Genomic DNA, 60,948 nt, shown 5'->3' on the forward strand with positions numbered 1-60,948 from the left:
GCATTACACTTAGCACTGCTTGATAATCAAAAAAAGATATGGAACATTTTAACAATACTGTTAAAATGTTTGTCCCCTCACCTTCGGACAAACCAATTTGGCAGCAATACATATTGGATTTCCACCCTTTGATCAAAGTTATTTTTCCAAGATGAATTATACAGTATCTTGTGTTTAAAATGCAATGGCAACATCACTGGTATATATTACTAAATAGCTTACCAATATAAGAGCATGTGATGACCATCATGGCTCATGCATGCATGGATATTGAACTCCTGAGATCTTGTGGCTCTTTCAATTTCCTGAAAAATGAAACTTAAAAATTCATTTTGGTGGCTACGGTCTCGCTGGAAAATCTGTAACTAAGTTAGCAAGTGGACCTTAGGATAGGATTAGTTTTATTTTTGATTATATGATTTTTGAGGCTTCTGCAGTTAATGTATATTTGATTTGATGGTATAATAGCACCCACAGGAGAAAGTGTTCTTAGTGAACAAAGGTGAGTTTGTTTAGATTCAACAATAGCATTATATGTGGGGTGGCTTATCAAAGCCAAGATAATAACTGCAGTATAATCCTGTGCCAAGTCGATGCTTAATGCAGAATATTGAATACCAAGGATATTCCTGCTTTCTTAATGCTTGAGAGGTCAAAGGTTTATAGCATAGGTGTGTTAAAGTGTAACAGCAGGGCAGGGATAGTAAAGTAAGGTAACGTTGTACAGGAAAGTCACTTAGGTCTTATCAAGGCAAGGCAAGGCAAGGCAAGGCAAGTTTATTTATATCACAGCAAAAACCACAGTGTACATTGTACTGACTGAGATAAGGGGAGCTACATTTATATTGACGATTACATTTAACACCAGTTTCGGGGTGTATATAGGTCCAAGAGTTTGGTGTTCTCTGAACACTGTCAAAAGTGTAAAATATAAACTCCAAATAAAGAGTTAGATTTGCACACTTTGGGAGTCAAAATATACTCTATAACACTGTTTGAGTGCTTTCCAACACGTGCAGTGTATACCTAGAACCCTCAGAGAGTTAAAAATGTACTCTTAGTCAGTCTTTTAGCGTCACTGTGCAGAGCTGATTATTCAACACTTTGAGAGAGAAAATGTATCAATTATTGACCCAAATAATCGTGATTATGATTTTTGCCATAATCGCACAGCCCTACTCTTAACCATACTATGCGAGCATTCACCTACTGAGATATCTATAAACGTAGCCGGCCCCTCGGGGCGGGCCTACCTGAATGTGTGTGCAAGCCCACCGTATATAAGGCGGCCACGCCTCCTGACTGTCATCCGACACCCTCTTCAGCGAGCGGCATAGGACAGACAGGGCCCCAAGTAGAGGGCTCTGCCTGTGCTTATATAACTAGGGTTACCCCTAGATTCCACCGGGTCCGTCTGCGTTGCGTTACGGCCGCGTTACGGCCGCATTACGGCTGCGCCGCGGCGTTCGCAAAGATCGCGGCCACTCTAGTCAATGGGTGCTATTCCACCAGACGCGCGGAATATTACAATTATTATTAACTTTGTCTGTACAAAGTAGCCTGTCCAGGAAATATGCCCAAATCAACAAAAACTGCGAGCCGGCAGGCAAGACTCTCCGCTTCTGAAATGCTTCTGAAACGCGCCCGGTAGGGTATGACGCCGGAGGAGGCCGGAACAAAACCGCGGCGCAGCCGTGACGCGACACAGACGGACCCGGTGGAATCGAGGGGTGAGAGTGGCCGCGGTGCGATCAGGGACCTCCGCAGAAGAACGGTGGGTTACGTATTGTAACCCTAGTTCTAGAGTGATGTGTGTGTGAAAAATGCATTCAGTAAAAATGATTGCATTTATCCCAGAGTAAGAGTCATCTCTCTCCACAATTCCACATTTCCCCATAATGTCCGTTTCAAAGAGACAGCATTATGACAGAGCCGCAGCCCCACGAGAGCGTGCCGCGGTGCGTTCAAGGACCTCAGTAGAAAATTGGCCCTTTCTGTGTCAGCCCCCCATGGGCCAAACTTCCTTTTATGGAAGGTTTGGCAGCGGAGTAGGCCACCAGAGAGTACTACAGCTTCTTAGCTGCGGCTCCACAGCTGCTTGCAGGTCCCCTAACACAGTCTTATGGGGAATGGAAGCTCAGCTGTGTACTGACAGAATGGATGGACAGGACACTGAAACTGGGGTACTCACTCCAGTTTTGCAGCGTCCCTCCTCCATTCAGGGGATTAAGAGAGGCAAATCTATCATCCCAGGAGGAGATAGGTTTCCTTTCAACAGAGATTCAGGCCCTGTTGCAAAAACAGGCTGTGTCTGCTGTGCACTCTCAGGACAGAGAAAAGGGGCTTTACTCCATGTACTTCCTGGTTCCCAAGAAGACAGGAGAATTCAGACCCATTCTGGATCTTCGCAGCCTGAATCAAGCCTGCAAAAGGTTCCATATGTACACCAATTACTGGAACTAGGGCAGCCGGGCGATTGGTTCACAACCATCAACCTGAAGGACGCTTACTTTCATGTCGAAAATTGCTCCAAAGCACAGAAAGTATTTGCGTTTTGCCTTCCAGGGGGGTAGCCTACGAGTACAACAGACTACCGTTTGGCTACTCCCAATCCCCACGCACGTTCAGCAAATGTGTGGCCACAGCGTTTCAGCCGCTTCGCGACCATGGCATGAGGAGCCTGTGTAAGATATAACGGGGGGTTACGTATTGTAACCCCTCGATTCCACCGGGTCCGTCTGCGTCGCCTCACGGCGTCATACCCTACCGGGCGCGTTTCAGAAGCCTGCCGGCTCGCAGTTTTTGTTGATTTGGGCATATTTCCTGGACAGGCTACTTTGTACAGACAAAGTTAATAATAATTGTAATATTCCAGTTATAAACGACATGAATCAAAGATGTGTTGCTGTATTTTAGTGGTAAAAAAATGCATTCATCATCATAATTATTCTATATATATAATTTACACAGTGCCTGTAAACCGGAGGAGAACGCTGGCATTTCTCCTCCTACTTGAAAGACTACGGAGGGATAGGGTCTGCAAAATTAGTTTATTTTGGGGATGGGCCGGATTCTCTGACCGGTCCACTTCCTGCCCGGCGCCTCTGCAACGCCTCGCGTCGCGTAAAAATATAGACTTGAATCCTATTTTGAGCGGAGCCCAGCGCCGAGACGCTTCTGGGACGCTTCTGAGCCGTAACGCGGCGCGTCTGGTGGAATAGCACCCATTGACTAGAGTGGCCGCGACCTTTGCGAACGCCGCGGCGCAGCCGTAACGCGTCCGTAACGTGTCCGTAACACGTCCGTAACGCGTCCGTAATGCATCCGCAACGCGTCCGCAACGCGTCCGCAACGCGACGCAGACGGACCCGGTGGAATCTAGGGGTCACGGGGGCCGCGCACCTTTGTATTAACGCTGTGTTTCACATTCAACGGTGAAACGCATTAATCGGAGCTATTATACCAGGCAAGGTGTATTTTCTGACAACAGCACGGCAGCAATAGCGTCTCTTGAACCCGCACAGTGCTTTGACAGCACTTTCTGTGGTTTATTCCACTCACGTGCGTGCGCCCACCTGCTGGCTCCTTTACTGGAGTTTACAGCGGGACGGCGAGTGTGGGACAGTGTTCTGTCCTCTGAGGATGAGCAAGAAGCAGCATAGCAGCGACTACTCCTCATCCACGTGACCAAGGAAATCGATCCAAAGAGCCCTTCCGTAAACACGGGGGCTCCCAGGAGATCATCACGGTCTTTTTGGAAAAGTGCCATGCGGCGTGATCCCCCCAACACACCCGTGTTTATTTGCAGCTGCCCTTTCACGCGGCCGCGGGGCAGAGGTTCTGCTGCCTGCTGGGAGCAGATGGCCACGCTCCGCCGCCATGGTCATCACCTAGGGGGAAGTACAGACCTGGGCGGTGGATTTCCATGGACACCGGACCCGGAAGTGCCCGACAACGAGAAGTCCTCGTCATCCTCCCCGGCAAACTAAGCCATCCGCCCCGCTGGAATGGCGAACGTGAATGGCACCGCCTCGGCCATATCCTTGTCCCCCAAACACTCGAAGCAGAGGTGGTGGGGATCGGCGCCCGCTATTAAGCCAGGGAACGAAGGACAGGCCTGGTTCTCTAGAAGTGGCGACTCCATGAAGGTATGATAACTCTTTCTTCTTCTTTCAAACGTTTTACTTTCTCTGCTTCAGTAGTTGCTCGCTCTCTGAAGAGAAAAGGATGACAGTCAGGAGGCGTGGCCGCCTTATATAGGGTGGGCTTGCGCACGCATTCAGGTAGGCCCGCCCCGAGGGGCCGGCTACGTTTATAGATATCTCAGTAGGTGAATGCTCGCATAGTTTGGTTAAGAGGTAGTACCCATAGAGTCCAGTAGAGGGCGGAGCCTGTGTAAAATATAACCACATCAAGGATTATTTCTGAAACAGTATGGAGCTCAAACGCTTTCTCTCTCACGGGTTCACCACAAGTACCTTTTTATATCCAGCTTCTTTACACATGCTCTCTCCAGTACAGCGTTAGCTCTGAGTGTTAGCGATGCTTGCTAATGTAAACAAAGACCATAATATGGTCTTTGTTTACATTAGCAAGCATGCTAACACAGTAATATTATTACTTCCAAACACGTCGCACATTGTTTCTGATACAGCAACGTTTCTGATAGGGGACGATAGGTTGGACGTTGCCAGGAGTTCAACGTAAAGCCAGCCCACATTTTAGTAATGACGTCATGACCGCAGCAAATCTAGATCAGCTCCATTGTACCCCCGTTTTTAGAGATGTGGGTAATGAGGAAAAGAGAGAGGGTTGTATTTTCTGACACTTTGTGAGTCTCCTTACACACCGGGGACACATATTTATGTATAAAAGACATCACAAAGTGTATTTTGCATAATAGTTTATTAATAATAATAATAATAATAAATTCGATTTTTAAAGCACCTTTCATTGCTAACAGCAATCCCAAGGTGCTACAGGAGGCATAATAAAAACAAACAAAATAAACAAAAGTTTAATCAAAAGCTTTTTTTAAAAGAAAGGTTTTTAGGCCTTTCTTGAAGGCGTCAGTGGTCTGTGGAGTCCTCAGGTGGTCTGGGAGGGAATTCCACAGGTGAGGAGCAGCTGCACAGAAAGCCCGATCCCCCATTGTGCGGAGTTTACCTTTAAAGGCAGAGCTGAAGACTACAAACAGGATCCTGACGTAGTTACCCGCTGTGTCCAGGTGCTGGAGTAGGAAGTGAAGCGCCATGGGGGTCCAGCAGGGGGTCTGGGATAGTTTTGATGTGGGACAAGGCACTCATAGGACTTCATAACCATGGAGGTCAGGGCGAAGGGTCTGTAGTCATTTCATCCTGTGATCCTTGTTTTCTTGGGAACCGGGATGATGGTAGAGGTTATCGGAACATTGCTTCAGGGTGGAGGGGGAGACATTGTCCGGGCCAGCCGCTTTTCTTGTGCTGAGTTTTCTGAAAAGTCTATTTACTTCTCTCTCATTGACAGACAGAGTCAGTGATGTGTCGGGGGAGGGCAGTGGTGTAGGGGAAGCAGGTCTCTGATGGGGTGGGGAATGGGGAGGTGGGAGACTGAAGCTGGTGGAAGGTGTCAGGGGGGTGGGTGACAGGACTGTACCCTCGGTCTTCAAAGCGACAGTAAAACTGATTCAGATCGTTCATGGAGTGTGAGGCCTTTGGCTTGTAGTTTGTGACCTGTCTGAGGCTACGCCACACAGATGCAGAGTCGTTATGACGAAAAATGTTCGTCAACTAACTTTTTTACATGACTAAGACGAGACGATGAAGAGCTAAAAATAGATTTTTGATAATAAAAATTGCGAGGAAATGTATATTTTGTTTTCGTTGACGAGACGAGACGGGACTAAGGTGTTAATGGTGGACTATCGGACATTCAAAATGCAGGATATTTTCCCCCAATTGACCGTCTTGTCTGTCAAAATGCATCCCTATCATTGGTTGAATTAGTTGGGATTCTCGGAATCTGCACACGTCACTACACAAGTAAAGTGTTAAGAGAGTGAAATGTTGCTTTACGAATTTCAACACTTGTTACTGTCACATTGATTCCAATTTCAGATACCTGTATTTGCCTAACTGAATTAGTTTAAAGAGAGAAAACATGTTGACTAAAAGTTGACTAAAATGTAATGATTTTTCATCGACTAAAACTGGACTGAAACGTTTTGAGTTGTTGTCGACTAAAACTAAAACTATGAAGGATAAAAAGGACTAAAATGTGACTAAAACTAATAACCGTTTTCGTCTAAAGACTAAGACTAAATCTAAAATAGCTGCCAAAATGAACACTGTAGCTGAGGACTGTTGTTGGAGTTTCTCAGAATACAGCCGTTTAGCATCTCTCACCACCTTGTTAACCTGTACTTTGATTCAATAAAACGTGCTTTATCACCACTCCAGAACGCCTCCTCCTTCTGCAACCCAAGCTGTCTCAGTTTTGCTGTGAACCAGGGCTTGTTGTTGTTGTAACTCACTTTGGTTACTGTTGCTACACAGCTGTCCTCACAGAAGCTGATGTATGACGTCACAGCCTCTGTATAGAGTGGTGCAGTCACGCGTCCAAAACCCGGAAGTGAGTCAGCATTTTACCACTTCCTGTTCCCTCGTCTCAGAGCCAATGGGATTCCTCCATAGGATTTTGGAAAATAGCTGGAAATAAGGTCTGTGGTTGACACAAATTGAAGAGACGGATCACGTTTGGTTCTACGACATTAAATACATCAGCAGTGACCCCACTGGTGATTTTTGAGCTGTTTACGTGTCTGAAAAACAATGGTTGTTAACAAGTGGCTGAATAGGACTATAGAAGTTGTCGAGGACGTTGTACGTCATTACGCCGAACACGTAAACACTCCCGCTAAGTTTGTTTGCCCTGTTTCTCTTGCAAACTGTTAAAACAAAAGCTTCAACTTGTACAATTTTGAATCTGTATTTTTGAATATCGATCTTAAGTTGGCGTGACGTTGAAGCAGCGACCCTGCTGTAGTTCGTTTATAACATAACGTTAGCATTTTGCTTCTGGCTATCAGATTTATGATTCGAAAATTATAAAAGTAGGGTAGACATGTGGATATTATCCGGCTGATCAAAACGTGCATTTATCAAACAGAACGTTCTCAACAGACCTTATTTTGAGCTATTTTCCAAAATCGAATGGAGAAATCCCATTGCTTTTTTGTCGAGGGAACCCATGCACAGCTTACTTCCGGGTTTTAGGACGCGTCACTGCACCACTCTATACTCATCCAGACTTTGAGTAGCAGTCCTGAACACATCCCAGTCAGTACAGTCCAAACACGCCTGAAGATCCTCCATAGCTTCACTGCTCCACTGCCTGAATGTCCTCACTACAGGTTTACAGAGTTTGAGTTTCTGCCTGTATGCAGGAATCAGGTGGACCATGGTGTGGTCAGAGTGGCCCAGTGCAGCGTGGGGGACGGCGTGATAGGCTCCCTTGATGCTGGTGTAGCAGCGATGCAAAATATTCCCCTCTCTGGACGGGCATTTAATGAACTGTCTGTATGTTGGTAGTTCATGACTGAGTGTAAAAACTATTAAGCTGGGTTTGAGCTTTGCCTGAAGTGCTTCTGTCAAAGTATGAGGACCAGATGAGAGCCGTTTAACCATTTATTTATTTCACAAGGGTTGTTGACCGTCACAGATAAAGGTGATGATTTTAAGACTAGAATGTAAACATAAAAATAGCAATCAGGAAGCGCAAAAACACTATGTCACAATAAAATCAAATATTGCCTTAGCATGGTAAGCATAAACAAAGCTATCATTAATTATAAAACATATTAACAACTTTCTCAAAGAATGCATCAAACAGTCAACTGGTGAGGAGAGCACATGTGAATCAGCATGCTGCTTCAGATACAGGAAGAAGACTGAGCCGGGCTGATTCTGGCCTTATATGGGTTCAGGTAGGCCTGGTAAGTGGAAGCTAAGCCCCGCCTGAGCCACAGCCACTGACCTGTCTTTTTTTCCTTTTTTCATTTGATTTATTCCATACCCATATAATTATGTCCTATTTATTTCTAATCATCTACTGCTACATCAATCTTCTCTTTTCATTATTTATCATCTTTATAAAGCATGTCATTCCATTTCATTCTGACACTTTTTAGGGTAACATCTGTAGAGACTACAGATTAATAATAATATAAATTAAGCTAAAATGACTCACTCTGAGAAAATGTTTCATACAGCAGTTACTTTTTATTTACATAAAGTGCATCCAAAGCAATAAGGTTAAAACTACTAACAGTGCAAATAATCAAAACACCTTCATTCCTCTATACTGCACTTCTGCCTCAGATCTCAATCATCATTAGCTGACAGATATAGGAAATGTAATAAACTAAAAACAATCAGATTATACCAAAAATGTTCCTCAATCCTGTGGATAATAAACTGCACTCATCAGTGATGTCCTGATGTCTCTTCAAAGTGCTTCTGTGCTGCGGGGTTACATTTAAAATCTCTACTTCAGGATTGAGCTCTCCATAATGCGTTCCAACACAACTGCACTACCTACGGCCTCATACATGAACACAGAAGTGAATCCATTGCTCTCTGACACACTGTCGACAAAACTGTATATAAGAAGTGTCATAAAGGTAGACAGGGTTGTTCAAAAGACTCATAAATAAAGCACTGACACTCTGTCAGTTTAAGAAAATCAATAAATAAATCAGGAAATAATAAAACAAATCTAAAATACATGTATTCATAACTAGTACAGCTGCTGCATTTAACATGCAAATAAATATAAATAATAACTGATCCATTTTAGATGTTTATCTTAGGCAGCAAACGGAGAAGTCATGACGAACAATGTTGGAAAGGGGAGACTCAGACTTCCCAGGAGGGCCTGACCTGAGGCCTGCCGATCCTCATCTGTGGAAATAATAAAAAAAGGCATGATTATTGAAATGAGAAATACACTCATTCACAAACTGTTCTTATCGAGACATTTATTTTTAAAACCCACTAAAGCAGCTTTTACAAAGATTTTGACGCTAATCAATGTTTTCTTATTTTGGATTTGTTTGGTCAAAACTGAATTGAAGAGCATACAAATAAATTAACCATTTAATTAATACCAAATACACAATTCTACAGTTCTGTAATAGAGGATTTGATTGCGATAATATGCATTTTCATTATCCTATGGTTATTTATCATAATAATCACTCATAAATGAGAAAATCGATAGTTAATTAAACCTAACTTTTTTAACGTATTTACTGTTAACAGACAATGAAATGATAATTTACCATGTATTGTTATTAGTACCGGTAACACTATTGTAATAGTTTATAGTTGCAACTTTTACATTGTTAATGATACCAAAACATTTTAGAATAAATAGATAGACCAGAGACTTATACCAAATCATTATGTATCATCATGTCTATGATAATGATACAATAATGATTAAATATGCTTTTATAGGATTTATAAAGCATTTATGTTCATAAAAAAACAAACCTGGTCTCACCAAAATACGTGAAATGAACATGACTCCTTAACACCGCATTACGTGGTGGAAACACGAAATCTGCTAAATGACGTGTCGGCACCACGGAAACAACCCCAATGTAAAGTGATCCTTTTTCGTGGTGGACACACACATTTCTGCAACGTCCCGCAGTGAGCTTAATGTTGTTTTCTACTCTATAAAACGTTTTTAAAATCTACTTTATTATGGAGGTTATTCCCTATCTTTATTCAAGAGCGTGTTCTTTCAATTTGAGAGCATCATTTATTGATTTCACGTTCAGATTTGGTATTTCTTTCAGTCAAACCCTGTCCTTGCGCTTAGATTTGCTCTGCTTCTGCTCAAACTGTACGCTTGCACTCAGATATATTGCTGCTTGCACAGATTTCCTGTTTTCCAGTTTAAAACCTTCTCCTCGCACTCAGGCTGCTTCTGTGCGCTCGTCAAATGTCTGCTCTCAGATTTCTGCTCTGCGCTTGGATTTTTTCTGTGCAAAAACCATTTCAAAATCCCTCAACCAATAGGAGGCCAGGTGAAGTGTCATCTCCTTGCTGGGGCGTTCGCTCTTTAACCAGGTTTATAAACTCCCTCCACGGCTTTATTAAATGTAGCATACTTCACTTGCTTTATTTACGACTTTTTATTTGAATGGTACTATTAGCGTTAACTTTACTTCCTGCAAATTAATTTGGTAGTCATATTTGCGGCACATCTATGATAATAACTGGCTTTCAAGTGTTGTACATTAGGCCTACGTGAACACTGTTGCTAGGCAACTGACAACAAAATGTGTTTATTTTTTTCTTAGTTATTTCATTGTTTAGGAATGGGGAAATATAATAAAAGAAAAATAAATGTTTCTTCATGTCATTTTTTTATTTAAGATCGTATGTTGCATATTTGCTTCAGAGAAATGCACAATAAATTGTGTAACATGAACTGTACCTATACTTAGTGAGGGCAACATGATCTTAAATAAAAAATTACATGAAGATTTATTATGAATTATATTTCCCAATTCCTAATCAATTAAATAACTAAGAAAAAAGAAACACATTTTGTTGTCAGTTGCCTAGCAACAGTGTTCACGTAATGTACAACACTTGAAAGCCAGTTATTATCATAGATGTGCCGCAAATATGACGACCAAATTAATTTGCAGGAAGTCAAGTTAACGTTAATAGTACCAATAAAATAAAAAGTCGTAAATAAAGCAAGTGAAGTATGCTACATTTAATAAAGCCGTGGAGGGAGTTTATAAACCTGGTTAAAGAGCGAACGCGCCAGCAAGGAGATGACACTTCACCTGGCCTCCTATTGGTTGAAGGATTTTGAAATGGTTTTTGCACAGAAAAAATCCAAGCGCAGAGCAGAAATCTGAGAGCAGACATTTGACGAGCGCACAGAAGCAGCCTGAGTGCGAGGAGAAAGTTTTAAACTGGAAAACAGGAAATCTGTGCAAGCAGCAATATATCTGAGTGCAAGCGTACAGTTTGAGCAGAAGCAGAGCAAATCTAAGCGCAAGGACAGGGTTTGACTGAAAGAAATACCAAATCTGAACGTGAAATCAATAAATGATGCTCTCAAATTGAAAGAACACGCTCTTGAATAAAGATAGGGAATAACCTCCATACTTTATAGCTTGTTGTAACTCATGGGAGGCTTATTTATTTTATTTGTATTCATAATCATTTTTTGTATTCGTCAGCATGTATTATGGTGCATTAGTTACTAGGGACGTTGTAGAAATGTGTGTGTCCACCACGAAAAAGGATCCTCATTCACTTTACATTGGGGAGGTTTCCGTGGTGCCGACACGTCATTTAGCAGATTTCGTGTCTCCACCACGTAATGCGGTGTTAAGGAGTCGTGTTCATTTCACGTATTTTGGTGAGACCAGGTTGAAAAAAACAGTGTGTGTGATCTTAACTGTAATGAAGGGCAGGTTTTCCTATAAATAAAATCATTTTTGATCCTAAATATCTTGGTTTCTTCTTTTCTAAGCTCTAACTCTTGTATTTATTTGCATTGCCTTTGGTAATCCAGAAGTAACGGAAAGTAATCAGGTTACATTACTTTTATATTTCGATACTCAGATTAGGGTTAATGATGTTTTTTACAGGTAATTAGTAGTTATGATATAATACATTGTTAAACTAACCCTCCTGACCCTGTTTGTTATCATTAACAATTTGATTTTTGTTCAAGATAAGAAGTGGAGTTTAAGAAGATCTAAGGAATCTGATGTAGGCTTTTGTTAGCACCTTTCTTAAAATACTTGAATATACTTGAGAATAATCAAACTAATCGAGTTCCTGTGTGTGCACTGACCGGCGGGCTCAATGGGAAGTCTACGCTGGAAGCCTGTGAGAATCCAGCATTCGAAAATGGAACATTGTATCGTGGTGCTGCTCGGGTTGAGGGGTAGTTGCTCGCCCCAAACCCTCTGCTGGCAGGATCCAAAGACAGTGGCGTGAGCGCAAAGGAAGGTGCAGTACGTCTAGATCCTGGATCCTCCTGGTATGATTCATCATGTGTGAATGAAGGGTTTCGGAGCCCTCCTAAAGATAGGACAACAAGGGTTTACGGGAGATTCACACACAACCACCAGTATAATTCTAGTTTGCTCCTGTATAAAAATGGTTCAATATTTTCTAGCAAACTTGGAAAAAAAAAGTAATGTTCGTAATGTTATGTAATTTTATGGTTTAGGATTCTATACCCCAAAAAGTAATTGCCACAGATTCTACGCCGGCATATTACTGCACTCTAGGATCATCTACAAAAATGCAATATGACTATCATAACCACAAAAAAATATAATTGATTTAATACATTTATATTTTGAATGTAAAAGTAGCTAAGACCACACCATCACATGTACTCCATTCAAGTCAAAAGATGCCGCTGTGCTTGACTAGTAACCGATCATTTTAAGATAACACACAAGTTGGTATTGCCTAAAATAGCCTGCAGGCTTTACTCTGGGAAAAGAAAATGCACAGTTGAAAATGTAGTGTGCCTTTACAATAAATGCCAATCTTACCGGCATTAACTGCGTCATCTGAGCTGTTGGATCTGGACCACTCAAAGTCCTCGGTCATCCACTCGTCTACCTGCTGCTTTTTAATATCTTTCTTCCTGCAAACATAGAAAATATTTTTTAAATGTTAAAACTAAATGTTAATTATGTTAGCCATGACGTTTTTTTATTTATTTTTATTTAATTACAATAAATAAAACACACTTGTATTGGCCGATACTGGCATGAACTCTTTTCAAAAACATTTGATAAGTAGGTATTATTAATAAAATCATGTTTTTATGCAATAACATTTTACAAAACTGATACTCGTTTATACTGCCTTTCACAAAGTCTGACACTTTATAATGACTTGATATTAAGAGGAGATTATCTGCATTGGACTCTTCCCACAGTGTTATTACTCTGACCGATATGTTAATATTCCTTGTTTTCAAAAATCTTTGGTGAACAGAATTTGATTGATTGTCTTCGTTAAGCTTACATCTTTTGTTTGCGTTTGTTGAGCAGCAGGAATAGAGATAACCCTCCCACACTCAACAACAGGAAACACAAGGTCACAGATATGCCTATGTAGAAACCGGTCCTCCATATCGGGAGGCTACAGTCATCGCCCAAGTACCAAGTGGAATCCTCCTTTGGGCAACTGAAAAGTAGGAACAAAGTTAAATAGTGAACAACTGTGGTAAACAAGTCAAATAAAGCAGCCAAAAAATTACTCTCCAATAACAGGTCTATCGACAAGTATTTATCAAGGAACCCTGGGAATCTTTAAAGAATAAATGGGGGAAAGATGACATACTAACCCTTTTTATGGATAAATAAGTTGGAGAAAAACTCAGACATCCCTACATGCGTGTAATTCTACGACAGGCTGTCCCATGGTAGAATCTAGTCATCACAAGGTTGCGTTGCCTTCAAGTATACCATGCTTCATGTTCTATTTTTACTCTAAATGGGTCAATAATTTACAAAATGAACATCATGTTGTGTTGAAACTAAAGATTAAGATCTTAAACTTGTCAAACATGTTAACAGAGGAAATTAGAAGTCGGGTAATTTTCTCATTGACTTCTATACAACCATACAGTATCTTCCATTGAAAATGACCTGATGTGGTAGCCAATAGAGTGAGCTTAGCATAAGTAAAGTGTTAATACAACTCAACAATTTTAAGGTATAGTTTAGTATAGCATCTCACGGTAGAGTAGTTCCTACATCTCAATTAAACCAACTTTCACGGTTTTTTGCCTTACAATTCTAGTCCCTAAATTGACAGGGCACACCAACTGAAATTGAGTGATATTGAAAATGAATGCTTACTAATAATCCTTAATATCTAAATGAAGGCTATATAAAGCGGAGGTGTTTATGATACAGAACATTTATTTACAGAACCAAACTGAGAAACCAATCTACTTACTGACAAAGCGCTCCAACGTAGCTGTACACTCTGCAGATTCCTTTATTGTAGCATTTTTTAACCTTCGTATGTAAACTGTTACATACTGTCACACACTTGATGACTCCAGTAACATTCGCAGGTTCGTAGAATTCAGCAATATCTGCATCGTTCACAATTCTTTCACATACACCTGATGAGAAAACACAGATATGAAGAATTCAGTGGATTCTACTGAACTCAGTTAGCATATTTTGTTTATGCTGTTTGTTAGCTTGTTAGATTGTAGCTGGCAGTAGCTAATGATTGCAAATCTTAGGAAAATATTTACTGGGAAGCTCTAGGTCCGGTTTAGAGCCAAAAACCGCACACTTGTTTGCAGTCGCAACTTTCTACATTACGCTTGTTAGCTTGTAGCTGGCAGTGGCTAATGCAGCGTTAGTGATTGTAAAGGTCCGGTAAGGTTAACTGTACACCTTTGCATTCTGAACTGTCAATATGCTAATTCCAACATTTTTTCTCTGTTCCAACTATGTTATTCTGCTCTGGATGTTTCAGGTTCATTATAGGTGTTGTGTCAAAGACTTTTTCCATATTGAGATATGTCAGAGTTTGCATATCGGGGAGCAATTGGCTGTTTTTAATTTGTTATATCTAGCTTGTGTATGTTTGAATCTCAGATTTTACGTAAATTCGAAGACATCTCACCCTCCAAGTAGAGGAATATGAAAACACCTCTCTCGGAACAATGCATGGATAAAGGTCAGTATATAACGGTCAGACATGTTGAGGGCTTTGTAAGTGGATATTACGATTTTAAAGCCAATGTGGTGTTTGATGGGGAGCCAGTGGAGGTCATGGAGGATTGGGGTGATGTGGTTGGAGCGTCTGGTGTAGGTGAGCATGCGGGCAGCTGAGTTTTGGACATATTTAAGTTTTTTGAGGATGTATGCAGGTGAACATGAAGAATGCTGTTGCAGTAATCAAGACGGGATGTAATGAAGGCATGGATCAGAGTTTCATCAGCGGTGGATGACAGGGAGGGCCTGATGTGGGCGATGTGCTTTAAGTGGAAGAAGGCAGTTTTTGTGAGCTGGTTAACATGAGGAAGGAAAGTGAGGGTGGGGTCGAGGATGATGCCAAGGTTACGGACGTGAGTGGAGGGGTTGACAATGGAGCCGTCAATGGTAAGTGAAAAATCCTTGGTTGAGTGGGTAAGTGATTTTGGGCCGATGATTATGAGTTCCGATTTGTCGCAGTTTAGCTTTAGAAAATTGTTTTGCATCCAATTTGTAATGTCAGTGAGGCAGGTGCTGAGCTGGGAGTGTGTGGTTGGAGAAATAGATTTTGTTGAAAGGTAGAGCTGTGTGTCATCGGCATAACCGTGGAACTGGACTTGGTGTTGACGGAGGATTTGTCCAATTGGGAGGATGTAGATTATGAACAGAAGGGGACCAAGTACAGAACCCTGAGGGACGCCATGATTGACAGGGGCTGTGGGGGATTTGGAGTTGTTGATGGAGATGAATTGATGTCCGACAGAGAGATAGGATTTAAACCAGGAGAGGGCAGTGCTAGTTATGCCAATGGAAGACTGAAGGCGGGTGATGAGGATGGAGTGGTTGATCGTGTCAAATGCGGCGGTTAGGTCAAGGAGAATGAGAATTGAGAGGGAACCAGAGTCAGCAGAGAGGAGAATGTTGTTGGTGACCTTGAGTAGGCCATATTTTGTGCTGTGGCAAGTGCGGAAACCAGATTGAAAAGGTTCATGAAGGTTATTGCAGTCCAGGTGGGTTTTGAGTTGTCCAGTGAGGTAATTTGGCTGAAGGCTTAAAAAGGATGCCTGGAAGGAGGATGGGAGGCAGGTTCCGGATAAGGATGGGTGGTGGTGAGACGGAGGTGTTTTTCTAGGTTGCTGTGTATTATTTCAATTTTGCTTCGGAGGAATGAGAGGAATGATTCACACTTTGAGGTGGTGAAGGAGTTGGAGATGTTGTCCATGAGTTTTAGGAGCTTGTTAATAGTTGAAAAAAGGGTCTTTGGGATATTGCTGCCAGATTGTATGACGGAGGAGTAGTGGAAGGAGCGTGCACTGTTTTTGTACTGCTGTTGGTGCAGTCAATAAATGTCTTTGTGGAGAGTGAGACCAGTTCATTTAGCATGTCTTTCGTGCTGGCGGCCATGCCCAATGGCAACCCCAACTTTTGTTTTGATACTTAAACAGATCAACAGATCACACTGATGACGTTGATGAATTTAATGAAAAATGCGTACAAAGTGGGGTAATACTGACCTCCCAAATCTGTTTCGGTTTCATTAACTTCAGGAGTAGTTGTGATGTTGTAAGGACAGTCTGAAAATACAGAAGACAAAACATGATATTGTACCTTATTACATAAAAGGGTTTTGTGGTATTTTGATGAATTTATAAGAAAAATACTTCAATTTAATGCTAAGAAAACTCTTGTATTTCAGTGAATAAGGTTCTGTTCTCATGTTTTCCTTAGAGTGCATAGTGTATATGATCATATTGGTAAATATGAATTTTCTGTTTTACCTGGGAAGCAGTCAACAAGCCCTCCAACAGCCGCCTCAACTGCTTTGACATCTTCCTCATATATATAGTCAAAGCTGGCGTTGTTTGGAATTGCCAAAACCACATCATGTGTGACACTAACACTGGGGAAGAGAAAATGTCATACAGCATGTCAGTACAGGTAAAGTCATTACAATGCTAATTTATTACCTACCTTTATGAATGTCCTATAATTCTATTTATTAGTTTTGTTAGTAAATACATCTGTTACATTAGCCTTAATCCAAATGTGAGGAAATATAGCTTAACCAGATACATCATAATCAGAAGAAATACAGAAGCAACAAAGCAACAAAGCAAAACTGAGGAACAACACAACATAACTGTGTGGGGGACAACAACTATGAACAAGCTAGTCATTAGTAAAAGGGCAATGTTTTATGGGGCCGCTATCGGGTGAGGGAATGGAGACAAACGGAGATGTACATTAATTATTTTTGTCAAAACAATAAATATTCACAATATAATCAAGTGCAAACATTTTACAATTCAAAAAACAGATTGTGAAGTAAACAAAGTAAATAAACATTTTCAGAAAAAGTAGGTAGTAAGTAAGTAAGTAGGATAACTATGCACCTTTCATAAAAATGAATGTTATTGTTACTCTAGTGAGGATCTGAAAAGACGAGGTCTTCATCAGACTTTTCACTCCGACATGCTGCTTTCATACTATAACTGATAGTTGTTGTTGTATGTTTAAGTTGTTGATTAGTTCCTGTCATAATTTCAAGTAGACTATATCCTCAAGTTGTTACAAGTAAGTGTTAACAGGTTTTGATTAATTTGATGAGTTTTAACATATATATTTTAAATACATTTCGGTTTCAAAAAGTATGTTTAATTTGTCTATGGCTTTCTTTTATTATTATTTATTTGTTCTATTGTTTCCACTTGGATTATTATTATTATTATTATTATTGTTATTAGTAGTAGTAGTAGTAGTAGTAGTAGTAGTAGTAGTAGTAGTAGTAGTAGTAGTAGTAGTAGTAGTAGTAGTAGTAGTAGTCGTAGTCGTAGAAGTAGTAGTAGTAGTAGTAGTAGTAGTAGTAGTAGTAGTAGTAGTAGTAGTAGTAGTAGTAGTAGTAGTAGTAGTAGTAGTAGTTGTTGAAGTAGTAGAAATACTATATTCATATTTTATTATCAAGTAGTATAATTACTGGGGTTATTATTGTAGATGTTATGTTCATCTTAATTATTGCAGTGTTTCTGTATTTGCAGGCATATTTCTATGCAAACTATATGTTACATAATTGTTGTATGTGCACAGTTTGCTTGTGCTTGACTTTTTTGCTGTGTTTTTGATATATATGCAAAGTAGGGTGACAATATCTCCTTGTTATGCTTGTGTTTTGTGTATATGTAATAACTGTAGTAATCATGTTGAGTTGAGATAAAACTGACCAAAACAATTCAGTGTGTAAATGGAAAGTTCACGTATTGGACCTAATTTAGGCAATTCAAAATGTTTTTCAATCTGTGATTGCCAACATTCAAAGTTTCCATGTGCTTATCTATATTTGTCTGTTAAATTACTTTATTTGTAAATTGTTTTGATAAAATATTTAAAGTTGTCTTTGCTGAAATTACCCATTTGTTCTTGCTGCGATACTGTAGATAACTTCAGATGGTAAACTCCTCTGAAACAAGATAGAGCAGTTGTTAACATCTTATTTCTGATTCAATACAAAGTTGAAACGAGTCTGAATAGGTTTACCTTTTTTAAAGCGTTATCTGAGAATCTGACCGCAGGGTCTCCAGGTCTGAGAAAAAAGAATTGGAGAGAAACTGTCTGTTGATTTGATTGTATGTACAATGTATAGAAAAATATGATGATAATCACTTTATTAATAAAAACAAATTGAAGGTAATTTACCTCACACTCGTTACCACCACCTCTTTAAAGTTTGCTATCTTCTTCTCAATATAATATTTTTCCATCTGAAATAATGAAACACAAAAATGAACAATGTTTCAAGAGCAGAAGTCATACTGATAATAGAGGAACACCATTGGCTTTATGGAATTATCTGATATGTTCATTTAATACTATTCTACAAGAGCTGTGTTTGTACTACTGTCTTTTAATCATCACCATTTCAATTTTATATAATCTTTACTGAGACAAAAACATAAAACCAAAGTCTTTGACATATTTTATCATCATTTAAATCTGAATTTTTGGACGAGAAAGGTTAGGACGCATAACTTTGATTGCTATTGTTCAGCATGTTGCCATGGTAAATGCTGGTGTAATGTTGTAGTTTGCCGACTGCATGTTGTGTTAATTTGTTATGAGGTTGAGTTTAACAAAATGTGTATCTAGAGCACAATAATATATTTTCAAATATGATCGCTTGTTCAGTTCATTGCTTTCGATAAAAGCAAATGTACTGTCTTATAGTCCCAAATGTTGCAACATTCTGTAAAATCCTTAAAAGATACAACATACTAGAACTTTCTAAAGATTGCATAGGGTAACAGTATCTAATACTGACTGAATGTGTTCAGTAAGTACACGGCTGTACCATACAGCTTAACTCATCACATGTTTCATTTACCTGGTCGGTAAAGTTTCCAACAAATTCTTTGTACTCGGGTGACTTTTTATCTGTATATTCTGGTTTGTATTCCTCATTGATCACCACTTTTACAACGACTGACCTGTTGAGCGTATCTGCAAAGAATTCAAACATATTGTATCTCAAGTGCATGTTAAAAATTATGCTTAGAAAGTTTAAATTGCAGCAAAAAATTATAGGGCATGAAGGAGGTTGATATTACCTGGCTCAACAGTGTCTGGTATGGTTGACTGTGTAGTTAGTAAAGTAGTTGGCGTAAGTGTTGATGTTTCCATGGCTGATGTGGTTTGGGATGGATCAGAGGTTAGTGGATCCGTAGCAGAGGTTTGCTCAGGTTGTGTTGTAACTGTATCAGTTGCAGCCGTTGATTCTGATACAAAGGTGGTACCAACAGGATCAGACGTTACTGTATCTGTAGGACCTGTGAGGTCAGGTGACATGGTTGTCTGGCCAGAATCAGAGGTTACCATGTCAGTGGGATTGGTTTGATCAGGTGCTGACGTGGTCTCTGCCGTCTCAGGTGTTATTGAATCAGTTGGACCAGTTGATTCAGATACCAGGGTGGTACCAGCATACTCAGATGTTACTGTATCCGTAGGACCTGAGATGTCAGCTGACATCGTTGTGATGCCAGAATCTGAGGTTACTGTGTCAGTAGGGATGGTTTGCTCTTGTGCTGATGTGGTCTCTGCAGTCTCAGGTGTTATAACAGGGTCAGAGGTAACTGTGTCTGTAGGACCTGTGAGGTCAGGTGATACTGTTGACTGGCCAGAATCAGAGGTTATCATGTCAGTGGGATTGGTTTGCTCAGGTGCTGACGTGGTCTCTGCTGGGTCAGGTGTTATAACAGGCTCAGAGGTAACTGTGTCTGTAGGACCTGTGAGGTCAGGTGATACTGTTGACTGGCCAGAATCAGAGGTTATCATGTCAGTGGGATTGGTTTGATCAGGTGCTGACGTGGTCTCTGCCAACTCAGGTGTTATTGAATCAGTTGGACCAGTTGATTCAGATACCAAGGTGGTACCAGCATACTCAGATGTTACTGTATCCGTAGGACCTGAGATGTCAGCTGACATCGTTGTGATGCCAGAATCTGAGGTTACTGTGTCAGTAGGGATGGTTTGCTCTTGTGCTGATGTGGTCTCTGCAGTGTCAGGTGTTATAACAGGGTCAGAAGTAACTGTGTCTGTAGGACCTGTGAGGTCAGGTGATACTGTTGACTGGCCAGAATCAGAGGTTATCATGTCAGTGGGATTGGTTTGCTCAGGTGCTGACGTGGTCTCTGCTGGGTCAGGTGTTATAACAGGCTCAGAGGTAACTGTGTCTGTAGGACCTGTGAGGTCAGGTGATACTGTTGACTGGCCAGAATCAGAGGTTATCATGTCAGTGGGATTGGTTTGATCAGGTGCTGACGTGGTCTCTGCCGTCTCAGGTGTTATTGAATCAGTTGGACCAGTTGATTCAGATACCAGGGTGGTACCAGCATACTCAGATGTTACTGTATCCGTAGGACCTGAGATGTCAGCTGACATCGTTGTGATGCCAGAATCTGAGGTTACTGTGTCAGTAGGGATGGTTTGCTCTTGTGCTGATGTGGTCTCTGCAGTCTCAGGTGTTATAACAGGGTCAGAGGTAACTGTGTCTGTAGGACCTGTGAGGTCAGGTGATACTGTTGACTGGCCAGAATCAGAGGTTATCATGTCAGTGGGATTGGTTTGCTCAGGTGCTGACGTGGTCTCTGCTGGGTCAGGTGTTATAACAGGCTCAGAGGTAACTGTGTCTGTAGGACCTGTGAGGTCAGGTGATACTGTTGACTGGCCAGAATCAGAGGTTATCATGTCAGTGGGATTGGTTTGATCAGGTGCTGACGTGGTCTCTGCCAACTCAGGTGTTATTGAATCAGTTGGACCAGTTGATTCAGATACCAAGGTGGTACCAGCATACTCAGATGTTACTGTATCCGTAGGACCTGAGATGTCAGCTGACATCGTTGTGATGCCAGAATCTGAGGTTACTGTGTCAGTAGGGATGGTTTGCTCTTGTGCTGATGTGGTCTCTGCAGTGTCAGGTGTTATAACAGGGTCAGAAGTAACTGTGTCTGTAGGACCTGTGAGGTCAGGTGATACTGTTGACTGGCCAGAATCAGAGGTTATCATGTCAGTGGGATTGGTTTGCTCAGGTGCTGACGTGGTCTCTGCTGGGTCAGGTGTTATAACAGGCTCAGAGGTAACTGTGTCTGTAGGACCTGTGAGGTCAGGTGATACTGTTGACTGGCCAGAATCAGAGGTTATCATGTCAGTGGGATTGGTTTGATCAGGTGCTGACGTGGTCTCTGCCGTCTCAGGTGTTATTGAATCAGTTGGACCAGTTGATTCAGATACCAGGGTGGTACCAGCATACTCAGATGTTACTGTATCCGTAGGACCTGAGATGTCAGCTGACATCGTTGTGATGCCAGAATCTGAGGTTACTGTGTCAGTAGGGATGGTTTGCTCTTGTGCTGATGTGGTCTCTGCAGTCTCAGGTGTTATAACAGGGTCAGAGGTAACTGTGTCTGTAGGACCTGTGAGGTCAGGTGATACTGTTGACTGGCCAGAATCAGAGGTTATCATGTCAGTGGTATTGGTTTGCTCAGGTGCTGACGTGGTCTCTGCTGGGTCAGGTGTTATAACAGGCTCAGAGGTAACTGTGTCTGTAGGACCTGTGAGGTCAGGTGATACTGTTGACTGGCCAGAATCAGAGGTTATCATGTCAGTGGGATTGGTTTGATCAGGTGCTGACGTGGTCTCTGCCAACTCAGGTGTTATTGAATCAGTTGGACCAGTTGATTCAGATACCAAGGTGGTACCAGCATACTCAGATGTTACTGTATCCGTAGGACCTGAGATGTCAGCTGACATCGTTGTGATGCCAGAATCTGAGGTTACTGTGTCAGTAGGGATGGTTTGCTCTTGTGCTGATGTGGTCTCTGCAGTGTCAGGTGTTATAACAGGGTCAGAGGTAACTGTGTCTGTAGGACCTGTGAGGTCAGGTGATACTGTTGACTGGCCAGAATCAGAGGTTATCATGTCAGTGGTATTGGTTTGCTCAGGTGCTGACGTGGTCTCTGCTGGGTCAGGTGTTATAACAGGCTCAGAGGTAACTGTGTCTGTAGGACCTGTGAGGTCAGGTGATACTGTTGACTGGCCAGAATCAGAGGTTATCATGTCAGTGGGATTGGTTTGATCAGGTGCTGACGTGGTCTCTGCCGTCTCAGGTGTTATTGAATCAGTTGGACCAGTTGATTCAGATACCAGGGTGGTACCAGCATACTCAGATGTTACTGTATCCGTAGGACCTGAGATGTCAGCTGACATCGTTGTGATGCCAGAATCTGAGGTTACTGTGTCAGTAGGGATGGTTTGCTCTTGTGCTGATGTGGTCTCTGCAGTCTCAGGTGTTATAACAGGGTCAGAGGTAACTGTGTCTGTAGGACCTGTGAGGTCAGGTGATACTGTTGACTGGCCAGAATCAGAGGTTATCATGTCAGTGGGATTGGTTTGCTCAGGTGCTGACGTGGTCTCTGCTGGGTCAGGTGTTATAACAGGGTCAGAGGTAACTGTGTCTGTAGGACCTGTGAGGTCAGGTGATACTGTTGACTGGCCAGAATCAGAGGTTATCATGTCAGTGGGATTGGTTTGATCAGGTGCTGACGTGGTCTCTGCCAACTCAGGTGTTATTGAATCAGTTGGACCAGTTGATTCAGATACCAAGGTGGTACCAGCATACTCAGATGTTACTGTATCCGTAGGACCTGAGATGTCAGCTGACATCGTTGTGATGCCAGAATCTGAGGTTACTGTGTCAGTAGGGATGGTTTGCTCTTGTGCTGATGTGGTCTCTGCAGTGTCAGGTGTTATAAGAGGGTCAGAGGTAACTGTGTCTGTAGGACCTGTGAGGTCAGGTGATACTGTTGACTGGCCAGAATCAGAGGTTATCATGTCAGTGGGATTGGTTTGCTCAGGTGCTGACGTGGTCTCTGCTGGGTCAGGTGTTATAACAGGCTCAGAGGTAACTGTGTCTGTAGGACCTGTGAGGTCAGGTGATACTGTTGACTGGCCAGAATCAGAGGTTATCATGTCAGTGGGATTGGTTTGATCAGGTGCTGACGTGGTCTCTGCCGTCTCAGGTGTTATTGAATCAGTTGGACCAGTTGATTCAGATACCAGGGTGGTACCAGCATACTCAGATGTTACTGTATCCGTAGGACCTGAGATGTCAGCTGACATCGTTGTGATGCCAGAATCTGAGGTTACTGTGTCAGTAGGGATGGTTTGCTCTTGTGCTGATGTGGTCTCTGCAGTCTCAGGTGTTATAACAGGGTCAGAGGTAACTGTGTCTGTAGGACCTGTGAGGTCAGGTGATACTGTTGACTGGCCAGAATCAGAGGTTATCATGTCAGTGGGATTGGTTTGCTCAGGTGCTGACGTGGTCTCTGCTGGGTCAGGTGTTATAACAGGGTCAGAGGTAACTGTGTCTGTAGGACCTGTGAGGTCAGGTGATACTGTTGACTGGCCAGAATCAGAGGTTATCATGTCAGTGGGATTGGTTTGATCAGGTGCTGACGTGGTCTCTGCCAACTCAGGTGTTATTGAATCAGTTGGACCAGTTGATTCAGATACCAAGGTGGTACCAGCATACTCAGATGTTACTGTATCCGTAGGACCTGAGATGTCAGCTGACATCGTTGTGATGCCAGAATCTGAGGTTACTGTGTCAGTAGGGATGGTTTGCTCTTGTGCTGATGTGGTCTCTGCAGTCTCAGGTGTTATAACAGGGTCAGAGGTAACTGTGTCTGTAGGACCTGTGAGGTCAGGTGATACTGTTGACTGGCCAGAATCAGAGGTTATCATGTCAGTGGGATTGGTTTGCTCAGGTGCTGACGTGGTCTCTGCTGGGTCAGGTGTTATAACAGGCTCAGAGGTAACTGTGTCTGTAGGACCTGTGAGGTCAGGTGATACTGTTGACTGGCCAGAATCAGAGGTTATCATGTCAGTGGGATTGGTTTGATCAGGTGCTGACGTGGTCTCTGCCAACTCAGGTGTTATTGAATCAGTTGGACCAGTTGATTCAGATACCAAGGTGGTACCAGCATACTCAGATGTTACTGTATCCGTAGGACCTGAGATGTCAGCTGACATCGTTGTGATGCCAGAATCTGAGGTTACTGTGTCAGTAGGGATGGTTTGCTCTTGTGCTGATGTGGTCTCTGCAGTGTCAGGTGTTATAACAGGGTCAGAGGTAACTGTGTCTGTAGGACCTGTGAGGTCAGGTGATACTGTTGACTGGCCAGAATCAGAGGTTATCATGTCAGTGGTATTGGTTTGCTCAGGTGCTGACGTGGTCTCTGCTGGGTCAGGTGTTATAACAGGCTCAGAGGTAACTGTGTCTGTAGGACCTGTGAGGTCAGGTGATACTGTTGACTGGCCAGAATCAGAGGTTATCATGTCAGTGGGATTGGTTTGATCAGGTGCTGACGTGGTCTCTGCCGTCTCAGGTGTTATTGAATCAGTTGGACCAGTTGATTCAGATACCAGGGTGGTACCAGCATACTCAGATGTTACTGTATCCGTAGGACCTGAGATGTCAGCTGACATCGTTGTGATGCCAGAATCTGAGGTTACTGTGTCAGTAGGGATGGTTTGCTCTTGTGCTGATGTGGTCTCTGCAGTCTCAGGTGTTATAACAGGGTCAGAGGTAACTGTGTCTGTAGGACCTGTGAGGTCAGGTGATACTGTTGACTGGCCAGAATCAGAGGTTATCATGTCAGTGGGATTGGTTTGCTCAGGTGCTGACGTGGTCTCTGCCATCGCAGGTGTTATTGAATCAGTTGGACCAGTTGAGTCAGATACCAAGGTGGTACCAGCAGGCTCAGATGTTACTGTATCCGTAGGACCTGTGATGTCAGGTGACATTGTTGTCTGGCCAGAATCAGAGGTTACTGTCTCACTGGGATTGGTTTGATCATTTGCTGACGTGGTCTCTGCTGGGTCAGATGTTACCGATTCAGTTTGACTGCTTTGTTCAGATACAAAAGTGCTACCAACAGGCTCAGAGGTGGCTTTGTCAGTTGGATTGGTTTGATCTTGTGCTGATGTGGTCTCTGCAGTTTCAGGTGTTATAAAAGGGTCTGAGGTAACTGTCTGTGTAGGACCTGTGAGGTCAGGTGACATGGTTGTCTGGCCAGAATCTGAGGTTATTGTGTCAGTGGGATTAGTTTGCTCTTGTGCTGATGTAGTCTCTGCAGTTTCAGGCGTTATAAAATCAGTCGGATCGGTTGATTCTGATACAAAGGTGGTACCAAAAGGATCAGAGGTAACTGTATCTGTAGGACCTGTAATGTCAGGTGACATGGTTGTTTGATCAGAATCAGAAGTAACTATGTCAGTGGGATTGGTTTGCTCAGGTGCTGATGTGGTCTCTGCTTGGTCAGATGTTATTGAATCGGTTTGACTGGTCGGATCAGATACCAAGGTGGTACCAACAGGCTCAGAAGTGACTGTGTCAGTAGGATTGGTTTCCTCTTGTGCTGATGTGGTCTCTGCAGTCTCAGGTGTTATAACAGGCTCAGAGGTAACTGTGTCTGTAGGACCTGTGAGGTCAGGTGACATGGTTGACAGGCCAGAATCAGAGGTTACCATGTCAGTGGGATTGGTTTGCTCAGGTGCTGACGTGGTCTCTGCTGGGTCAGGTGTTATAACAGGCTCAGAGGTAACTGTGTCTGTAGGACCTGTGAGGTCAGGTGACATGGTTGACAGGCCAGAATCAGAGGTTAACATGTCAGTGGGATTGGTTTGATCAGGTGCTGACGTGGTCTCTGCCGTCTCAGGTGTTATTGAATCAGTTGGACTAGCTGATTCAGTTACCAGGGTGGTACCAGCAGGCTCAGATGTTACTGTATCTGTAGGACCTGAGATGTCAGCTGACATCGTTGTGATGCCAGAATCTGAGGTTACTGTGTCAGTAGGGATGGTTTGCTCTTGTGCTGATGTGGTCTCTGCAGTCTCAGGTGTTATAACAGGGTCAGAGGTAACTGTGTCTGTAGGACCTGTGAGGTCAGGTGATACTGTTGACTGGCCAGAATCAGAGGTTACCATGTCAGTGGGATTGGTTTGCTCAGGTGCTGACGTGGTCTCTGCCATCGCAGGTGTTGTTGAATCAGTTGGACCAGTTGAGTCAGATACCAAGGTGGTACCAGCAGGCTCAGATGTTACTGTGTCCGTAGGACCTGTGACGTCAGGTGACATTGTTGTCTGGCCAGAATCAGAGGTTACTGTCTCACTGGGATTGGTTTGATCATTTGCTGCCGTGGTCTCTGCTGGGTCAGATGTTACCGATTCAGTTTGACTGCTTTGTTCAGATACAAAAGTGGTACCAACAGGCTCAGAAGTGACTTTGTCAGTTGGATTGGTTTGATCTTGTGCTGATGTGGTCTCTGTAGTCTCAGGTGTTATAACAGGGTCAGAGGTAACTGTCTGTGTAGGACCTGTGAGGTCAGGTGACATGGTTGACAGGCCAGAATCAGAGGTTACCATGTCAGTGGGATTGGTTTGATCAGGTGCTGACGTGGTTTCTGCCGTCTCAGGTGTTATTGAATCAGTTGGACCAGTTGATTCAGATACCAAGGTGGTACCAGCATACTCAGATGTTACTGTATCTGTAGGACCTGTGAGGTCAGGTGACATGGTTGACAGGCCAGAATCAGAGGTTACCATGTCAGTGGGATTGGTTTGATCAGGTGCTGACGTGGTTTCTGCCGTCTCAGGTGTTATTGATTCAGTTGAATCAGTTGATTCTGATACCAAGGTGGTACCAGCAGGCTCAGAGGTTACTGTGTCTGTAGGACCTGTGAGTTCAGGTGATATGGTTGTCTTGTCAGAATCTGAAGTTACTATGTCAGTGGGATTGGTTTGCTCATATGCTGATGTGGTATCTGCTGGGTCAGATGTTGTTGAATCTCTTTGACTGGTCTGATCAGATACCAAGGTAGTACCAACAGGCTCAGAAGTGACTATGTCAGTAGGATTGGTTTGCTCAGATGTTACTGATTCAGTTGGATCGGTTGATTCTGATGCCAAGGTTGTACGAGCAAGCTCAGAGGTGACTGAGTCTGTAGGACCTGTGAGGTCAGGTGACATGGTTGACTGGCCAGAATCTGATGTTACTGTGTCAGTGGGATTGGTTTGATCAGGTGGTGATGTAGTCTCTGCTGGGTCAGATGTTACTGAATCTGTTTGACTGGTTTGATCAGATACCAAGGTGATACCAACAGGCTCAGAAGTGACTTTGTCAGTAGGATTGGTTTGCTCAGGTACTGTCGTGGTCTCCGCTGGGTCAGATGTTACTGATTCAGTCTGACCGCTTGATTCCGATACCAAGGTGGTACCAGCAGGCTCAGAGGTGACTGTGTCTGTAGAACCTGTAAGGTCAGGTGACATGGTTGACTGGCCAGAATCAGAGGTTACCATGTCAGTGGGATTGGTTTGCTCAGGTGCTGACGTGGTCTCTGCCGGGTAAGATGTTACTGATTCAGTTTGACTGGTTTGTTCAGGTTGTGATGTGGTCACGGCAGGATCAGATGTTTCTGGTTCAGTCAGAGAAGTTGGTTCAGATGCAATTGTTGTCTCTTCATGTTCTGAGGTTACTGTGTCAGTGGGATTGGTTTGGTCAGGGGATGACGTGGACTCTGCTTGGTCCGATGTTACTGAATCTGTTTGACTGGTTTGTTCAGATACTAAGGTGGCACCAACAGGCTCAGAGGTGACTGTGTCAGCTGAACTTGTTTGGTCCACTGCCATTATATTCCCCCCAGTTTCAGTTGTTACTATGTCATTGGGAGAAGGTAGTTCAAGCTGTAATTTGGTCTTCACAGGCTCAGATGTTACTGATTTTGTTTGAGTAGTTGGTTCCGATATCCTTTTCACTGCAGACTTACCTATCAACAAGACACAAACATAATTTATAGCTCAGAAATCATATATGAAACATAATTAGTTGTTGCATTTATTAACATCTCGTTCCTACACGCAATGCTGTCCATTTATCTACATTTGTCATTGTTCATGAAGTATTACACATAGTGTTTCATGTATGTTCAAGCATGAAGTCATGATGGTTAGAAAATATTATTTATTCATAATTTTCTGCCAGCAATTCTACACCATCCTTTTCTTTTCCAATTAAGAAATAAGGCATGGTGGGAGAAACGAAAACTAAGAATTAGAAGGCTGGTGGTGACAGAACAATCCCAAAACACTGAGAGCTTGAAAACTCCTTCCTAAGTATGTCATTTGAAATTGATTATACCCGGATCACTTCCCAGTGATTCCGCTTTTGTATCTACATATACCGCTTCATTAATTCAAAAGTATGACACTGGTTATCATAATTTAGACAGATCTAGACTACTTAGCATTAAAACCTCTTAATATATATTTTTTCCCACAATATTACGTTTTCAACTTCTTTTTCAAAAATATGTTCTGATTTTACCCAAGACATATCAGGGATACTTATGAGTGACAGTGTAGGATCATATATAACTAAAATTAGCTTCAATGGCTACAACAATAAAATATGCTTACACAATAGCTTACACAATAACTTCTTAAAGGGTTCCTAATATGCTTTTTTGTGTTTTCCTTTCCAGTTTCTCTCCTACTTATTGATAGACTAAGGGCCATGACATCTCTAAGAGGTTGACCAATCACAACAGAGTTGGCCACCAAACCAAAAAGAGCAGACTGGGCTCTGGCTTCAGACAGAGGGTGAAAAGAGGTGCTGCAGCACAGGCAGTATGAGAAAAATAAAGAGCCTTTTGAACAGTTATAGACACAAAACGGATATATAAACCTAAAATGAGCTAAATATGTCCTGTTTAACTTACTTAAACAGTGTTAGTAGAGGGAGCTCTGTGGATTTTGTGTGGTAAATAATTAGCTAGAGGTCCATCCACAACACACCCAATAAAACACTGTAATAAGTTCCTTAGTGATTAACACTAATTCAGACTACATTACTGTGAGTTGCCAAATTAGGTAGTATTATGGCGCATTTCCACTACAGCGCAGAGCTCGCTTTAAGTGTGCCGTGCCCGGCCCGTTTTTGGTTGCGTTTCCACTTGGCGTAGTTCCGGCTAGCGGGTAGCTATTGTGTACTATTTCACAGTTTTTCTGGCCCCATGAAATCGAGGTTCTTTCCGGACCAACAACCAGGCTCAGTCGGGCTGAGTATGCTAAACTAGAGAGAGAATCGCTGGCAAGGGGTTCAGGTTCAGGTTATTTATTTGTACCCGTAGGTAGATTCTGTTTGCAGAGAAAAAGACAAGGCTTCCATCCTGACACTAAAAACAAACACAAACAACAGACACATCTCTAATAAAAGGACAAGGGGGCTACAACTACAACAAAATGAACATATTTGACCGTGATTTAATTGTAATACACGTTTCAAAATGATGCCGAAGTAACAACATACTGATACCGGTTAGTGAATGAATTAATGCTTTGACAAGTCTGCAGACAGACGGCTGGCGAAAAACCTTTTAAAATGTGTGTTGTCTGAATGGAGATCGGCTAAGCTAACGTTGTAATGCTCCGACCGTCCACACTCACAACAACGGCCTATACAGACATAAATAAACCAGCGACTGTATTCACCATGACACAGACAGTCTGTGGTTTGTACTTGTTTAACTTTTGTCTAGTTTCTGAATAGATATGAGGAGCTGTGAGCTCTGAGTGCTAACAGCTAACGGCTGATGTTGGTTTTGTGTTTCGCATTGAAGATGACGTCACGGCTCCGCCTACACTGCGTTACTATAGTTACTGCCCCAGCTACTAAACTGTAATGGAAACGCAGCATAAAGTGAGCCAGTCCTAACAAGGCCTAAGAAGGCCTAACGAGGCCTAGCCATACTGAGCGAGGCCGAGCGAGGCCCTGTAGTGGAAATGCGCCTTTAGAAGCTAAAATAACGACACACATGTTAACAAGAAAAGATTAAATAATGATTAATAATTACCATCATATAAATTAAAGAGTTATGTGAATATGCAGTAAAAAGCTACTGGTTTCATTCAAACTGTAAGGGTTTTAGGAATATTAGAACATTAACAAAAAAAGTCGATGGAACTGAAGTTCAATCTGTTCAGATGCAGGATGGTATGAAACAACTGGGTGGAGTACTAACATACTAAATTAAGCATGTTTAAAGTTAGTTTTAAAGACCACATGACATTGGCATGCAATATTCATATACTGTACAAAGCCACTACAAATATGGGGTTTACTAAACCACACCTAACTGTATAACCTAATACAGTCAACAGCAGCAAAGTAAATAGCAAACTACAACCTCACCATAAAGATAAATGAAGTCCGGAAAAAACTCAACATACTAACTTTCATGAAAGGCAGGTCTATTACAGAGCTTTTGTATTAAACTGCTTAAGTGTTGGAGCTGCTTAGAACAATTAACAGGTTACTTTGAGGCTTGAAGAAGTAGTCTAACATTATACTTTGCTATATTTTTCTTCACTATCCACTTGTGTCAACCATAAAAAACATGACTAATGTTTTATGGTTCTGTTTAAGCAACTCAAAGCACATGATCAAGATTAAAGAAATAAAGCTGTACCAAATTACATTTGTTCTATACAGGACATTTATTTTCATATTTTTATTAATAGTAACTTAATAATAATAATGTTGCCACACAGGATACAAAGACCTTCTAGATTTCACCACAGGGTGATGCAGACATGGTGATTGGATGATGTATTACATTACATTTGGCACACACCATGTTTGCAAAACAACTAAGATATAAATAAGAACTGATAAACCTGGGATTAAATGGCATTTTAGGCCATTTACAGCCATGTATGATAACATCTAGGATGACTTTGACCACAAATGTGTGCCAGCTGAGATGTTTGACGTGACAGCGGACAACTTAACTGCTCTGTCGGGAATTAAAACACTGTAATTGGGTTTCTTATCAGCTATCAAATAAAATATGAATACATGGCAATCCTGGTGAAAGGACATATTCCAATGGCTCCCATATTTTAAGTTACTTCATTTGATACAAACTAAATAGGTATTCTACCCATTGACCACATCAAACACTGAAACAACCATTAATGGGGAAATCCATTTCATATACTTCTAAATGTTACACGTGAGTGGAAATGACAAACAGGTGATGAAGTCAATAGTTGACTGAAAAAGGCCTAATTTCTTCAAAGTGTGGTATGTTATAAGTAGAAAACGTCATGAATCTTACCATCAGCAGGACAAAGGCAGATGAGTAGAGCTGATATAATCAGGAAATGTAAATAAAACGCCATGCCCAGATTTCATCCAAGGCATCGGTGTACAACAGTGATGGATGAAACAAAATGTCCAAAATCCAAAAGTTGAACAATGGAAGTGGCCACATATGTGTGTATCAAAGTGTACCAGGTACACTCTGTGGAAGTGGCTAACCTCAGTTGGTCAGCGTTTTTCAAACACATACACCCAGTGTCAAGGTGAATAAAAAACGTCACAGATAGAAGGACTGACTGAGATAAGGGGAGCGGAATTTATATTGACGATCATATAAAACCAATCGAACACGAACTTTATTGCACATGCAAAAGTTCCTAGTTTCTCTCCCCTCACATTCTTTTACACTACAGGTTGGTTAATCAGTTACTGCAGAAGATGGGGGAAAATAATTATACAAATGCAAATCATTCCCATTTATGTCACTTCTCCAATAACTTTTTAAATCTCCAGTATCTGCAGTTTCAAGTGATTCTTCTCTGGTTTGTACACTGCAAGGGACCCCTCACACATTAAACATGTAACTTCACCATGACTGCATGCATAGCTGATTTCAATCATAATTTTTTTTGAGCTTTCTGCTCAATTTGAGCATAGCAACTATAGTTCAGTTTAGAGAAAAGGATTACTTTTAAACAACAAAATGTAATGTAAATTATAAGAAAAACAAATACAGTATTGACCAGTGGCGAGCCGTCAGGGCCCTCTAGGCCCTCTCTGAGGGCCTAAGATATTCTACAAAATAATATTTGAAAACATAAAAAAAAATTGATTTAATTGTATTTAAAATATATCCACATGTCTACCGTACTTTTATAATTTTCGAATCATAAATCTAATCGATAGATAGATTAAATCTAATCGATAGATTTATGATCGATACATTTATGATTAGCATAAGTTCGTTCATGATGGCTCACGTCAGTGATAGTGATGACATCGTTGCAAAATTATTAACCGAGTCATTTTCAAGATTGAGTTACAAAGATACATTGGAGTGGCAAAGGATCAGCTGCATCAAGTGCTTCATCCAAAAGGACAGGAGGATGGACTTTGTGTTTTAGTGATATGATCATCAAAGGTAGGCCTAAGTCATTTTCTATGTGGGCCGCCGTCCCGACTTCATTCATTTCTAATTGTTACTTGGCTGTGGGTGCCCTGTCATGATAGGTCTTTATATAAATGGTGTTGTTTTGTGTGGTAGAGGGTCGCTGTCATTGATGCGTTTTGCACCCCGGGCCGTTGTTTTGATATTCCGCTGAAGTATACGTTGTGACGTAATAACTCTTCTTTTTTTTCGAGGGAAGGGGGTGGGGTTAGAGGGCCTAGGTATAAAAGTCACAGCTCGCTTTACATGCAGGTATGTCATTTAATCATATAATCAACTGTCTTTTTGATACATTCAGTGTATCCTGGTTAAAATATGTAATGACACTATTACAGTACATTTGTGACATTATTATTAGTTTGAACAGTTTGACAGTCGTAAAATAAACACGACTCAGATACTGGTTCATCATTGCAAAAATGTGTTTTCTGCAGAAAAATTGATATATGGATGTATATTGTGTCACATTTAAATTGCACTTCTTTGTTCCCTTCCATCGTCGCTTCCAGTCATCCCGGTTCTCCATACATCTGGCCAGTTCATTGGTACTTTGTGCTCCTGCGTCATTCTTGAGTACGTCCACGTATGTTAGTGTACGCAGTCTTCAAAGTAACCAAGCAACCTAAATTCATTTGTAATTTGTCTGTCCAATGACCTTGCTCCCTTTCATGTCATGTGATACCTTGCGTGACGAGCGAACCGTTTAATCAACCTGTACTGTACTGTAGCTAGCAGCAGCAAGTTCGGTAGCATTATAACAAATGTAATAGCTTGCATTTATAATGTACAGCAAACCAACACACAAGAGCGGCGCTCAAAAGAGAAAGGACAAGAGAGGTTGGAGATTGGGTGGGGGCCCAAAACAATATTTGCATCGGGGCCAATCACAACCTTGTTACGCCACTGCCAGGAGGGGTTCGATCCTCAATGCTTCTGTGCATAATTGTATACAGGATGTGAACATTTCTCCCTGGATAAAGCTTTTTTATACTTTCACAGCATTGAATAGCTCTGTTTGAAAAACAAAAAAGGGTTTTTGAACATGTTTTAAAATATGTCCCCTCTCTTTCGGACAAACCAATTTGGCAGCAATAAATATTGGATTTCCACTACAAGTTATTTTTCCAAAATGAATTATATCTTGTGTTTAAAATGCAATGGCAACATCACTGGTATATATTACTAAATAGCTGGCCAATATAAGAGCATGTGATGACCATCATGGCTCATGACTGCATGGATATTTAACTCCTGAGATCTTGTGGCTCTTTCAATTTCCTGAAAAATAAAACTTAAAAATGTATTTTGGTGACACAATGGAAAAAGAGATACATTCAAATTTGATCATCCAGAGACAATGACTACGGACAATCTGGAACTAAATTAGCACCTTAGGATAGGATTAGTTTTATTCATGATTAAATGCTTTTTGAGGGATCTGCAGTTAAGGTATATTTGATTTGATGGTGTAATAGCAGCCACAGGAGGAAGTGTTCTTAGTTTTAACAATAGCTGATGTGGCGTGCCTTATCAAAGCCAAGATAATAACTGCAGTATAACCCTGTGCTGAGTCGATACTTGATACAGAATATTGAATACCAAGGATATTCCCGCTTTCTTAGTGCTTGAGAGGTCAAAGCAGAGGTGTGTTAAAGTCTAACAGAAGGGCAGGGATAGTAAAGTAAGATAACGTTGTAAAATAAAGTCACTTAGGTCTTATCAGACACTAAAGCATGACACAACCTCCTTCTGAGTTATATCCAGTGCTTGAATTGGAATAAAAAAGGTGCCAGTACTCTAAATCAACAACTGTTTCAAGTCAATTTATTTATACAGCCCAAAAACAAGTATTTGGCTCAAAGTCACATAGTATCCTATAATGCTGGTGGGTTTGTCTCTTTACTGTATATTTTAGAAAGGATCACTGGACTTAAACAAAATGACTCAGGGTGCATCTGAGATTAGAGGGGGTGCAGTGGTAAAGTGCTACATTTATAAGTGGGGAGTGGACCTGACACCCTCTAGAGGGGTCTGGGGGCATGATCCCCCGGAAAGATTTTTTTTAAATATTGAAGTTAAATTCATCCATCTGGTGCACTTTGAGAGCAAAATGAAGAGATATATGGATACATCTCAACATCCATATGAAACAGAACTGTAAACAGATTTACTTTTTCTTTATGGATATAAAAGAAAGTAAAGCCTGACTCCTACAGGCGGCTGGTTAAATGACTCCTCGTCCCTGAGTACACTCATCTTTCAGCAGGAAAGGAGAGAGGGAATCAATGAGAGACGGGAGAGAAGGCTCTGTGGGAGCTAGTGCTACAGAACTTGGAGAAGGAGGCTCGACCAGAGAAGACTCCCCGTCAGACAACATTTCTAACACAGGCACAGCATTTCGGTATTAGAAGTCGGCTCCTTGTCCGGCGACAACCGGCGGCATCTCATGACGCATGACGCATCTAGGTGCATCTACGCTGGGCATATTTCTTGTCATGCGTCATGACGTGCCGCCGGCCGAGTATGCGGCTAAGTACCGGCACCTTGCCGGTACTCAGTAAGAAGTGCCGGTACCATATGGGTAAAAATCAGAAGTGCCGGTACCGCATACCGGTGAGTACCGGCCCAATTCAAGCACTGGTTATATCTTACTGTTTCATCCCTCCAATTATAAATAGAGCAAAAAATACAAAAACAGCTGTGCATTTCCTTTGACCTCAACACCTATAAAGCTACTTACACACTGATAACATTGAAACATAGTATACATGTACTATACATCAGTATAGTAGACTTCCTCTGCATAATCTTACTCAAAGAGGCACTTAACCAAGCAGGAAGAGATGATAATGACCATAAAGAAACATGAGACACTAAGAGATTCACAATGATTATAACCTTAGGCGCTTTCACACCGGAGTACTTTTCCCCGTACTTTTCCCGTTTAGTTCTGATAGTTCCTGGGATTTTGCGTTCACACCAAAAAGATAACTTAGTTCATGAGAACTTTTTGAAGTTTTTTGAAGCCGCCATTGTATTTGCTGGCATTAGCATTATTAGCATTAGCATTAGCCCCGCGCACCAACGGAGAGAGAATAATGTATGGCAACAAAAAAAAACATGAGAGCTGTGGAGTGATGAGGAGGTGTCGGCGTTCTGGCGATTTACTCCCCCAACTCCGGGGACTTCCGGCCGGGGACTTCGGGTGGTAGTATACGCCGTGAAGTTGTTTGCGGCCTGCCAGTAAACCCAAAGCAGAAGAAGAAGAAGTGACGTCAGCGGCTTCATTTGCGTAATCTTCCCTCAAGGACTTATTCCGGTGTGAACGCGATCGGCTCTTAGTTCCATGGGGGAACTAAGTGCTGGGAACTAAGTGCTGGGAACTAAGTATGGCAAAGCACTTGGTGTGAAAGCGGCTAATGGCCAAGACAATTAAATAGAAACACAACATGATCACAAAAACTACCAAAATTCACACATGACAAAAAGGGGCATAACAAAAACAGATAATAAATAACTAAAATGAGAAAAAACAATTACAAAATTGAAAAGGTACAACTATAAGGAGACACACTACAAAGGCACAACACAACTACAAAGAAATGCAAACAACTACAAAAAGGAGCAAGACAACCACAGACAAAAATAATTACCAAAATATTTACTAATTGACAAAAGAACTACAAAGACACACAAGATAACTACATGAGTCCCAAAACAACTACAAAGAGATGCACACAACAACAAAAAGGGGCAAAACGCCAACAGACAATAAATAACTTCAACAAGACACAACAAATATACAAAAAAACACTACAAAGATACACAAAATTACCACAAAGAGATTAAACAACTACAGAGAGATGCAAAACGACCACAGAGGGGCTCAACAACCACAAACAAAAAAGAACTACAAGATCAAATGATATACAATTGACCAAAACATCTAACAAGATACACATAACAACTACAGAGAGATACAAAATGCCTACAAAGAGGCTGACAACAACTACAAAGGGATGCAAAGCAACAACAAATAACTACATTAAGACAAAACAATTACAAAAAGAGAGTGACTACTAGAAAGCGTGCGTCTTGGTGGTGGAGCTTTTTTCTGGGCACCATGGCCCATGATAGTTATATAGGAATAAATAATGCTATGAAAAAAGTAATTAGATAAAACCATTTTAAAACTGTCCATTTGTTGAACATAATGAAATAATGGAACATTATCAGCGCAGAGATCAGCCTGGCAGGATGACAGCTCAGTTTTATTTCTGTGAAAATGTGCCGTATGTTTCGTTTCCCAGACAGGAAAGTGACACACTCTGCTGCAAGATTGCAACATCAGGATTAAGATGTTTTAGCAAACCCAGTTGTAAACTTTGCACAAGACCAATGTTGAACAGCAGTTAGAAAATAATTGACCCCTGACACTCCCTTCTAACACGTCACCGCAGGCTGTTAATATCAATAGTGTCAACACAGTATTTTCTTATTATTATTCATCCTGTTTCTATACTTGTAAGAGCATTTCAGGAGTTGCTCAATGTGGACCAAATTAAGATATGAGTACACAGTGGTGTAAAGTCACTGAGTACATTTACTCAAGTACTGTGCTTAAGTACTTTACTTGAGTATATCCATTTCTTGCTACTTTGTACTTTTACTCCACTACAGTTCAGACATGTACTACATGTATTTAATACCTTTAGTTACTTTGCAGATTTTGATGAATGCTGTGAAATCTAATCAAGTGTTAAATCAGACTGTAGTTCCACCTGGAGTAAATTCACAAGCTACCCTGCAGTATACAAAGTCCTTCAAACTAGCTGCACCTTTACCAGCTTTGAGAACGCTTTAATGATCAATCATTATAAAACATATCATATATATTATTCTGAAACTGGCCAATCTGCACAATCACTATTTTTAATTTTGGTACTTTAACTATATTTTGATGATAATACTTTTGTACTTTTACTTGAGTAACATTTTGATTGCAGGAATTTTACTTGTAACAGAGTATTCCTACACTCTGGTACTTTTACTTTTACTCAAGTACAAGATCTGAGTACTTTTTCCACCTCTACAGTACTGCATTGTACCATATAAGCAAATACTGTGTGTTATGAGTACAATGTAAATAGTAACTGTGAGAGATATTCACCTCTGAAATGTATTGGAGTAGAAGTATAAAGGTGGATTAAATGGAAATACTCAAGTCAATTACAAATATCTCAAAAAAGTACTTAAGCACAATACTTGAGTAAATGTACTTAGTTACTTTCCACCTCGTTACATTAAGACTTTCAATGTAAGACTTCAGAACATCAGGTTATAATACTCGGTAAAGTAACTTGAGTAAAATAAAACAGTTGTTAGTTTTGATTCCCAGCAGCCTACTGTTAGAGCCCAGCCCTTCAACTGGCCTGTCTTTTTCTAGAAAATCAATAAAAAACCAAATGGCTTTTGCTGCTCTCTGCACACTCCCTCCTAACGCTACACGTCATCGCTGGCTATTTATATCATCGGTGTCAACACAACACTGATGCCATGGCAATGCTGCTCCACCTCAAGTGCACCATCATGAAGAACGCCTGTTTCCCTGAACATAATCACAGAGGCTCAGAAAGCCACTGTTAATAATTCATCTTCAAATAATGATTAACAGATGGAAACGTTGGTCACAAAATCAAATGCACCTCCCCAACAGCAGTGAGCTTTCCATGCACCACATCACAAATCATTCGATATGAAGGAAACGTTTGCCATACAAATATTTCAGTTCATTGTGTAAGGAAATCGTTTTTTATGGAGTATATACAAGTAAATGAAAAGTATTATAACAGGCTAATATCTAGTTTAAAGTTAGATAATGATCTTGATAACATTGATCATTCTTTTGACACTTCGGCAGCGATAGGCTATTGACATTTTGGTTTTACTACACATGTACTGTATCGCCATAATATTTCAAATGACATCCAGTCATAAAGGCAACAATCCTTGCTAAACAGAACACAACAAATAATGGTCTTAGTAATTCATTAAATAGAATCACAGCACAGAAGAGGGGTGTTGGATTTCAGTGTTGTCCAGCAGAGTTCCCAGCTGTGGTGAATAAGGTTTTTTTATTTGGGCATGAAAAATACTAAAAAGATAAGAAAGAGTTCCCTTTCATCTTACCAAAAAACGAATAATGTTTTCGTTCAGTGTTGTGGGGCACCACAGGCAACACTGGTAAGATGAAGGAGATGGTGGTAGATGTAAGCGCCCACAGAACACACCCTAAACCTGTCACCGGCAAGTGTGTTGACGTGGAAACTTTGCAGGACCAAAGTACCTGGGATGAGACCAGAGGCCTGTACTACGAAGCTGGATTTTCGCTTAGCCGGCTGACTTCAGGGAAAACTCGGGCTTTCCGGTCCTACGACGCTGGTTCTCTTTTTAGCAGGCTAGATTTCCATGGTAACTTATGCTGAGCGGCAAACCTGCTCCGGAGCAGGTTAGGTGGCAGGCTAAGAGATCAACTCAGTGAAAGCACCGCCTGCTGACCAATCAGAGCTCCGTGTGCGGAGTTTAAAGCGATCAAGTCATATTACAGGATAGAGGAAATACAGAAAAACTGCCGTTGCAGGAAAGACGGCCGTGAAAATTAATAGAATATCCCCTCCCATCTTCAGAGCAATCTGACTATTATAACATTAGCGTTAAGAAAGCTTACTTAAATATCTGCCACGACATAAGTAACCGGATCAGAGTAACATTAAGTACAGTCCGCGGCACTGTGAGTGCAGACGTCGATGTGTTCATTATATCATATCACATCATAATGTATCATATATTTCCTTATTTGAGTCAGCTTCTTGAGCCGTATCTGGCCGTGCAACACTCACAGTGTCACATACTGTATGCAGAAGTATTATTTTAAGCAACACATTAAGTTGATGAAACACTCGAGTCAAATTCTCCTAATTAAAGTCAGATCGTGTCTTGGACGGGGCAGTGATATCATAAACCTGTTAATGTACGCATTCAAACGCTTTTTCTTTTACCAGCTGTATTCACCTTGCAGGTGCAGCTATGTGGCTTTTATCCTGGATAAAGTGTTTAAGTCATGGATGTTTAAAGTTTAACTTCTTCATATTTGACTAATATTAAAGTTCACTTTTCATTCAGGAAGTATGACGCTGCGCTGTCAGTACGCTTGTCCGTGTTTGAGATTGGTTGAATGCTCCAAATACCACCCCTTTCATGTGAACGCGCACCTAACTAGATGGGACACGGCTGGCTTGAGCGATCCACTTGATATCCAGCGTCGTAGGACAGTTTAGCCAGAGCGCGTATGTTTTGGATTGGGCCAACCGGCTAACTCAAACATATCCAGGTTAGGTTGAACCAGCTTCGTAGTACAGGCCTCAGGACAACAACCAGGACTGGGATTAAAGAAATGGGCATTTTAGAAGAAGGTTTACTCCTTTACTGGTACTGAGGGGTGGTGTTAGGTCATTACAGAGGGCCCGGTGCACGCTGTATAAAGCCCAAACACACACCATCCGGTTGTCTTGTCCCATCATTAAAGGTTTCCTATCATGCTATATTTAGGCATATATTATGGGTCTCAGATATATATACAAATATTTAAAAACATGTCTACAAAGTGCATTTTGCATGATAGGTCCCCTTTAAATAGAAACACGACATTGGCTGTTTCTCAATGTCGAGTAAACCTGCTGCAGAGCCACTATTTCAAGTATACTACGTCATCGAGTGGCGCCGAAGGACTGTTTAAATGCATGTTAAATGCCCAGCATTCGGCGCCACTCTGACGTAGTATACTTGAAATAGTGGCTCTGCAGCAGGTATACTCGACATTGAGAAACGGCCTGTCTCAACATATATTTTACCCAGCAATCATCGTATAACTGTGTTTCACAAAAACAAAGAAAATTATGTATTTTTTTATTTTATTGAATATTTTTGTAATGGTTCACTTGTAGTGTATGTTATGTTTAATATTCTTAAGTAACATTATTTGACCACTGCTTGTCTTTTTCTAGAAGCTCATTATAAAGTGCAGAATGGCTCTTGCTGCCCTCTGCTGACAAAGTGCAAAGATGCCGGGTGAAATCTGAACCCAGACACCCATTCTGTGTTATTTGGACATTTCACTTCTGTACTTCGACAAATACATATACATTTTAGGAGACTAGAAAAAATAGTGAATTAATAGATGAGAAAATCTACATCAATAAATCAGAGAACTCTTCTGATGGTCAAATAACTAGGGTTGGTGGGACACAACACGACTGAAATTGAGCTTGGCCTTCCTGACATTTTAACCATTAATAAAAGGAACATAATCCGGAGTTCCTATCATTTAAAAAGAAATCAGCCAAAGTTGTTGATGCATCAGTGTTTATTGTTGTCTTAACAAAAGCAGCTGAACTATGCCTAAAAAAAAAGGACAACATTTACATTTGAATAATGACCTATCAATACCAAGTATTAAAAAAAAAAACACATTTTAAACTGCCTATTTGCGCTGTAAGAGTTTCAGAGGCACCATAAATGGGTTGAGGGGCAGACAGAGTCCCGTTAAGTCCAGCTCCCCTGATTGGCCGGTGGCGTTATTGCTCCCTGATGATTGGCTCTCAGCTTCCTCCGGCTGCAGTCTCTTTTCTCCACTGTCCGTGACATCACTGCTGTCAGCTGACCCAGCGGCGTTCTGCTCTCCGTTTGTTCTGGTGCCGTCTGTCTGAACACAGAGTCCCCCCTTCAGCTCTTTCAACATTTCTGTGGCCATCTTGGAGTCAGCGGTGGAGGAGAGAAATCGGTACACCTGAAGACAGGAAGACGAGGGCTGTCAAGTTGTTTTTCTAACCAGCTGTGACATGATAGCGTGATAGTGGTGAATACAACATTTTTTAAAGGGAACAAAGTTTAACAATAAAAATCCACAAACTGAAAACTAATGAAAGGGTTAATGACCTGCAAACTGGACAACACCACGATAGCCACCTGTCAATCACAATTTTACCTGGAGGTTTCTACTTGACCAAAACCTTTGCAAGTTTGGTACGCACCAGAGTAGGGCTGCACGATTTGGGGAAATAATCTAATTGCGATTTTTCTGACAGATATTGCGATTCGATTTGCGATATTTGTTTTTAAGCGACCCAACGGAAGTTTATTGTAAAATGCGGCCATATCTCCGGCTAGGAAGGTCGTATCTACGTGCTCCCGTCTCTAGCACCCCCGCAGCCCGAGCTACGAGTGAAAGAACTAAACTTACATGAAACTTCCGTTGGGTTGCTTTAAAGTCAAGCTTCAGTTTAAGATTCACCCTGTAATAGAAACATGTGATGGAGCATTACTAACCTGACTCCGATGCTTTGTTTCACCAAACCATCTAGGAAAGCTCCATTGGAAGCCATTTGGAAAAGAGCAGGCACTTTCAAAAAAACTTGGCAGGTGATTGGATCAATCTGTCTATCACCTTCTATCATGGGCCACTTCAAATTGGTTAACAATGGCTGGTACATGTGGAGCACAGCACTTCTGATTGGTGTGGATGACTGACACACAAGACATTTTTTTTTTTTTTTTTTTTTTTTTTTTAAATAAAGAAATAAAAGTTTTTTTTTTTTTTTTTAAATCGTAGGCTTTGCGATTTGATAATCGCATCATTTAAAATCGCGATTTCGATTTAAAATCGATTAATCGTTCAGCCCTACACCAGAGCTGCATACGTTTATACTGTACAACACCACATTATTTATGAGGGGATACCATCTTCAAAATTATTTTAAATCAATTAGTGTCCTATTTTCTGCCGTTTGTGTGTCAATATAACTCATTTCCGACAAGACAAGGGCCCAGTGCTTGCCATCAGTGTGAGGCGGCAAGGGTTTGAAATGATGTAAACAGGACTGGGACATTACATGGCAACATATCACAGTTCCAGCAACGGCAAACACGTTTTTACTGCCTGATTTGAACTTCTTCCTAGTTCTTTTTGTCAAAAGTTCACCATTAAAGGGTTTATGAATGAATGACCTGCGTTTATTAGCCTGTGCTTGCGGTTCCTCTGATTTCATGTGTTTTTATGTTCCGTCATAAATCATAATGTTATTGTTTCTGTGAACGTTTATTACGCCATGTGTCATCCTTTGTTTACCTTTTTATTACATTTGTTTCCCTACTGTAGTCTCTGAGCTTGCAGACATGTGAACTTACGAGAAGAATGCATAAAGAGCTCAAATGATCTTGTTTTATCAAATCAGCTGCTGCTTCTCCATGAAAACATGGAGAGAGGACAGAGAAAAAGTGTTAATACTTCAAACTATTAGAGTGCCCTGACCTCTAGAGGCCAATCAGGTGCACAACATGAATTTAGGGCCAATAAGACCCCCAACCAAATAAGTGGTTTGCAGCGTGTTGTACCTGGAGCAGATGTTTCTTCAGTTTGCTGCAGTCCAGCAGGGGCAGCTCCTCAGGCAGAGACATCAACAGGTCAACCACTATCGCACTCTCTGGAGGGCCAAATAACCTGAGATTAGATCATGTGATGCAGTGGGGGGGATATGTGGTCAGGAAGACATGTATTATTGTGGCCAATACATTACTGTGCTACGCATGGGATTGTATTGTAGAGGTCAGAATGGCTTTTGCAACACAAATAATCCTAAAAAAATTCAGAAGCAAGGTTTATTAAGTTGTGAATTTGCACTTTATTATTTTATTCTGAATCTAAGTTTGAAGGTCAATCATAAATCTTTAAAATAAGTATTTAAATGTGCACTCTGAAGTTTTTCCAACAGTGCTTTTGTTGTTAATTGTTATGTTGTTGTTGTGTGTTAGGCAAAGTTTGCACAGTATAATGGTTAACATTTAGCAGTTGTTTCATGCATTCTGATTCCTTCACCTCATAAGACTCATGAGGGCCCCCACTGATCAGGTGTTTTTTGTGGGGTGTAAATGTATAAATGTAAATACATTTCCAATCATCGAAAAATAAATAAATAGTGTGATATACCGTGATAATTTGGAAAAATACCGTGATATGAGTTTTTTGTCTTCCTGCTCAGCCCTATCTTAACAGTTAATAAATAATGCTGCAACTCGAATACACCTGTTAGATATTTTCTTCATAAATCAAAGAGCTGTTAATGGCTCCACTAACATTGTTTCCAGAGGACTGCAGATGATTGGTTGATATATCTGCCGTATTTTAGACGTCACCAATCAGAGGACTTTGGACTCACCCATAGCGGTGAGGGTACAGCTCTCGCCGGGGGTGTTGATGATACTCAGGTAGTGGTAGATCCTCTCAAAGTCCACCACGCTCTGCACGGCCAGCCCCATGGGAGAGTGCTGGGGGACACATTTGCTGGTGCGACCAAACTTGGCGTGGAATTGCCGCACGGGGGTGAGGAGGGGGGGGGGGGGCGGAAGCCCCGGAGGATGGTGCAGGACTGGGGGCTGGAGCTCGGCTGGTGGGAGACGTGTGAGGACTGGATGAGGGGGACTCTGACGACGAGGTGGTGGTGGGGGGTCGCTCTGAGGGCTGCTGGGTGATAAAAATGTCAATATTATTATTATTATTATTATAAAGATATATTTTATTGATACTAAATTAGGAATGTTTTTTGTTACAGCAGCATGTTAAAGCTCCCATGTCATGCTTTTTCGGTTATTACCCGTCCCCTTGTGTGTTATGAAGGTTTTTCTGCATGTAAACGGTGTGCAGAGTCACAAACCCTCAAAGTACACCCTGTAGGGAGTAAAACTCTAACACAGAAAAGACCTGTCTATGCTGCCCCAGAACGCCTCGTTGGAGATTTTCTTTTTCAATGTTGTTCTTCCGGGAACCAAGTGACGTAACGACGACCCCTACGTTACGTCCGCGGAGCCGTTACGTTAAGTCCGTGGATTGGCCCAAATTGACCAATCCGCAGAGACACACACACACACACACACACACACACACACACACACACACACACACACACACACCACACACACACACACACACACACACACACACACCACAACACACACACACACACACACACCACACACACACACACACACACACACACACACACACACACACACACACACACACACACACACACACACACACACACACACACACACACACACACACACACACACACACACACACACACACACACACACACACACACACACACACACACACACACACACACACTTTTCTCAGCTGCAGCTCCGCCAATTTCTCCTCCCTGAGACGGCGGGACGCGGCGAGGCTGTGAGTCGGTGTGTGAGCACACACAAACTCCCAGCCAGGCTACGGGTGTGTGTGTGTGTGTGTGTGTGTGTTCGGGATGGTTTCGCTGTGTCTCGCTGTCTCGCAGACGGCCACTGGGCTCACAGGGAGGGGGGGGCACGAGCTCCAACAAGCCGTTTAGGACAGAGAGTGAATACACATACTATACAGAGATGCTGTATGAGAAACCAATGTGAGTTTGGAAAATTGCACAATATAAATCTATTCTAGTAGACCTCAACAATGGAATTATGATCAGTAGAAATGGCCATGACATGGGACCTTTAAAACAAGGCATTGCACATCATTTGAAAATAAAGTTGACCGACCGCAGACTGAGAGGTGGGGGGGGGAGCAGGTGAGGCTCCAGCTGCAGTAGAGAGCGGTCGTGGGGTCACTCCTGGGCTCATGGCTGCTGCTGGACTCTTCAGTGCTCTGATTGGACGGGCTGTGTTCAAATCAAATCAAGTTTATTTATAAAAGCACATTTAAAAGCAATTTTTGGTCGAGCCAAAGTGCTGTACATGTAATAAAAACACATTACTACAATCACAATAAAAGACAATAAATTACAACAGATATATATAAAAAATAAAAAAAAACACAAGGAAAAGTCAGGAGTCGTGCTCCGCTCTAACTAGAAAGCCAGAGAGAAGAAGTGTGTTTTTAGAGTAGATTTAAAACCCCCTAGGGTCTGGGCCGACCTCACATGGAGGGGCAGAGTGTTCCAGAGCCTAGGGCCAGCTGCAGCGAAGGCTCGGTGCCCTCGGGTTTTAAGCCTGGTCTTGGGCACTACCAGCAGCAGCTGGTCAGCCGACCTTAAAGCTCTGGCTGGGGTGTAGCGCTGGAGCAGTTCAGTTATATAGGCCGGAGCCAGCCCATTTAGTGCTTTAAAAACAAATAAAAGGATTTTAAAATCAATTCTGAACCGAACTGGGAGCCAGTGCAGTGAGGCCAGAATTGGGGTGATGTGGTCACGCTTTTTGTGGCCAGTCAGCAAACGTGCAGCTGCGTTTTGGACTAGCTGCAGGCGTTTAATTGAGGCCTGGTCCATACCCACATACAGAGCGTTGCAATAGTCCAGTCTTGAGGTAACAAAGGCGTTAATAACCCTTTCTAAGTCATTAAAAGATAAATACGACTTGGTTTTGGCCAATAATCTTATTTTAAAAAATCAGGATTTGACTACGGTGCTGACCTGCTTGTCGAATTTAAAAGTGTTAGTGAAGGTCACTCCAAGGTTCGTGACAGAGGGGAGGATGTTTTTTTTCAGAGCCCAGAATATCAACCCGAGAGGCTGGAGGTTGGGGTCCAAAAAAGATGACCTCAGTCTTGCTCTCGTTGAGGTTGAGAAAGTTTTTGCTCAGCCATAATTTTATCTCTGCTAAGCAGTCCATCAGCTGCTGTAGTGAGTTGACATTTGCTTTGAGAGGCAGATAGATCTGTACATCGTCGGCGTAGCAGTGGAAGGGAATATTATGTTTAGTGAGAATTGAACCTAGGGGCAGTATGTACAGTAGAATAAGGATGGGGCCCAGAATCGAGCCTTGGGGAACCCCACAGGTAAGAGGGGCTTTAGCAGAGGAGAAGGCACCTAGCTGCACTGAGAAGCTACGGTCTGTCAGGTAGGACCTGAACCATGCAAGGGCAGAGCCTGTGATGCCAGCGGACTGTTCAAGCCGTGACAACAGGATGCTATGGTCCACAGTGTCAAAGGCAGCTGTCAGGTCTAACAGCACCAGGACAGCTGGGCTACCTGAGTCGGCGGCTAGGAGCAGATCATTAAAAACTCTTAAAAGGGCTGTTTCAGTGCTGTGCATGGGTTTGAAGCCAGACTGAAACTTTTCATGGATGCCATGCATGGTTAAAAAAGACTGCAGCTGGGCGTAGACTACTCGCTCCAGGGCTTTAGATAAAAAAGGTAGCTGGGAGATGGGCATAAAATTTGCGAGAATGGAGGGGTCGAGATTTTTCTTTTTAAGTAGTGGCTTAACCACGGCATGTTTGAAGGCAGCTGGGACACATCCTGAGGTAAGAGAGGTGTTTAAAAGTAATAAAATACTTGCTCCAACTGAATCAAAAACATCTCTGAGAAGGCGAGAGGGAATGCTGTCTGAGGTGCAGTTTGTCGGCCACAGGTGCTTGACTACATCCGAGAGAGAAGAGAGGGATACAGGCTCAAAGTGGTCGAGGACAGCAGGGCACAGAAAAGGAGCAGGATCTGGGGTAGCACTAGTGTGAGCTAGCCTAAGAGCAGATACTTTTTCAATACAAAATGTAAGAAACTTATCACAGAGAGTAGTCGATGGGACAATAGAAGAAACATCACAGGGATTAATGATAGAGTTGAGGACATTAAAAAGAACTTGAGGTTTATGGCTGTTTTTGGAGATGAACAGAGAAATGTGCTCTGTTTTGGCTGCTTTGACTGCCGTCTGGTAGTCGGAAAGGCAAGCACGAAGGATTTCTAGGGAGACATGGAGTTTATCCATTTTTCCATTTTCTCTCTGCACGCCTGCAAGCACGTCTGAGATCACGAGTACAGTCATTGAGCCACGGCTCTGATAGAACTTTGGTGCGTCTAAGCGTAAAAGGAGCAACAGAATCCAGTATTAGTGTATATGTCGAGTCAAACATGGAGATAAGCACATCAGCATTAAAAGCACAGTTCACATCTAATTTACAGATCGGAGAAGCATTAAAAACATCAGAGAACTGTGAGGCAGTCAAGGGGTTAATCGAACGCAGACGACGCGCCGGGGCACGTGATTCGACTCCTGCGGAAGGGATGGAGGTTGTAAACAGAACCGGTAAATGGTCTGAGATACGCGTTGCTGCACAGATTTCATCCACAGATACAGACAGTCCAAACGATAATACTAAGTCCAAAGTGTGTCCTTTTTCGTGTGTTGGGCCAGCCACGGACTGAACGAGACCAAAAGAATCAAGGAGATTTAAAAAGTCCCTAACCAGGGGTTTGGACTCGCAACACACATGGACATTGAAGTCTCCGGAGATCAAAACACGATCATATTTCACCATGATCCCGGACAGAAAGTCAGAAAAGTCATTTATGAAATCCTTATTGCACTTTGGCGGACGATACACGACTGCGCAGAGTATAGGCGAGGCCGGGTTCAGTTCAAAAAGCTGCAACTCAAAGCTAGCATAGCTAGTTACAGGGTGAAGCAATCGGCATTGGAGGCTAGCTCTAAACACTGATGCTATGCCCCCACCATGGCCGGTGGTACGGGGGGAGCTGAAGAATGTACAGTCAGGAGGAAGAAGTTCAGAGAACGGTATATACTCGCCAGCGTGGACCCAGGTCTCCGTCAGGAACATAAAATCCAGTTCACGAGAGGTGAAGAAGTCGTTTAGCAGGAACGTTTTGTTTGCTATCGACCTAGCATTTAGCAAAGCCATGCAAAGTTTTCGCTCCGGGCTTGCCGAAGGTGTAGTGCGTCTCAGCTGACGAAGATGTGCGTGTTGAACGCCGCGCAGGCCGGGAGCAGTCAGTCGGGCAGGAGGAGCTGTCAGCGGGCCCAGCAGAGGCCGCAGCTCCGGAAAAACAGGGCGAATGCATCGATCCCTCACATGGCGTGCAGCGAGAGGGCCATGACATCCGAGGCGTGGATAAGTCCCAGAAGAAGCCGTCAGGTATGCTTTAAGATGGACCAGTGCACCACCACGCTTTCCCCGTCGTCTAAAGCGCTTTCGGCGAGGCAGGATGCAGGGCAACCGGCGCAGGTAGGTGGGTATATCCAACAGTAGAGGGGGGGGGGGGACGATTTATGGTTGCCAGATGTAGGTTTGGGCAGCAATATAAACTCCAGTGAGGGTCTGAGGTGGAGGAGAGCTTGGCGATCGTAGACGAGCAGAGCAGAGACATTCTGACAAACATAAAACAAAAACAGGATAGCTAAAGGTAGAGAGCTGAGGGAGGCGCAGGCGCCATCTTCCCACATACTGGTCACAGTGTTCTCAACTAAGAGGGAAAAAATCACATTATGAAAAAACTGTAATATGCCCTATCATCACAGTGACATGAAGGAAATTAGCAATGCATCATTACGGTTCATTAATTATAACCATCTAGTGCAGGGGAGTCAAATTCATTTGAGTTCAGGGGCCACATGCAGCCAAATTTGGTCTCAAGTGGGCCGGACCAGTACAGAAATCATAGCTTAATAACCTATAAGTTCAGTTCACATTTCATAAATTATCTTTTAACAAAACACTATGAACAACCTAGGGCTGTGCAATTAATCGTATTTTAATCGCAATTACGATTTTGGCCTGCCACAATTACGAAAACAACATAATCGAAAAAAACTATTATTTTGCTTTGCTAGGTTGTGACTGCAACATATTTGATCTAATTAATTTTGGTCTCATTTATTTGTATTTATCATATTTATATATGTTTAGTAGCTTGGGGAAGTGGGCTCCAAAATATTTGTTGATCTTGTTTATTGGTATTTATTATTTTGATATTATTTATTTAAATGTATCATTTATTTTATTTATTTTTGTATTGGTTTTTCAGTTGAATTATACGTTCAGGGTAATCAACAGTTAAAAAGATACTGTTCAAATTATTATTTGTATTTGTTTTAAAGTTCAATAAATGGATTTTTTCAAAGTCAATGAATAATCGTGATGTCAATTATTGACCAAAATAATCGTGATTATGATTTTTGTCATAATCGCACAGCCCTAGAACAACCTGAAGTTTCTCATAAAAATAAGTGCATTTTTCCTCCGCTCGCATCTCCTGTGGGCGGGACTAAGACACGAGGATAGGAGTCGAGGGGGGGAATTCGAGAAATGAGAAAGGGCCCTGGTATCAATATTTGTTGTCCGTCAAGTGTTAGTAAGTGTGTCTACATAGAGAAGCTGGAGGTCCGTACCTTTGACTGGCAGACGGGGAACTGGCCTCAGAGGGACGGTGCATCCTACAGGCCTGTCCTGTTCTGTGGGGGGTCTGTTGACCCGGGGGGGGTTGGAGTATCTCAGGGTGTTAGGCTCTGTGGAGCACACTGTGAGCATCTGAGGAACAGAGGGAGAGGACGATGTGAGAGACACAATAATCAGTTCAGACCAGCAGGTAGAGACAGGTTGGATTCGTCACGTCAATATCTAGCACTTCTACCCCTCTCTTTCAAAGGGATCTCTTGAAAATGTTGTTTTTCCGTTTTTTCTCTTTTTGTTGTTGTTTTTTATTCATTGTCCTTTATCTTTGAGACTAGACTTCTGTTTCCTTTAATTCCATCCATCCATCTTATATCTGAATCATAGTTTAGATTTTATAAAATCTTAATGCAAGCATTTTGGATTTCTTAGTCTTTTATCAATGCATTTGTTTTGTTTTCATTTAGTTTACTCGTGCTTTTATATTGCAATATAATATGTTCTTTGTGTACACGGAATGTTATGTAATGTAAAGTGTTTTTGATAACAAAATATTGAACAAATAAATACTGTATATATGTTTGCAGTACCCGAGAGAAAGCATCTGAAACGGTTTCTTCCTGGGCTCCAGCCACCAGAGAGGCCATGCGTGTCCACTCCTCGATGGGCTTCCTGTCCTTATCCTCCTGCATCTTCTTCCTCAGTTCTAAGGTGGCAAAGGAGATCACCTGGCTCTTCAGAAGTTCCACCATAGTGTTGATCTGAAACAATGGACGGGACAAACCACACGTCTTTACATTAGAGCTACTCTGCAGTGTTTATACTCAGGGGTGGAAAAGTATTCAGACCTTTTATTTGAGTTAAAGTACCAATACCACTCTTTAAAAATACAACATTTCTAATAAAAGTACTGCATCAAGAATGGTAAAAGTATTTAAGTGCGGTTTTAGTTTTAGTTATTTAAATATAGTGTTGGATGGTTTATTTATCTATTTGTATAATTGTATTTTTAATGAATTAGTAGGAATTTAATTATCATTCAAGATTTCAACATGACACCAAAAATGTAATTGTTTTAAAGAAATAAAACCAAATAATGAACATACATTCAAGGTCCCATGTCATGGCCATTTCTACTGATCATAATTCCATTGTTGAGGTCTACTAGAATAGATTTATATTGTGCAATTTTCCAAACTCACATTGGTTTCTCATACAGCATCTCTGTATAGTATGTGTATTCACTCTCTGTCCTAAACGGCTTGTTGGAGCTCCTGCCCCCCCTCCCTGTGAGCCCAGTGGCCGTCTGCGAGACAGCGAGACACAGCGATACCCAGCCCGAACACACACACTCCCCGCAGCTTGGCTGGGAATTTGTGTGTGTGCTCACACACAGACTCACACTCGCTGTGAGTCTATTAATCTATATCAAACAATCATATTTTAAATGTGTTTGCTAAATATTGTGTGTCAAAATCCTAATTTTAACCTGTAAAATAAATGTAATGGAGTAAAAAGTACAATATTTGCTTCCAAAATGTAGTCGAGTAGAAGTATAAACAAGAATGAAATTGAAATAATCTAGTAAATAACAAGTACCTCAAATGTGTATTTTAGAACAGTACTTGAGTACATGTACTTAGTTACTACCCTCAGGGGCGCCGTAAGGGGGTGAAAAGTTAGGACGATTCTTAGGGCCCGTGACTGACAGGGGCCCAAACTATTTTAGAACATTAAGAAAAAAATGTTTAAGTAACCTTTCATCATTCATCAATAATTAACATTACCCTTGGAGAGGGTCCGAGTCCGACCCTTGTCAATTAACTACAGGGGTCCCTCAGGGCTCTGTTCTTGGTCCCCTCCTCTTCTCCCTGTACACAAACTCGCTCAGATCTGTCATTAGCCCGCATGGTTTTTCATACCACTGCTACGCTGACGACACTCAATGAATTCTGTCTTTTCCCCGCTCAGAGACCCAGGTCGTTGCACGCATCTCTGCTTGTCTAGCTGACATCTCTCAGTGGATGTCTGCTCACCACCTCAAGCTCAACCTTGCCAAGACTAAACTGCTTTTTCTTCCTGGAAAAGATTGTCCCACTCTTGACCAAACAATCAACATGGGCACCTCTGTTGTTTCCCCGACTCGGACTGCAAGGAATCTGGGTGTGACCCTAGATAACAACCTGTCCTTCACTGCAAACATCGCTGCTACAACCCGCTGCTGCAGATACACGCTTTACAACATCAGGAGGATACGTCCCCTCCTGACCCAGAAAGCGACGCAGGTTTTGGTCCAGGCTCTCGTCATCTCACGCCTAGACTACTGCAACTCCCTCCTGGCTGGTCTACCTGCATGTGCCATCCTACCTCTGCAGCTCATCCAGAATGCAGCGGCTCGCCTGGTCTTCAACCTTCCAAAATGTTCCCACACCACGCCGCTCCTCCGCTCCCTTCACTGGCTTCCAGTTATTGCTAGAATCCACTTTAGAGACAATGGTACTTGCGTACCATGCTGTGAATGGATCTGGCCCTTCCTACATCCAGGACATGGTTAAACCATACACCCCAGCACGTGCACTCCGCTCTGCATCGGCCAAACGGCTCGCTGCACCCGCACTGCGAGGGGAACCCAGGTTCCCATCAGCAAAAACATGTCGGTTTGCTATCCTGGCTCCAAAATGGTGGAATGAGCTCCCCATTGAAATCAGGACAGCAGATAGCGTGCACATCTTCCGGCGCAGACTGAAAACTCATCTCTTTCGACTCCGCTTCGAGCAATAAAATGACTAACAAAGCACTTATATACTAACAAAGGACTGGCTTATCTAAAGCCAGTTGAGTAGCACTTGAAATGTTTTGGCTCTATGAAACCTGATGTACTTATATGATTCTGTTTTCTTCAAGTTTGTATCTTCTTGGTCGAATGCACTTATTGTAAGTCGCTTTGGATAAAAGCGTCAGCTAAATGCAATGTAACATTAATAGAACGTTATATTGATAATGTACTCACTAAACTTACGATTCATTTAACTTATTTTCTTCCAAAAGTTAATTATCCAAAGCCTCTGTACACCCCCTTCTATTTACATATAATGGTTTGGTCTTGCCTCCAAACACGGTGCGGCACCGGACATGGTTCTGTGTGTACCATGTCTCAACGACTAACAAAGTCAGGCTTTCAAAAAAGAAAAGAAAGGAGAGAAAGACAAGAGAGAGGGACTAAAGGGCGACAGTATGTCACCCAGTTTTTCAAAATAAAAGGTGGGTGTGGTCCATGAGTGGTGGAAATGTGTCTGTTAGCTAAGCATAGTCCATTGTAAATAATAATTGTAATGCTTTTTTTTTACTAAACTGACATTAAGTACTGTTAATATCTTCACAGAAAATTCAGAGGTTTTTCATTTCAATGCTAAATGCAGGTACATTTTTAGCAGCTATTCATACTAAATCAGTTGTCCCTCCCCCTGGTGCCAGGACCAACAGATCCATATTTAGGCTCAACAGCCCTGTCCCCCCATAATGCTGAACCAGCTTTTCTCATTGTGTTGAATGACATGCCACTTAACATATCTGAAGGGAGACTGGAATGGAATACACAACACACACACACACACACACACACACACACACACACACACACACACACACACACACACACACACACACACCACACACACACACACCACACACACACACACACACACACCCACACCACACACACACACACACACACACACACACACACACACACACACACACACACACACACACACACACACACACACACACACCACACACACACACACACACACACACACACACACCACACACCACACACACACACACACACACACACACCACACACACACACACACACACACACACACACACACACACACACACACACACACACACACACACACACAGAGAGAGAGAGACAGAGACAGAGAGACAGAGAGAGAGAGAGACAGACAGACAGAGAGAGACAGACAGAGAGAGACAGACAGAGAGACAGAGAGACAGAGAGACAGAGAGACAGAGACAGAGAGACAGACTGAGACAGAGAGAGGAGAGAGACAGAGAGAGAGAGAGAGAGAGAGAGAGAGAGACACACAGAGAGACAGAGAGAGAGAGAGACAGAGAGACAGAGAGACAGAGAGAGAGAGAGAGAGAGAGAGAGAGACACACAGAGAGACAGAGATAGAGAGAGAGACAGAGAGACAGAGACAGAGAGACAGAGAGAGAGGAGAGAGAGAGACAGAGAGAGAGACAGAGAGACGAGACAGAGACATAGAGAGAGAGAGAGAGAGACAGGGAGAGAGAGGACAAGAGACAGAGAGACAGATAGAGATAGACATATATATATAGAGATATAGAGAGACAGATAGACAGAGATACATAATATACAGAGACATATATACATATATACATATATATATATATATATATATATAATATCATATATATATAATATTATACATATATATATATCAAAACAAAAAGCTAACATCCAATTATACATTTCAAACACAGTATTTTCCCACATATTTAAGTTATATTTATGTGGATTTATGCATTCATGTTGAGAATGTTCCATTCAAAAATGTTATACTAAAAGGCATTTACACCATAAAAGATGACTATTGATCTATTGTCAGGAATGTTAGTCTTATATCAAATAGTGAATTATACTGCAGCAGAATGTTGCACGTCTGCACAGTGTTGTATTTTCACAGCTCAGTGTCAGTAAATATTGTGCAGTTAGTATTGGACAACAAGATAGATGGAAGCATGTACCGGTAGAATTATTTAAAGCATAAATGAGTCGGTTGGGTTCTGGAGGTGTGGTTACAGCAATTGTGCTTGGTTGCAAAGTCCCTGGCGGCGCCCCTGACTACCCTGTACTCAGATTGTTGAATGTATAGGTTTTAAAACGTACCTCTAAAATGGAGCGGGTGCGGACATGTTTTCTCAGGAATTCACAGTCAATGTCTTCGTTGACGTTGTTGGTCTCCCGGAGTTCCTTCAGGGCTTTCAGGAGCTTCTTCTGCTCGGGCCGCTGCCAGGTACCGGACACTTTCAGTGGAGCCGGTGGTGGTTCAATACTCAGGTTCTTTTTCTTGCGTTTACGAGGAGGAGGCTTCATCTCAAATTATGTCACGGATACAACCTAAACTGCCACAAAAGCCCCTGGCTGGTTCGTCCCGTGAAAACTGGAGTAGTTTTTTACCGTTACTCACTGGACATAAAACTCAATTTTACCTTAAACAGAATTGATAACACGTGCCTTTACTGTTTTCTCTCACAACGACAACAAAACGTCTTCTGGTCGTTTCCGGTGCAATATTTTCACAGTAAAAGCGCGATCCCGAGACCACATTTATCTTAAACAAAATATGTTGCAACATGATGTCCACATTGAAATGCTCCTTGGACTTTTAACGTTTTTTTTCCTGGCTTGTGACCTTTTATTCAAATGGATTAATAAAAAACGATTTTAGAGTTTTCTTAAACTTTCGTTCAAGGCAGAGGAAAGAAAATTGAAAATGGAATTGCCCTTTTTAAATGCAAATGTAATAAATCCCCTCAATAGAAAGAACCTCTAATCGATAATCAACATGTTCAAATAAAAGTGAACTGTCAAATGAATTTCTCATTTTAATTTGAAAGCAAGAAGACTAACTGTTTCCGGGTTCCTCAATCCGTTGTGGGAACAATTCGCCCTGAACTTTTACTCACAGGTATTGTTTTATAATATTTATCTTCTATTTAATACAGTATGTTGTATTGCTTCCTTTACAGGCCGTGTACATTTCCTAACAATATTGCTCATATCAGTTACGGTTATAACCCGTCGGGGGATTAATAAAGGTTCTTCTTCTTCTATAAACAATTTACGACAGGAATTGCAGCCTGAAGAAACCCTCAACAATACAAAGGAGAAAACACCCTGGCCTACTAATGGGTTCTATAATAAAATTGGAAAGGCACTGAAAGCGGTATGCGGTATTTTACTTTTGACATACGTAACAGTAATATCATTTTAAAAATGCATAAATGTTATGGCAGCGGCGGGATTCGAACCCGCGCCTCCGAAGAGACTGGAGCCTTAATCCAGCGCCTTAGACCGCTCGGCCACGCTACCGTTGAATTCAATTGAAGGCATCATGACGTCATAAACCGCAACTTCTCCCAAATGTTGGGAATATGAGAATGCGACCTCCAACTTTCTTCGGCCAATGAGAATGTGAGCCCCAACATTCTTTGGCTAATTACGTTCGTGGCCCCAACATTCGTCCAACATTATATGCTCGATGCTCAATACTTGTAAATAGTAGTTGTTTTGTAAATATCTACTTGTGTATAATAGTTGTTTTGTAACTAATAATAGTGTTACTACTTGAATATAATTTGTTTGTAATGTAGTTCATACTGGAAACGTATAGTTATATTGTAATTTGTAATTGTAGTTATTTATTATTAGTTTGCTGAGAATAGTAATCTCAGTATTTATCAAATTACTTCTAAATTTGAAGTCTTTGTTGTATTTATTGTACCGTTGTGGTGTGTTTTAAATAAATCTTTCAAAAAGTATTTCCTTATTTATTTTTTCTCTGAACAAACAAAACTGGTGCACAGCAGTTGTACAGTAAGTGTTTTAATGACAGTTTGTGGAGGATAGCACATTAGTAATGGTGATGATGACAACATTTAATAGTATTAACATTCACTCTTGAAAGCAGTACTCAGATCGTCTACCTAAGTGAAAGTACTTATACCAGACTTAAAATACTACATTACAAGTAAAAGTCCTGCATTCATACATGCGGTAACATTTAGAATATGTACCTCTAAAGATGTAGTGCAGTAGAATTAAAGAATACATAATGGAAAAACTTAAGTTAAGTACAACATCACATGTATATTTAAGTACACTTGAGTAAAGTATCATTGAGTCATAATACACTATTTCTATGGCACTTTTCACAAATGAAATCTCTTCGTGTTGGGTCAATGCAATGTGTTTAAATCCCACAGTTTCCTGAAGGACTTGAATGAATGCCAGCTACTGAGTAGAGGGTCTTTCCATAGCTGACCCTCATTCTGAAGAACTGAAAATTCCTCTTTCAATTATGTTTATTTTTTGTCTGTCACATAGCGTTGTTTTCTTTTTTTTCAAGTGTCAAGTTAAAAACCTTGTAAATAACGTGTGACCAGTTGTAGAATGCATTTCATCGTTTTTTATCTTCTTTTTCATTTGTTTTATCTATTTTTCACTATTATATGTAGTATATATTCCACCGTTTTAATTCCCCTTCTCATTGTACATACATTTGTCATTCTATCACAGTTTTATGATTATTTAAAATATGATCCCTTGTTAAAAAGCACTTTTGGGGATTTCATTTGTGAAAAGTGCCATAGAAATAGTGTATTATGACTCAATGATACTAACAACAACAGAGCATGAGCAACCTTAACACAGGTACAAACACTGCTGATGCTCTATACAGTATGAAATGAAATATGAAATGACTTACCGACACAGTGGCACTCACTGCTCCGGGACTGAGGACAGGCACTGAAGCTGTCTGAGGCTGTGCAGCCTGTAAAAGGCAAGAAATATACTGACATGTGTTTAAAGAAATCATAGCATTTACATTCAAAATATTCAAAGTTATTTTTCGGCTGCTCTAAAGGAAACACTATTTGTTTTTAGCTTTCAATTGTCATTTCAGAATTAAATGTGTAACACATTATTTAATAAAACATTAAAATGGCTTTTAATTCCCTTAATACTATTTGGGAAAAATGGTGAAGGAATACAAACACGCTTTCTGTATTTGTAAAAGTCAGTTTATCATCACTTACTGAGACAGCAACGCTGGGTGCAGTGCTGAAGCTTCTTCCTGTGGGGTAAGTGCTGGTAGATGCTTCTGTGGGGTCCGTGACATGGGTCTGTAAAACATTCAGTATGAGTCAATTGTATAAATAATCTAAGTTAAACTGTTATTTAAAAAAATAAAATCGATGTACCTCTGTTGCCTTTCTGGGTCTGGCTGTACTCAAATGTGGCTTTGCAAGAGCAGCGTGTGCACCACCACATCTTGACTTTGTAAACTGAAAGGCAATAAAGCAAGCAAATATGTCATGAGAGGATACTGTCAAAATATAATTTGTCTTAAAATGTTAATGGTCAATACATGAGTCTAAATAACTGTACAAATACCATTGACAAGTTTAGTGGTGTTCGCAGGTGTCCTTCTGCTGCAGTCTGCTGGTGTCCCACAGCGCCTTGGACAGTACCTGCTGAACTCTGCTGCCCCACAGCTCTGTGGACCGGACCAGATGCAGCACTCTGCTGCCCCACAGCTCTGTGGACCGGACCAGATGCAGCACTCTGCTGCCCCACAGCTCTGTGGACCGGACCAGATGCAGCACTCTGCTGCCCCACAGCTCTGTGGACCGGACCAGATGCAGCACTCTGCTGTCCCACAGCTCTGTGGACCGGACCAGATGCAGCACTCTGCTGCCCCACAGCTCTGTGGACCGGACCAGATGCAGCACTCTGCTGTCCCACAGCTCTGTGGACCGGACCAGATGCAGCACTCTGCTGCCCCACAGCTCTGTGGACCGGACCAGATGCAGCACTCTGCTGTCCCACAGCTCTGTGGACCGGACCAGATGCAGCAGTCTGCTGTCCCACAGCTCTGTGGACCGGACCAGATGCAGCAGTCTGCTGCCCCACAGCTCTGTGGACCGGACCAGATGCAGCAGTCTGCTGCCCCACAGCTCTGTGGACCGGACCAGATGCAGCACTCTGCTGTCCCACAGCTCTGTGGACCGGACCAGATGCAGCACTCTGCTGTCCCACAGCTCTGTGGACCGGACCAGATGCAGCACTCTGCTGCCCCACAGCTCTGTGGACCGGACCAGATGCAGCAGTCTGCTGCCCCACAGCTCTGTGGACCGGACCAGATGCAGCACTCTGCTGTCCCACAGCTCTGTGGACCGGACCAGATGCAGCAGTCTGCTGCCCCACAGCTCTGTGGACCGGACCAGATGCAGCAGTCTGCTGTCCCACAGCTCTGTGGACCGGACCAGATGCAGCACTCTGCTGTCCCACAGCTCTGTGGACCGGACCAGATGCAGCACTCTGCTGCCCCACAGCTCTGTGGACCGGACCAGATGCAGCAGTCTGCTGCCCCCACAGCTCTGTGGACCGGACCAGATGCAGCAGTCTGCTGTCCCACAGCTCTGTGGACCGGACCAGATGCAGCACTCTGCTGTCCCACAGCTCTGTGGACCGGACCAGATGCAGCACTCTGCTGTCCCACAGCTCTGTGGACAGGCTGTTGTTCCATGACAGTGAACATAGATCAGTAATGAGTTTGTTTAATGATATGGATGCAAATAAACACTTGCACAGACAACATGAGGTTTTCATTTAGTTCTTGAGAGTGTTACCTTCTGAGGGTGGAATCCACAGGTACACTGCCGCACTTGGCCAAACAAGGATTTCTGTCCATGTGCCTGCATTGGACACTTCTCAATCTGAAAATAGCAGTTGTGCATTTGATTGAGTTAAAAAAAAGGATGAATCATTTCATTAGTGCAGTAAATAAAAAGGTACTAAAATACATAGTTCCATGAATATACTCATACCCTTTGATACAGCTCACACCATTTCTTCTGCCTGGGAGCCGGCCTGTTTCCCTCCCCTGCAGGCCAGGCCCCCGTGCTGGCAAACTTCCTCAGGCGGGACATCCACTCTGAGTCCGACATGGCCTTGTGTGCTTTTGCTTTCCTCAATTGTTCCTTTAAATGCCATTTTTAAAATGTCTTCCATTTTTGTAAAGCACTTTGAATTACCTTGTGTTGAAAGGTGCTATATAAATAAACTTGCCTTGCCTTGCCTTTAGAGTCATATATGTGAGAACATTTTTAAATGCATAGAAACAACATAGCTGCAGAAACATATATATCAAGTGAAACACTTTTACGAGGAGTAAGCTGTCAGGTCTTTATGCCAGAAATTGTGTGTGAAAAAGTTATTGTTTGGGTTAAAAAGATCTTTCTGGCAGTAAGCCTTGAAAGCCTCTCCAATGTGTTTGAAAGCAAGCTCATAAGAACCTTAATTGCAATCATATAAAATATTTGTATAAGAAAACATTTAGGGACCTTTAACACAGTGTGCATTTCCAATGATATGATTGGGGGGATAATAACCTGCTCTTGATTCTGAATATTTAATTTCATAGAGGACATGCGAAACTATGACTAACATATATCATGTTTTCATGCTTTGATAAAACACAATGTAGTATTAATTGTATTACTAAAATACCAGGCCCTGGCACAGACACATTTGTGTATGTAATAATCATTTCCTGATGATTTATTTGATACAAATAGCATTTTCTAATTAATGACATGTATTTTATTGTATATAACATGGTTTTGTAGTTCCTATAAAACATATAAAAAACGTTTGGTCCATTGTAGTGAAAGGTAAGCATTAAAACAAAAAACACAATATAAATGTTAAATATACTTGACCTTTACATTGGAGGTTTTATCTAAAAAGTAAATTGTGTGTTTGAAAATATCATGAATTAGAAAAGCATTTGATTAGCGTCAGCCAGAGCCGTATATGGCGCTGGCGTCAGCTACCTTCTTGGGCAAGTAGCCTATGTAAATAAAGGCCTAGTAATCTATATGACAACACGATACAACAGTTTGAATTAACTATAAATGTATAGTCATAACATATACAACACTGTAATAAGACTCACCATGTTCATAAAAACGTAAAAACTTGTAAACTTTGTTAGCGTCTCCGTTATCTGACAATGGGGTCAGATAACGGAGAGTTTGTAAGGATAATAGTTGAATGAATCTATATGACAACACGACACAACAGTTTGAATTAACTATACACTTGTAGTCATATCATATACAACACTGTTATAAGACTTACCATGTTTGTAACCACTCGTAAACTTTAATGATGTCCTCGATGTTATTACGATGTACGCCCCCTTCGTTGCTCCAACATTTCTCCGCCGTGATTGGTC

The 60,948-nt window shown here is 41.8% G+C and overlaps 3 protein-coding genes and 1 non-coding gene across 4 annotated transcripts; all 4 read right to left on the reverse strand.

The window, feature by feature from the left end:
• Positions 1 to 8,256: 8,256 nt before the first annotated feature.
• On the reverse strand, positions 8,257 to 26,848 carry muc3a (mucin 3A, cell surface associated). The gene is made up of 12 exons (XM_034139676.1): positions 19,366 to 26,848; positions 19,143 to 19,258; positions 18,458 to 18,522; positions 18,299 to 18,344; positions 18,172 to 18,221; positions 16,546 to 16,667; positions 16,282 to 16,341; positions 14,010 to 14,181; positions 13,071 to 13,232; positions 12,590 to 12,684; positions 11,875 to 12,104; positions 8,257 to 8,939 (listed from the first exon to the last, which is right to left on the reverse strand). The coding sequence occupies exons 1-12, from the start codon at positions 26,735 to 26,737 to the stop codon at positions 8,895 to 8,897; spliced, it is 8,535 nt and encodes a 2,844-aa protein (XP_033995567.1). The 5' UTR covers positions 26,738 to 26,848; the 3' UTR covers positions 8,257 to 8,894.
• A 2-nt stretch (positions 26,849 to 26,850) lies between these two features.
• Positions 26,851 to 31,639, reverse strand: LOC117490086 (cell surface glycoprotein 1-like). Its single transcript, XM_034139675.1, has 3 exons — positions 31,489 to 31,639; positions 26,915 to 28,137; positions 26,851 to 26,868 (listed from the first exon to the last, which is right to left on the reverse strand). The coding sequence occupies exons 1-3, from the start codon at positions 31,550 to 31,552 to the stop codon at positions 26,851 to 26,853; spliced, it is 1,305 nt and encodes a 434-aa protein (XP_033995566.1). The 5' UTR covers positions 31,553 to 31,639.
• A 9,405-nt stretch (positions 31,640 to 41,044) lies between these two features.
• snapc2 (small nuclear RNA activating complex, polypeptide 2) lies at positions 41,045 to 55,210 on the reverse strand. The gene is given in 8 exon segments (XM_034139662.1): positions 41,045 to 41,485; positions 43,090 to 43,178; positions 43,911 to 44,058; positions 44,060 to 44,215; positions 45,289 to 45,407; positions 49,870 to 50,008; positions 50,461 to 50,631; positions 54,810 to 55,210. Coding segments are annotated over 8 exon segments (1,335 nt in total). The 5' UTR covers positions 55,017 to 55,210; the 3' UTR covers positions 41,045 to 41,179.
• Positions 55,211 to 55,933: 723 nt separating this feature from the next.
• trnal-aag lies at positions 55,934 to 56,015 on the reverse strand. The gene has a single exon. It is a non-coding gene; the product is annotated as a tRNA-Leu (tRNA).
• Between the last annotated feature and the right edge of the window lie 4,933 nt (positions 56,016 to 60,948).

This window comes from Trematomus bernacchii, unplaced genomic scaffold, assembly GCF_902827165.1.
Source record: "Trematomus bernacchii unplaced genomic scaffold, fTreBer1.1, whole genome shotgun sequence".
In the NCBI taxonomy this organism is placed as follows: domain Eukaryota; kingdom Metazoa; phylum Chordata; class Actinopteri; order Perciformes; family Nototheniidae; genus Trematomus; species Trematomus bernacchii.

Excerpts from the sequence above, each read along its gene's own strand:
- LOC117490086 (XM_034139675.1), bottom strand. The coding sequence starts at position 31,552 with ATGGCGTTTTATTTACATTTCCTGATTATATCAGCTCTACTCATCTGC. Across the intron at positions 28,138-31,488 it reads CTGCCTTTGTCCTGCTGATG|GTAAGTCTGCAGTGAAAAGG; the intron begins GTAAGATTCATG and ends TCTTGTTGATAG.
- muc3a (XM_034139676.1), bottom strand. The coding sequence starts at position 26,737 with ATGGTAACCTCTGATTCTGGCCTGTCAACCATGTCACCTGACCTCACA. Across the intron at positions 18,222-18,298 it reads CAGATAACGCTTTAAAAAAG|AGGAGTTTACCATCTGAAGT; the intron begins GTAAACCTATTC and ends ATCTTGTTTCAG. Across the intron at positions 13,233-14,009 it reads TACGTTGGAGCGCTTTGTCA|TTGCCCAAAGGAGGATTCCA; the intron begins GTAAGTAGATTG and ends CCTACTTTTCAG.